Here is a 72,089-nt window from a genome sequence, read left to right as displayed (position 1 = left end):
ATATTAAGCTACCTCATTACTGAACTTCGCTATGAAATAGTTATGGATAAGGTTGCACTGTGTCTGGCCCAGAATACTATATACTCAATAAACACATGGATTTGAATTGTCCCTTTATATTTGAAAATATATTCTGTCTCTTTTCCTTAGGGACAGAATCTAGTGTCTACCAATATTACCACTTGTGTGAATCCTACACACTTGCACTGTGCCTGTGTTTATGAGGCACATTCACATGCATTATTAGTTCATTGCATCTTGGTAAAGAAGGTAAGCAAGGCCACTGGTCCCATTAAGTAGATGAAAAAACTGAGGCTCAGGGAGATCAAATAATTTTCCCAGAGAGAGCAGGAAGGTGAATTCAGGTCTTCTCATGCTGGCAGAAGCTGTTCGGTGAGGAGCAGGATGGTGTTGAAGGGTGGAGGAGGACAGCCATCCGCATACAGGTGCACCTGTCTCCACTGCTGAAAGATGCTGTGGTCTGCTGCGTAAAACTCCAGATTTGCAGACCAACAACCCAGAATTCTGTGGGTGTGTGAGTGTGTGGGTAATACTGGGAGGTGTGGGGCTCATGGAGACAGTGACACGGGGGAGGTGAGACTGCGTGGGTGGTTTCCTTTGCACATATGTGTCACCCTCTCTGCCTGCCTGGGGACTGGGACAATGTCTGTGTGAGTGCTCACAAATAAGTATCCATGTGGGTGGACGATATCCATGACTGTGCTGGTGACATGGCCAGAGTCCTGGCCTGCCATGGCATGGATCCTGGGTTTCTAGATCCCTACATGGAACACCATTTTGGAGCAGTTCTGTGACTTTAATTGGAGCTATTGAGACCAGCCCTTCTGCAGTGTGGGTGAACGCACCATCCAGCTCCTTTCTTGGGAAAAATAACTCAGCAATATCTCCTGCTAATGAGTGGGCCAGGAGTGTGAGCTGTGTATTTGAAGGATAATTTAGTATTAAATCTGAGGCTGGTAGAGCTGTAATGTACCTGGGTTGGATACCTTTTTATGGATAAAAACTCTGAGGATCGGGGACAAAATACCAGTCTGTCCCTGTCTTTGATACTTCATTTATTCCAAACACATTTGTTGAGTGGGCATTCTGTGGAAGGACTTGTCTTCAAGGGTCTCCCAGTCTAATGAAGAGAGATATCTATAAACAAGAAGTCACAATGCCAATGAGTGCTTAATAAGAGTGGCCATATCTTGAGAGAAGACAGAGAAGGAGCTACCAATGCATTTCTGGGTGTCTCGAGGGCCACACATCAGAGATGATGTTTGAGCTGAATCTGGGAAGATAAACAATTTTGACAAAGTCATAGAAGTGCTCACTTGTGTGAGGGCAAATCATGTTCAGAGACCCAGAAGTGCAAAGTGTGAGGGCTCACTGAAATCCAGGGCGTGCCTCTGTATGTATGAGTTTGTGGGGTAGGGTTAAAAGTGACCAGGTGCTGGATCATGAAGGGGTCTGGACTATTTCCTGAAGGAACTGGGAAAGCATTGAAGGATGCTAAGCCAGGTGATAACAAGATTAGAAATGAGGTTTGAATATATCATTCTGCAGAGAGTGGACTGGACAGTGCACTGGAGAAAGACTGGAGGAATGGAGACCAATTAGAAGATGCCAGAAAGTCATAGTGAGCAATGATGAGGCCTGATCAGAGTCAGCTGCAGTGGGGAAGGAGAGGAGGAAATAACTGTGAGAAATTCAGGAACTAGAATTGGCATGGACATTGGAGTGATGGGAACTATAGATGAAGCAAGGACCCCAAGATCTCAGGGCATAGGTTGAATGAGTAGATGGTAGTAAAGTCAACCAAAAGAGGAGCTGAGGGAGGAAGGTGGGGAGGTGGGGAGGTTTAACTTTGTTGCATGTGCAGTGTTAAGGAGTGGAGGAGATACTTTGGAACCCAGGAGAGAGGCAAAGGTTGAAAAACAGGTGGCTGTCAGGATTAGAAACCATGCACACAGATTTCGGTGATATGGAACACTTTTTAAAACGAGTTCATCCATAGTGGTATTCAAATATGTTTTAATACTTGGGCAGAAAGCCTGCAAAAGGCAGAAGGATGACCAGAAATTACTCTGAAAGGCCCCCCAGGGCTGGCAGAGAGTTCACCATGAAGCAAGGTAGAGGCCCCTGCTAGTCTGCACCATGTCAGGGCCAGGAACCAACCAGGGCCAAAGCCTTTTATCTTGGAGCCATCCTTCATCAGATACAGTGTTCACTCATTTCCTCTCCAGCCCCCGTGCCCTTCCCACCACCACCTCCTCACCTTAGTCATTGTAGCTGAGTCATCTTTTGAGCCTATTCCTGTCACCTCCCCTTCATCCGAATGGCAAGGGTTTGGGCAGAAGCCACCGGGCATAGGTATTACCATCTGCTGGCCAGTTGGAAACAAGGGGAAGGGGCCCAAACTCTGGGTTCCAATCCTTCTACCATTCTTTGTTTCGCAGGGGGTGGAGGAGTGAGCTGAGCCAATCTCTGTGACTCCTGGAAGGAAGGGAGAGAAAAGGAGCTGACATGGGTAGAGCACCTCCAGAGTGCCAGGCAAGTACCAGATGTATTGACATTCACTCCCCATCATAATGGCCTTGGGGCAGTGGCATTATTGTCAGATGGAACATGAGACTCATGAGTTTAAGCCAATTTACTGGGGGTCACATAGCAGATATGTCTGAATGATTTCAAAGCTCATGCTATTTCCACTACATTGCTCTGTCACCCTACATCATCTCTGGGGAAGGATACCATTCAGTCAACTCATGGTTGAGTACCTACTATATGCAAAACACTGTACCAGAAGTACTTAACAGAGGTGTCCTGCTCTGGAGAGGCTCAACATTTTATGTTGGAAACCTTTGATCCTTTGATTCATTCACTCAGTATTATCTGAGCACCATCTGTGGGCTGAGCCTGCCTGGGACTATGGGGAGAGATAACCAGGGTCTCAGTCTTAGCATGTGGTAACACTGCCCAGACGATGTGGGGGTAACACAGGGGAAGAGAAGATTCTCAGAGTACTTTTAGATTGATACTCATTGTAGGTTGAGGCTTTCATAGACAAAGAACCTGGAGAGAGGAAGCCAGGGCTATAGGAACTGTAAGCACAGGGCACTGAGGACTTAAAGGAAACACAGGTGTTGAGAGTAGTCTAGGTTGACAGATGGTGGGTAGTTGTTCCGTTGTGGAGACAAGCTTTTAAAAGACCCACTGACAAGAGATTTGAGAGTCTTTGTTTGTTCTCCTGCTGACCCATCAGCTCTTAATTCTGTTTACTCCCTTCATTGCTTCCTTGGTACCAGGTTCTGGGCTAGGGGGTTAGGGATTCAATAGGGTAGAAAGCAGAAGCACTGTTTGTCAGATGGTCACAAGTCAATGGATGTTTGCAAACATGGAGAATGTTAGAAAGAAAAGGAAGATGGTGTGAGAGACCACGGAATAGGGGGTACATGTTTTGGGGGATGGTGGTGGTAAGGAAGGGCCTCTTTGAAGAAATAATGCTTAAGCTGAATCTGAAAAAAATGAATAGGAGTAATTAGATTGTTCACATGCATGTGTGTGTGTGTGTATGTGTTTGTGTTGAGGGAGTGGTAGAGATAGGGGGCAAAAAATGTTGTCCCAGAAGGATGTCATTAACAAAGAGGAGAGAGGTGATATGACAAGCATTCTAGCAAACAACAACAGCAACAATGCAGGATGGCTTGGGAGCTCACTGCACCTTGTTGGGTGACATGCCCTTGAGTGCATCCTGGGAAATAGCAGCTGAGTCCTGGACTCAGATCTTTCAGTGACTTCCATTCTTGGGTTTTGCTCTGTAGTAACAGGACCTTTGTGTCACAGTGTGTTCATCTGTGGAGTGGAATAGAACACACCTATGTACATTTCAGAATACTGATACTAATAAGAAATGACAAAATACAAGTTGTCTATAGACATTTACTCAAGGGTGAACACTTTGGAGTTGATGCAAAAAGTCAGAAAAGAGCTTCTGGTTGTTAATTAAATACACATGCATGCACAGCCCATGACTTACTCTCGTCAGCCTCTAGCAGACAGGTATGGTTTTCGGTCCCATATTTAATTATCTCTCAGTGAAGAGGAGGGCTTTGAAGAGATGCAGGGTACTAATACCTCCCCTGTGCTTCTCGGGATGCTCCTGCAAAGAGAAAGCTGCTCTCATTTTCCTTAATTTCTAGCACTCTTTTCCCTTCCTGGGCTATGAATGGGCTTCATTTTAGAGTCAGAGCATGTGAGACACAAAAATTTGTGCCTGAGCTGGGAGGATAATCCAGATTTTTATATCATTGAACTGTGACTTTCCGAGAGCTGAAGCCCTGGCAGAGTTTTCCGGTTTGTTGTACAGGAGCCTAAGAATGCTCGGACTCTGCAACCTTCAGAGACAAGTCAGACAATGTGTGCATGTTATTCAATATGTTCCCATTCCTGAGAGCTTGAAGGGCAGTGACAGTCCTCAAAATGCCAGTGGGCATTTAGCCTCTAGCCTTGATTCTGACACATGTTGGCTGTGTGACCTTAGACACAGTCACTTCCCCAAGCTGAGGCCCTGTTTCCCCACCTCCAAAACAAAGTAGTCAGTCCAGGATTTCTGAGTCTTTGTAGCCCCTGACACACTGTGTTTCTAGGACGTGAAGCCCTCACAGGAAGATGCTGGGTCGTATTTAACCTGATTTGGGACCACTGTTTGCCTATGCTTGTTCTAGACACTCTTGTCCTAAGAGTGTCTAGAAGGGCACTCTTTGTTGATGCTGTCTGATCACCTAATTCCAAGCTACAAATAAGTTTTCTCCACAACATCGTCAGTACTGGCATTGCATTGATGGCTTCTACATAATTTCAAGATACCTGTTGATGAGGGCCCAGTGAGTCTGAAATGATGCCCAATTAAATTTGATTTATAACACAGGCAGTGAAGTGATCAATCAGAGCAGGCCAAGGGAAAGGTGATGGATGGCATGATCAGAAATAGCTTGAGTAGGGATGGGCACTTTGGTTTGCTCCAAACAACCAGAATTAAAGCTTTTCCCTTCACCCCCACTATTCAGTACTCTCCTTCCTGGCTCCTAACTGAGAATGAACTTGTCTGAAAGTTAACAGTTTGCTTGTTAAACTTAATAACCTAAAAAAAACCACATTTAGAATTATATATGTGTCTATACATATATACATGCATGCATAAATTCATATTCTATCATTTGATTCCTATATATCTCCTGATTTTGGTACATTTTTGATTCCTGAGGAAGGTGGAGACCATAAAAAGAAAGTGACAAAAGCCTTAATATCATTTAAAAAACCCTATTATTGTGGAGCTTTTTCATCTCCCCTACACTAAGGACTCTTAAAAAATAAGAAAGTAGCCCTGGCTGGTGTGGCTCAGTGGATTGAGTGATGGCCTGAAAACCAAAGGGTTGCCAGTTTGATTCCCAGTCAGGGCACATGTGTGGGTTGTGGGCCAGGTCCCCCATTGGGGGAGTGTAGCAGGAAACCACACATTGATGTTTCTCATCCTTTCTTTTTCCTTCCTTTCCCCTCTCTAAAAAATAAATAAACAAAATCTTTAAAAAAATAAGGAGGTTTTATTCTTCCAATTTGATCAGAGAAACTCCCAACTCATATCTGTCTTTGGATGCTCACAATAACTCTGGGAGGTGGGTAAGCCTAGATGAGGAACAAGAGGCTCAGAAGTTCACCCAGCTAGCAAGTTTCAGCACTAGAACTCAACTGCTACCTTAATAAAAAAGGAATGTGTAACCGTGTAGGTCTCTCATTATGCACATATCAGTCTGATTTTGTAGATGAGGAAATAAAGGCTGCATAGCTAAACTCCAAAGTGTCCTCTAGTCCGTGATTTGCGCTGGCTATTTGGAGGACTTGGACAGCTTCCCATCACGTGGTGGTGCTTTTTTTTGCTCCATTATGAAGGTTACCACTCTGGTGAGACAGTTTTGGTCACGGTTTGCATGTCTGTCATTCTCTGTCCCTTTGAAAAGCTGTTTCATGGTCCAGTAGAGCACAATTTCATCCAATAGCACTTTGACTTGGTGGCTTCAAAGTGTGGTGCCCACCACTGTGCATCCCTCCGCCCCTTCTAGGCCAGGTTGGGGCAGTAATGCTTAACAGTCTGGTAGCTAAATTAGAAACAACAGTAACAGAGCAGGTTTGCCCAATATGCTAACAGTTCACCAGCCTCATCCTGTGAGTGGAATAGGTGGAAGGAAATGGTTGGGTTTGTGATTCTTCCATGGAATTCTTGCCTTGTTCTTCTACAGCCAAACAGGGCAAGAAAACCCATTTAGCCATGGACCAAAACACCATCCCATGATTAACAAAAACTTGTGCTTTGTAGACCATCTCTCAAAGCTCAGTGCTGTCAGGCTGGAGGCAAACTAGAATAACTAATTCTAAAATTATCCCCAAAGACTAACCTTTTTTCCAAAGGTCTGGGTTGGCTTAATGTCAGAGTGGGTGCTATTTGAGATTTTCTTCCAAACATTAATGAAGTGATACATCTAGTTCTAACCTCCAGAGTTCCAGTCTCCTCAGAAATGGAGTGTCCTAACTTGTGCCTGTCCCTTTTCCAGGTTAGCTCTTGCATGCATGTCCCATTGTGATGAGGCAGTGGACTTTCAGAGTTCAGTACCCTCAGATGCTCCAACCAGAGCAGCTTGGTTTGCGGTTCACCTCAGGACAATGCAAACTGAGCTATGCATTTACTGTAATTCTGATCAGATGACTCTAAAATTGGAAGAACACCAGTGGCATTCTGTCTTTGGAGTCTTCTCCATTAAGCAACTGAACAAGGGCCAGGGGAACTTTGCTTGCTCCAAATGCAGGTCCTGATAGAGACTTTGAGACCTGGGTCCTATGTTTCATTCTGTAATAGGATCAAGTACTTTCTTCTTGGTAAGATTCTAAATTAGGCTGAAATTGGCACATCATGTGTATAGCAGACATTTCCCCTCTGTTCTCAATAAATTCTGGCAAATTGCTCCTCTAACAATGAAGAACAAATGAAAAGGATAAAGTATGTATATTCCTGTATGTGTGTGAGGAGTGTGCCTGTAAATATGCTTGATAACAGTTATTGAATATTTTAGGTAAACATTTCCAAGTCTAGATCATAATCTTATATAGTAATGGTTGTCTAAAGTAACAAGAATAATAATTTAAATTTCTTAATCTCTCTGGATGTCTCAATTAGTAACAGAAAGAAACATTAAAGGTGAATGTATTGAGAAACCAGTTTGTGGTAGGAAATTTGCAAAGTATTGTGTGACTTTGGGAAATACAGAAATGAATCAGACCTAGACCATGACCTTGAAAAGCTCATAATTTATAGAGGGAGGTAAATCATGCTCATATAAATTATAATCCAAGGTAGAAAGAACAGGGCCTGTGGCACTAGGATTTAGAGGAAGGAAAGATCACTCTTTGGTAGGAAGATATGGCTTGGCTTCTTGGAGGATGTGAATTCTGAGCCAAATTTTGAGTAACGGGAGGGATTTGGTTCAAGAAAAAAACAGGGGAAGAGATCACTGCAGGAGCAAAGATGAGAGGGGAAGTATCAGGACGTGGGGACTGGTGAGTGTTTTCTTCAGGTAGTCAGCACGAGGACTTTACTACCAGGGTCAGGAATCTGGGTCATAGTCTTTATATCAGCGTTTCTCAAAGTTGATGTGCAGGATTCTGGGGAGCTTATTAACATACAATTTCTGATGCAATATGTCTGGGGCAGGAGCTTGAAATTCTGACTTTCTAATAAACTCCCAGGTGATGCTGGTGCTGCTGGTCTGTGGACTACTCTGAGCAACCAGGACTCACTGAGGATTTTAAACAGTGGGGAGGGAGTTTCAGCTATAACCAGCCTTCCACGTGTCTTTGATATTCTGAGCTTGCATGGACACGCGCACATACATGTACACCCATGACTGACACAGCAAGTGGAGTTCATGTGAGCTTTTGCTTTGTGTCTTCCTTTCCTGAGTTGTACTGACTCAAATTAAAAAAAAAATCTAGTTAGATGGTGAAACTGGACAAGGGGCAAAAAGATACTACAGACCTGGATTCTAGAAACCAGATACAACACAAACCACAATGTAAATGCTGTTCTGGTTTCAGAAATGGTTTCTCATCTTAAAGTGTTTATTGAAGGACAGAAGTGAGCTGATGAGGACTTTTATATTTTGAAAATGGTTTCAATACTGTCCCTCTGGCTTGGTCATTAATGTAATTTTATAATAAGATCATAATACTTTAACTGTACTGTGGAGAAAGAACCAGAATTAGAATCAGAAGATCTGAGTATAAGTCCTTCAACCTTTCTGGGCCTCACATGAACTCCCTCATCTAGAACATGAGAGAATAATCCTTTCACTGGCTAACTCTCAGTTCTTCATAAAAATCAAATGAGCTAATTGTTGTGAAAGTGTTTCGTTGCCTGAGAAGTGCAACGCGGGTGAAGTGTAATGGCCACCTCTTATTACTACAGACATTAGCCTTTTTTCTGCTCCTGTAAATTGCTGGTGGAATGACTTAGCAACTATGGGGAGAAGCCTGTAACAGCCTCAGGGACAAGGCCCCAGGTAATGTGGTGTAAGAGATCCTCCAGTGGATTTTACTTCCTCCACAGCAGGATGCACCTGGTGCCGATGGGTCAGACTTACCCTTGCATCTGGTTGTGCAGCTTCCTGTGATCTCTGGGGAGGTATTACAGCAGCAACGCTGTCATGCAAAGCGCCCTCTGTTAGTGACTTGTGGGGCCAGCCTCAGGTGCCCGTGAGCTGTTGCCTGAGTTACATCCTGTGTTCTCTGCTGCCCTATCCCCAGAGTGGGTAATAATGGCAGGTAGGGACAGTTGTCAGGTAAGGAAACAGTCAAGAGCATTAGGGTACCAAGGGCTAACAGGAAAAGGCAGGACCCCCAAATAGTCTTTTGGCAAGATAGAGAGGAAGGCAAACAGGTGGCAGTCAGTGTGTGGGGGAGACAAGGAGGTAACTCCTGAGACCCAAATCTGCAAAGTCAATAACATGGACCAGAAAGCACATGTTTAGGAGGAGTCTACTGTATTTCATACTTGACAGCATTGGGTGTTCTTAAAACAACAAGCATTAGAAATAACCAGATACAAGCCCTTCCCTTTGCACATGAGGACACTGAGGAATTTGGTGGTAAGGGGCTTGCCCTAGTTACTCTGAGTGAACAGGTAAACAGAAGACCCCAGGGTGAGTGCCAGGTCTCCTCATTCCTTCCCCATGGCCCTTGCAGAAAGGCCATCCTTTTTGCCTTTCCTGGCCTCAGTTTCTTCCTTTGGAAGATGAGGGACTGGAAGAGCTATTCTTGCCCTCCCATACTCATCCAGACCAAATGTGTGATGAGTCCCAGGGATCCAGGTTTCCATCTGGGCCAGAGTGTCTCCCCATCCTGGCCACATACCTGGGAATCTGCAGTAATGCTCAATTCGTGCTCCCAGACTCACTTTCACAAGAGGAAATCACTAGGTTCATCAAGTGGTGGGACCACAGGATGATGCCTGGGCCTATTTTGTGGACCAGGTGGCTCTGCTGAGGGAAGAAGTCATTATTGGCCAGAAATGTAAATTTGGCCTGAGGCTTCCCTTGCAGCGAAAGTTAGGTCATTAATAATAGTGAACATCTGTACAGCACATTACAGTTACAAAGCACTTCACATGCCGTATTTGTCTGTCACACCCATTCGGAGATGTGTTATTGTTATGCCCATTTCGTAGATGAGGAAAATAGACCCTGGAAGTATGATAACTTGCCCGCAGTGACAGGAAATGTGAGTGGCAGACCTGGGATTTAGCTCAGTCTAATCCAAGCTCTATGTACCACATCTCTTTGTATCAGGCTTCCTATTGACTGCTTAGCTTCTGGAAAGAAAGAACAGCAGGGAAGTTCAGCCTGCTCAGAGGCATTTACTTCAAGGTCCGGTGCTTAAAGAAGGGGTGATTGCGGCATTGTTGGCAGTGTGGCAATCACGGTGATGGGTCCTGGAAAAGACTTGTGGGGCTGACCACCTCTGCCAACCCACCTTGCCTCTTTCACCTTCTATTCCTCAGCCGGAAGTCCAAGCCACCTGGCTCCCAAACCACACAATTGTAGTCGCAAATGAGATCCTTTTTTTCCTGATTTGTAAATTATGAAGCATAATTCAAACATGAAAAATCATTGGGAGGACTATAACGAACAACTGTTGTGTTAAACTTCCTGCTGTTAGCCAAATATTTTCAATTCTTCCCACTTCTGGACTTGTGGTAAGAATATACTTCTTAGCCCCACGAGAGGAGGTGACTGTGTCACTTCTAGGCTGGAGCATGTAATTCCTCTTTCTTTCCCTCTGGTATGACCAACAGCATGGAAGGGGTGGCTGCTGTCTCAGCCTTGGTCCCTGAGTGACAGAATGAAGCAGAGTCCCTCCACCGACCCACCATGCTTGAGCCGAAAAAACACCTTTGTTGTTTAAAGTCCCTGAGATTTGGGGTGTTTGTTACTATAGCAAAACCTAGCCTATCCCAACCTTTACATTCATATTCCCTCCACTCTGACTTTTAAGAATGTTAACATTTCTTTATATTTTCAGCTTTTTAAAGAAGCACCCACTACCAGAAACAACAGAGTCCCTTTGTAGCTCCCCTCTTCCAGCCCTTTTCCTTTGTCCCCAGGACAGCTACCACCCCAGAGATGGTATGCCTCTGTCCTGTCCATATTTCATTATGTATCCAGAACAATATATAATGTTGTTTCATGTTTCTAAAATTTGCATGGATAATACTGATTTATTCTGAAAATTACTCTTTTCATCAGTATTACTGTTTTATATGTAATGTTCCTGGTACATTAGTTTTTGTTCATTCACTTTAACTTCTATGTTATATCCTTTTTAGTAAAGATGCCAGAATTTATTAAGTATTTCCCCACCACCGGGCTTTTAGATTTCTTTTTCTCCTTATAGACACAGATGCAGTGAATTTTCTTGTGTAAAGCTCTTTGTGTATATATGCAAAGATTTCTCTTCGTTGTATACCTGTGAGTGGAATTGCTGCACTATAAGATGTATGTAGCTCAAATCTGGTAGATACTGCCAATTTTTCTCCAAAGAGGTTGAACCCATTTGCAGTCCTACCATCAATGTGCTTGCGCCTTGCTGGTTGCTCTATATCTTTGCATGAACATTTTAGATTATCAGACTAAAAATTTTGGGCAATCTGATAGGTGTACGATGCCATATCTTAATTTTAAAATTTGCATCTCTTTGATTGTTAGTGAAGTTCAGCATCTTTCCATATGCTAAGGGTCATTTCTTTTTCTGCAATTGGCATGCTCCTATAGTCTGCCGATTTGTTTCTGCTGCTTTTTCTTATGGAGGTATAGGACTCCCCCCGCCCCATATTCTGGGCATTAATCCTTTGCCAGTTACATAACTTGTAAATGCCTCTGTGACTCGCTTTTGACTTTGTTCACTGCCTTGTTCTCACTCACTCGTAAGCCACTGACTGCCAGCTTCCGCACACACTCTATTTTCAGATCACAGCAACTACATGGTGAAAAGGGCTTGAAGATATATTTTGAAAAGCCAATGTGAATGAATGTTCCCTGACTCTATCTGTAGTAGGCTGAGGAATGTGTTCTTATGAGAGAATCTGTGAAGGACCTATTTCGCTTACTCAAGGATCTCATTTGCTAGTACAATTGTGTGGTGAAAGCAAAAGAACCAGGTGTAAGTGGAAAAAACCTTAGTCACTAAGGGTTGTTTCGGCTGCTCCGTGCTAAACATCAGGGGTGACTGGTTCCCCTTTGCCACGATGAATCCTGGCATGATGTGCCTGGCTGTTTTGACATTTTGTAGACACAACATATGTGGAAAGGCACCTGAGAGCAATTTCATACTCAAGTGGTCTTTCCTCTCCTTATACACACCTTAGAGAGTCTTCTCAAGGGTGCAGTGATGGGAAGGCGGGGACACATTCATCACAAGTAGGAAAAAAAAAGGTGTCTTGAAAATGCTTTTAGGTTTCCAATGGGGAGAGTCACTTTAAAGTTTTGTTTACCTCTCAGTGCCTCAGCTAACCCCAAGAGAAAACTTTAGCTCAAGACAGGAAGCTCAGAGTACCCAGAAGGATGACTGCACAACTCGGGACTATTTATGTCCACCTCTTCCATTTCCCTCCAAGTTATCCCCCAGAGGGCCAGCTGTGTGGATGCTCCCTCGGAGCCTGAATCTACCACTACTCCCCAAGAAACCCACAGGTATGGCAGAAACTGAGCTCTGGGATCAATTATGCTGGTAAAACTACACAGGAAAGGGGTGAGTCACAAGTGTCACGGCTTAGGAACTACTTGCTGAAAAATGACTTGATGTTCCCAAGTGGAACCCAGTGGCCCCAGGGGAGGTGACCCTGGATGTCTGGTCGACTACCCAGAGCTGGGCCTGAGGAGGCAGGACACACCTTCTTTTCCAGTTGAATTACTTGAATGGCAAATTCTTTTCTCCCTCACAATCCTCTTCTCTTCAAAGAGAATTCATTAAGCTCCACAATGCATTGGCACTTGGGCAGGTGTTGTACTGGTCCATTACGTGGACACAGGCCACAGCCCCAGCGAGCATGCTAAATGATGTAGAGGATGGCAGCTGAGATGTTCTTGTTAACAACTCCCACGATTGTTCTGAAGCACTTCTATAAACCGTTCGACCATTTCAGACTATTTGTGTGTGGCTCCAGCGCACATCCCATTGCTTTAGCTCACTCTATTCCCTTTGCCTGCAATGCTTTTCTACTGTGTCTGCCCAGTACTTTAAAATTCAGGCCCAGGAAAAACTCACCACTCTGAATTCTGCGTGGCCCCATAGCACTTTCTATCATTGTTAATATTGAACACACCACTTTACACCAGAACCATCTGCTTAACGTTTTTATCTCCCCCAAGTGGCTCTGAATTTCCTGAAGATGGATTGTCTGGCCTATTCACCTTTGTTTCCCCAGCAAGAATTCAGCAGGTGCTCAGTAAATGCGTGCTGGACTAAATTCAGTGAGGGACCCAACTCATGCTTTCATTTGAGCCTGCCTTGTGGTATGACTAGAAGCAGGTCACGTCTCTATGAGTCTTTAGTTTCCTTCTCTATAAAATGGGTGGTGAGAAGATACATGAGAAAAATGGCTTCTGAGAGGTTTTCTGGCTGGCCCCATTGTCTATGAGTTTTAAATTATGGTCCCCTAGTAAAGAGTTGAGAGTTCCTTGTAACTTTTTAAAAACCAAGGTTATGTTTTCATTTACACGTATTGAAGGGCCTAGTGTTTCCTTCCCAACTCTAGTTAGTCATCTTTAAAAAATGTGTATTACTTAGCATTTTGCAAATTCACTGCCTAAAGTTTCAAGAGGTTTATGGAATTCATTGATTATGAGAAGTGTATAAATTTTATCTTCCCTGGGCAATAAAATTGTTGACTTAATTGATTCTTTGGAATGAATTTCTGACTGTATTTTCTGATGCTTTTGTCAGCCTGGGTGGGTTGGGAGGGGTGTCCTTAGGTAGCTGTGTGTGTCACCCAGCCTCTCCCTCCTCACTGATGTGAGACATCCTGCCCATGTTGTGCCCAGTGGCACCTGCCCCAGGGGACCCATGCTCTTCCTCTGCTGTATCTCTGCCCCTTGAGTTACAAGTTTGCAATTTCCTGCATGGATAGAACTGAGTACCCCTCATATGCTGGGAGCACATTTACAAGATGCTAATAATGCACAACTGTGGTCTCTGTAACCAGCCCGTTTTGCAGATTGGACTAAGACTCAGAGAGGTGAAGTGACTTGCACAAGGCCACATGGCTAGGATCCTCTGAGCTTAGTGAGACCTATTTATTTTCCACTCTTCTAAATGTCACTGATGCCTTGGAAAATTGTTTAGATTGCTATGGTATTGGCTGGCTGCTCTGAGGCCCATCATCTGGTAGCATCAAAGGCAGGTGAATTCTGTAAGGAAAGATGGGGTCCTAACCCACTAGCAATTTTGTGGGACCAAGTGGCTGCATTCATTAGTAAAGAGGGAAGTCAAATTAGTTATAACTGCCCACATGGTGGTTTCTATCATTAGCATCTCACTATGCCAGTAAGTGAGTTGTTGAAGCCTAAAGCAGAGCCTCCCTCTGAACCCTTAGAGGAGTCCAAGCTGCAAGGCACAGTGTGTGTGTATTGGGGGGAGGCAGGGTCCTAACGCCCTCCCTTTAATTCTTTAAAATCATGCCAAGAGGGAGCACACCTTACTAGTGTACCTCTCTGAGAATCAGTTTCTGTATCTATGACTTGAAAATGATAAACCCTCCCAAGCTTGCCTCAGGGAGTGCTTGTGAGGGTCACGTATTGTGATGGACAAGTCAGGGCTCTGGAAACTGAAAGTGCTGGTGAAAATCAGGCAGTATCATTCTTACTATTGTTATTACACCTCCGTAGCAGTGAATGGTCTAAGTGGAGGGAAGAAAGCCCAGCGTGGTGTTCTTTTCCTGAAAGCGGGAGCCAGAAACATTATGCAAGAGAACACCCAGCTGTAAAGAGTGAATAACCATAGTTCCTGCCCCACCTTCATGTTAGAACACTGATGAGGATTAAGTTGGATAATGATGTAAGGGCTTTCAGAATTATAACAATGCTATTATTATGACATATTCTTTTCCCTCAGAGGTTAAAGGTATCCCTTAATAACCTGAAAGGAATTTACCCAAACTCTCTCTGATGCTATTTATGTTGGGGCCCTGCCTCATCTTGTGAGTGAAGCGTTTTTCTTGGCTGTGGAGCAGGAAGGGGGCTGGGTTGGAACTCGTCTGCTCAGATTTTGTCCCTTGTGCCTTTTGGATGCTCTTTTTGAGTCAATGGCTCTAGCTTGCTATAACAATCTGTAAGCTTCTAGCCTCCTAGGCTCTAACTGATCCCTGAGGATAAATTCCCTTTCCAAAGAGGGACTTTTTTGTTTTTTGTTTTGTCCTGGAGAAAAATAGTTACTCCCATAGATTGTAAAGAAAAACTTCTATTTAGGAGCCTAAAATGTTTAAGTGGATAGGGCCCAATCTTAATAACGTCAAGTGAAAAACATATACTTTTTATTTCCAAAGAGAAGTAGTGGCAGCTTATACTATGGGACATACACTGAGGAAATTAAATTATAAATCAACAATTAAAGTCATTAAAATCACAAGAAAGAAATATTTTAGTTAAAAGGTTTAGTATAGTTATTGTAATTGAGCATTAAACATAACTCTGAGCTTCCTGGCAGGCAGAGCAAAAAAGTAAATATGGTGACTTATATGTTTATTTTTTTTCTGATTGAAGGGAGAGTCCTGATTGCTTGAATTTTTTTTTCTGCTACTAATTTTAAAAAGGAATTTAATATTGAGTAATCTCAAAGGTAATGTAAGTGTCTTTAGCAAGAGTTTTATGTTTAATGCAAGGAATCTCTAGGATTTCCATCTTGTTCCTCCTTTTGAATTCCAGGCCCATGCTAACTACCGATTAAATTTCATCACCTGGATATTTCAGACTCACTTCAAACTGAACAGGTTCCGAACTGAACTACCTAACTTCTTTCTGAAATTACTTCACCCTGCTGTGTTCATTATCCCAGTTAAAGCACCACATAGACAGGTCTCCAGAAAACTCTCGGGTTTTTAGATGACTCCTCCCCTAACTTCCATCCCCCACACAATCAATTGGGAAGACTCTGTCTCCCTGCTTTTGTTTAAACCCCTTTGTCCTCTCTACTTCCATCACCACTGCCTTTGGTCAAGGCTTCACCATCCCTAACCTGGGCTATTGCAATAGCTTCTTAATTTGTCTTATTATTTCAACCTGTCCTCCACACTGCCTCTCTGATCTGCAAAAAAAAAAAAAGCAAACCTATTCTTTCTGGAAAAACTTTCAAAGGCTATTCCTCACCTTCATGGGGAAATTTAAACTCCTGACCTGGCAAGTGAGGGGTTTCACTTGTTTATTTTCCAGCCCTGTCTGCTGCCACACCTCTCACAGATTTCCTAACACAAGCACACATCATTGTTCATGCCTCTATGCTTTGTACAGGCTATTCCTTCTGTCTAAACATCCCTTGAAAATTTGGTGCCCTTTATTCTGGGAAGTTTTTATCATCTTCTTTTAAACTCAACAGAGTTAGGTTCTCCTCTCCTGTGTCCCTTGGCACCTGGTTATGTCTCAGTTATACTTATTACATGGTGCTATAACTGTTTGCTTAGTTTCTGAATTCTCCAAGAATATTAACTCTTTAAAAACAAATGGAATCTTACTCATTCTAGATATCCAACTCTATACATGTGCCTGACATAGTTGGAGTCTGATAGGTATTTGTTCACCAAATGAGTGGATGAAAAGACAGAATACTGTTTACACAGCCCAGTGAGGTTGAAAGTAGGATGTGCTGACTAGTGGGATAGGAATCGAATGAACTTTCCCTTTCATTCAATGAAAGGTGGATAGAGAATGCTTTGGATAAACTCTGAAATCGTCATTCTATTCTAGCCATTGGGAGCTCCTGGTAGCAGACAGTGAATGTTTTTTTTTTAAATATATTCTATTGACTACACTATTATAGTTGCCCCCTTTTTCCCCCTTTGTCTTCCTCTACCTGGTACCCCCCTTCCCTCCAGCAATACCCCTCCTTAGTTCATGTCCATGGGTTGTGCATGTAAGTTCTTTGGCCTCTCCATTTCTTATACTATTCTTGACATCTCCCTGTCTGTTTTGTACCTACCAATTATACTACTTAATCCCTGCACCTTTTCCCCCATTCTCCCCCTTTCCCCCTTCTAGCTGATAAACCTCCAAATGATCTCCAAATCTATGACTCTGTTCCTGTTCTGCTTGTTTACTTAATTTGTTTTTTTAGATTCAGTTGTTGATAGTTGTGAATTTGTTGCCCTTTTGATGTTCATAGTTTTGATCTTCTTCTTTTCTTAAGTAAGTCCCTTTAACATTTCATGTAATAATGGCTTGGTGATGATGAACTCTTTTAGCTTTACCTTGTCTGGGAAGCACTTTATCTATCCTTTCATTCTAAATGATAGCTTTGCTGGATAGAGTAACCTTGGAAGTAGGTCCTTGCTTTTCATGACTTTGAATACTTCCTTCCAGCCCCTGCTTGCCTGCAAAGTTTCTTTTGAGAAATCAGCTGATAGCCTCCTGGGAACTCCTTTATAGGTAACTCTCTTCTTTTCTCTTGCTGCTTTTAAGATTATCTCCTTATCTTTAATCTTGAGAATTTAATTATGATGTGTCTTGTGTTCCTTCTTGGATCCAACTTCTTTGGGACACTCTGAGCTTCCTGGGCTTGTGTGTCTATTTCCTTCACCAGATTGGGGAAGTTTCATTATTTTTCCAAATAAGTTTTCAATTTCTTGCTCTTCCTCTTCTCCTTCTAGCACTCCTGTGATTTGGATGCTGGGACCTTTAAAGTTGTCCCAGAGGTTCCTAAGCCTCTCCTCATTTTTTTTTTAAATTCTTTTTTCTTCCTACTGCTCTGATTGAATGCTTTTTCCTTCCTTGTGTTCCAAATCATTGATTTGATTCTTGGCTTCACCCTCCCCACTATTTGTTCCCTGTAGATTTTTCTTTATTTCACTTATGTAACCTTCATTTCTTCCCTCATGTTTTTGCCATACTCAATGAATTCTTTGAGCATACTGATCACCAGTGTTTTAAACTCTGAATGTGATAGGGTGGTTATCTCCATTTTGTTCAGTTCTATTTCTGGAGTTTTTTTCTGTTCTTTTATTTGGACCATATTTCTTTGTCTCCTCAATTCAGCAGACTCCCTGTATTTGTTTCTGTGTATTAGGTAGAGCTGCTTTAACTCCCTGTCTTAGAAAAGACACCTGTAAATTTTGTATTCTGGAGCCTTAGGTAATTGCCAGGGTGGGGCAACCACCTTCACTGCCTTATGGCTTTGTATGGGAGGAGAGCTCGGAGAGAGGATAGTGCCACTGCCTGCCTTCTGGAGGTTTGCCCAGCACTTGCCCCATTTCTAGTCACTTCACCCACTCCCTGTACATAACTGGCGCCCTTCCAGCTGTTGCCCTCATAGTGAATCCCAGACTAGGTGGGTTTGTGTACATTCTAAGTCTGTGCGGGCCCTTTAAATGGACTCCTGAAAATCTGGCAGTTTCTTCTGCCACCCCAATCTCCACTAGTTTCAATAGCTAGAGGTTATGGGGATCTGTCTTCCCAGTGCTGGAATCCTTGGCTGTGTGATCTGGGTTCATTCGCTCCCAAGGTAACCCTCATGATATTTTCTACCACACGTGAGTGTGGGACCACCCACTCTGCTGCCACCACCACTGCCTCTCCGCACCACGCCACCACACTGTGTCTCAGAGCCTCTCCTCCTGTCTCCATGGCCATGCCCCTCCTACCAGTCTGGATGAATGTGGCTTCTTTAGATCCTCAGTTGTTGGACTTCTATACAGCTCAATTTTCTGACAGTTCTGGTTGTTATTTGTTTTGAGATGTAGTTGTAATTCTCTCTGGGGTTGCCCAAGGAGGAAAAGCATATCTACCTACATCTCCATCTTGACCAGTAGTCCCTGAATGGTTTTGCTCTTTATAAAACCTCAGTAGCTAACTTTCTTTTTGCCTAACCAGGCAAATCTGTATACCTTCACCATCCTGTGTGTGGGTAGGTGAGTAGAGGCAATAGCATTACATTAAAGAAAGGAAGAAGCCCTCCCCAAGAAGCATATTATAAGGATGTTTCCCTGTATACCTAGGGTTTCCCTCAATTAGTATTGCTTTTATCAAGGACCTGGCATAGCATCGATGAAGAATCCCTTCCAAGTTTCCCATGATAAAAAGTATTTGCCAAGTACATCTGAATTAACTGGGGCACTTATGTTTAAAATGCATAGTTCCCAGGTAACTCTTGACAGACCCCTGCCTCAGAGATGGCCCCAAAGTTGGCTGGGGATGTTTTTTCAAACAGGTGCCCTTGCCTAGCTCCTCAGTGGTACTGTTATATAGCTCTAGACTGACAGAGCTTGGGCTTGATCTTGTTTTTAAGCTCTGTGGGCCATTTGGTGTGAAAGTTTGTGGGCACAAGCAACTTCCAATGCCCCTGGGCCCAGTTTAGTGGGGTCAAGTTGCCCCATAGGCCCTGGAGATCATGCTCTTCCTATCACACAGGTCCCAGCTAAGTGCAGCCCTACTTGCACTCCAGAGAGAGGATGGGAGCTGTGGTGCAGGGCTTGGCCAGTGCTGCATAGACCAATAAGTATTATAAATAATATCCAGTAATTAATGTTGGAAGTAAATAATAACCAATCAAAGCCAAATAAGATTTTGCTGTTCTCCAAACTCTTGCACTTGGATTATTTCCTTTGATCTCACAATAGCTGTGCAAGGCATGAGAACAGAGTGCTGTTCTCATTTTATAGATGTAGAAACTGAGACTTAGATGGGATTGTTGACCCTTGATCCCCAGTTTTCTGACTCCATTTTCATGCTGTGTTCCATTCCACCTTGCTTGCCCATCTCTGGTGTCATCAGATTTGAAAACTAAAGAAAAGGAACATTACTAAGGATGATAAACCTATATTTTAGGGCTCAACCATGTCCATAAAGGTACTTAAAATTATGATTTGCTATAAAAATGTTAAGTACAAATTTAAATAAAAATAAGTTCCCATTTCAGAATTAGTGGAGGAGCAGACACTGTGGCTACATATTAAAGCTCGAGTCCCATGTGTCAAGAAGGCTTCTGAAGTTCATTAACTACCCTAAGTCTTCAGCAACATCTCCTTGGAGTGCTAGAGCTAACACCCACCAGTGAGAGCCATTTGTGGGCATCTTTTCTTTACTTTCTGGTTTAGTGATGTCACATTGGTAGCTTAAAATCAGCCATGGTGCAAGAATTTACATGGAAATCAGCAAGTGCTACAGTTCTGGGCAATTTTTTTTTTTTCGGTCGCAGGGAAGCAGCACACCACTGCTTACAATTAACAATGACTGGCACAAACTAAGGGTTCAGAAGTTCTCTGTCATCCGCATGGGACCATCTTCAGTGTTGATTGTGCTCCTAACCACAAGTCATTACCCCATTCATGGGGCCATGCCATTCCTTAAATAGGAGACTCTTTTCATCTGAGCTTGCAAAATCAGATGGATGGGTTTCTACTTATAGTTTCCCATATTTGTGTAGTTTGCAAAGTGTTTTCACATTCCTCATCATTTTGAGCTATATGTGGTCTGTGGCATAGTTCCCTTCTCCTCTTGGTAGAGATCTGAGAAGGGATATGGACACTCCCCCGGTCATAGGCCTAGCAAGTGGCAGACAGGGGTTTGGACTAGGTCTTCTACCACCTTGTTCTGTATGCCTTCCCCTTGTACCAGGCTCTCTCCTGCTCTTACGATACTGCAATGCTTGCAGCTCAGGCTATGTCTGAGGCATAGAGAAGGGATGCCTAGCAGGAGTCCGGGGTGGTCAGCCATGTTAACTTGGGACTAACAACCGTTAGCTCCATTTCACTGATACCCTGCATGGAAAGGAGTCTATTTTCACTGTCTCTCTCTCTCTTTGGTCCTCTTTTTGATTCCTTAAAAAACTTTAACAGAGATGTTGTGTCTTTGGGTCCTGCTGCAGTCCTGCCCTCAGCAGGAATTTGGAGCCCCCTGAGAGACCTCATTAATGCCCAGCTTCCCCTCTTGCACAACTCACAGCTTTTCTACTGCCGGCAATGAAATTATTGATTGTAAGCATTTCACAGCACATCTTCAAAACATGCCAAAGGTCAAGACTTAATGACTCATGGGCAATCACATTTCTTACTGCCTTGGCCCCTCGATATGACATTGGTGAGGTTGGTTAATGGAAGTCATTGAAGAAAGAGAGGTAAAAGTTAATTCTGTCCAACCCTGGCCAGCAGGATTAGTCAGTGGCTTGAAAACATAACTCTGGATCTCCTATTTAGTGCTTGGTCTGCTGAATCACTTTGGTTTCTATTATGGAGTCTCTTGAAAAATATAAGATGGGAATTAAAGAATTTCAGTGCTGATTTTACCACCAACTTATTGCAGAGTCCCAGAGTCCCAGAGAGGTACTCAGCTGAAGGACAAGGCTTAGCTGATATCTGGGGAGGACTTTGCTGCTCTGGTGGCCTGTGATTCTATATCAGTCCTTTAGAAAACAAAGACATAATCCCCCTCCGGTCTTGTAGGTAATTATTCACCTCTCTGCTTGAGGCCAAGGAGAGCTCCCTGAGGGTTAGTGTGAAAGAATGCCTCAGAGCACAGCAGCACAGAGGGTTCTAGCAGGAGGCAAGGGATCTGGGTTAACTTGCAACTTTGCTACCCATGATTTGAAAACACCAACACATTGCTAGACCTGTTAGAGCCTCAGTTTCCTCACCTGTAAAATGGAGACAGTGACAAATACTTTTTTTCAGAAGGATGTTTCAAAAATTAAGTGAACTTAATGTATGTAAACTTTTGGGGGGATACAAATGTTAATGCACGGGAAGACCCACAGTATGCTTCTCCATAGGCTCATTGAAAGTTTTATGGGAAAAGAATATTAAGGTGATATACATTTTTTCCTGATATAAAACTTTTTTTTATCCCCCAAATAATCTAAATTACATATTTAAAGTTTCTGAATGCCTTTTTGGGAAAAATCATGGGACCGGAAATTTCTTAATAGTTCTCTTGTAGGTTTTGAATACCCTACAGTTGTTTGTTTAATTGTACTACAATATAATCACAGAAATAAGAAGTGTGATGAAGTCAAAGTAATCAGCGGTGTCTGTACCTCCTTTACTCACTAGCACCCCCCCATCCATACCTGCACACTCACCCTCCCCACGCTGGTGTGGGCAGCCCTGCTCCCCATGATCCTGACTAAAGAAGAAGCCAGTAAAAAAGGAAGCAAATGCAGTTTTGTAAAGCACATTCTGGGTGAGGAAAAGCAAGCACGTGTTGCCACTTGACCAAAACTGCTTTTTTCCCACCACTTTTTCCTCTCTTCTGTATGTTTCAGAATGTATAGAGACTGGCAATCACTGCCCTCACCTCTTCACTGTACAAAGGAGCAACCAAAGTCTGAGAGCTCAGAAGGGACTTATCCAGAGCCCTGCAGGCAGCTTGGGGCGGAATTCGGATTAAAGCACCTGTCTCCTGATTTCTCCTGTCTCCTCTCTCCATGACACAGGGTGTGGATAGACCATAGGAAACCTAAAAAAAAAAAAAGAAAACACAGATCCTATGAAATATTGGGCTTCTGATTTTCAAGGACAGTTTTATGATTAACAGCAATGATGCCTCAAAGGCTACGGTAGCTAACTTGACTGAAGTTATAAAATAAGCATTTGTCAGAGAACACGTGCCATCAAACACCTGCGAGATCTGAGCACCAAAGCCGTTTTCCTTGTCGAAGAAAAGAGTGGGGAAAAGAACTTGGCTGAAAGGAGCTCACAGACTTTTTAGTAGAAGATTCAGAGGTAATTTCTGGAGGAACACGAGCACATTTATACAGGCCTTTTAAATTTTATTTAAATGTGACTGGGTGAGTTTAGTAGTTAAAGTGACAGGTACTGAGTACCATCTGGCATCTAAGGCTCTTCCAGACATGTCCCTTCTATCTGCCTTGGTCACAGAGTCCTGAAAACCTCAAGATGGGCTGGCTAAGAGGTTGCCCAGAGCCATGCTGGGGGTTGCTGGTTTCCATCTAAGCTCCCATACAAACACATGTCAAAGCACTCACTGGCCTCTCTTCTCATTAGCAGAACATGAACAAAGTCAAAGCATGAACAATTTGTTTATCAATCCGAGTCCGTCCATAAGAAGTGGATTCTTTGGCCTATTGCGGAGGTCACCCTACACCAACAGAATGGTACAGTTAGCTCCTGGTCACTTCCCTTTGGCTACCCATAAATTTTAAACTACAAGATCTGTTCATTTATTTACTCACTTAACAGTTAGTTTAGGAGAGCATTTGACTAGAAAACCTGTTGCACTTGCAGGCATAACAAGCTTTCTGAATCTCAGTTTCCTCACCTGTAAGATACGATTCATTTTCTGCTTTGCAGACCTCACCTGATTATTGTGAGCATCGGATGAATGAAGCATGAAGTGCTGCTTAAACTCTAAACTTCTAAAGCCTGCCGTGAGTGTGAAGGATTGTTGCTACTACTCCGTGCCCAACAGTGTGCTAGGCACCAGGAGGGTTACAAAAGAAATTTGAGAGTTGGTCTCTACCCTCCAGAAACTTACAGCCCTGTGTTGGGAAACCAGGGCACACCCAAATGAAACAGATATGTAACAGCTCGAGGCTGTGTTTACTATTTAAATGATGGCTAAAGACTGAGACTTCTAGTAGTGTAGAGAAGGAGGAGATCGTTAACAAGCTGGAGAAGTTAGGAATGCCTCCTGGAGGAGGTAAGGGTTGAGTTGGTGATCAAGTAGACAGAGAAGATGGCGAAGGTCTTTATGGATGTGGCACAACTGAGTCAACTAGTGGATGGTTTTCTTGGTAGATCAATCTACTTGGAGTTAAATTTAAGAATTTGAGGAGAGTTATAGGAAAGGGAACAGCAGAGCAGTTTTTAGACTGATGATAGGTTACAATGAAATGATTTGGAGGACTCATGAATAGGATAGACCTGTGGGGGGATACAGGAGGAGAAAGGGCTGCTGCAGGAGTCCAGGATGGGAGTGATGTAGTCCTGGACCAGATCAATGGAAATGGTGAAGGAAAGAATTATGTGCATGAGAAAGATAGTTCTGTTTGTAGGGGGTGGACAAGTCTTATTAACCCTTCCTCCACTCTTGGTGTCTAAACTTGAAATTTAATTTATATTGGGCAAGAAGAGACAAAAATAGGGATCATCTTCCTATGAACATTAGAGGATTCTTGAAAATCCAAATTGATCTCACAGGGTATATTTTTTAATCAAAAAGGAATTTAAGTTGCTGGCTGACCCATAAAATGAGGGATTTTCAGAGTTAGACAAAACCATGAAGGATACCTGGTCACATGGGTGGCCAATTTCAGAATTTCTGCTCCAATATTTTCAGCAGGTGCTTATCCATCCTCTTCTTGAACCTCTCTAGTGATGGTAATTCACTACCTCCTGAGGAAGACTTTCCCTTGGTTGCATATGTTGATAGCATCACAATTTTTTATTTTGAGTTTTTGTAAATTTTCCTGATTGCCCCCCCAAATCATAGAGAACATGTGAAACTCCTCTCACATCTTTATTCTGCCATTTAATTGAAGATGCATCCTTGTCTTCCTGACTTTTTCTTAACACCCTCATTCATAAATTCCCTTTTACATGAAGTAAAGTGCAAAAAAACTCATCACTTCTATTTTCAGTTATTACTTGACCCAAAGACAAGAGAGTTCAATTCTGGACCTTACCAAAAAAAAAAAAAAAAGGAAAGGAAAAGAAAGAAAAGAAAAGAAAAGACTTGAAGGGATCCTTACACTTCTTTACTTCAACCAGGGATGTTTTTTTGCCCTTGGACAAAAGTCAAGTCCCATTAACCCATGAAATAGGTGTTTTCATCTCCTTCTTTTTTGAACTGATCAACCAGCTGAATTAACGTTTGATTCCAGGGATTTGGTGTCAGAAATCAAATCCAATGAGTGGGAAGTTTGACTAGATTCAGAACACTCTTGTCAAATAGCCAGGCAGAGTACGTGAAGTCAGGTCAGCTAGAGGGGCAGCAAAAACAAGGTTTACGATGAATGTACTATATATTTGGAGCAGGAAAAGGATTCACTGAATTTTAAGCATTTCACTTCATCCGTCAGTAGTAGGTGATATTAATAAAACCAAAACAAATAACAATAATATTAGACAACCAGGAAACCCCTGAAACTTCTTAATTGATTCAGAATCCAGGAGACTTGTGTAAACACACCATTGCCGTAGGATGGTATTTTACTGTTGCCTAAGCAAGTAATATTGCCATGGTCTGTTATGGGCTGTGTTGCAGAAAAACTTTAGCACTCACTTTATAAGTTTAGGGTAGAAAGGACTATCTTTAACAGCACACACAAAAATGCGCCATCAGATCAAAACAAATGAGCAAACAAATGGAAGCAGGTCAGTTTTCTCTTTTTGGCACTGTGCAGGACCATATGCTACCCGAAATGAGGATTTAAAAATAGCCTGTCACACAGTTCACAATGTAGCCCTGGGACGTGGTGGGGGTGGGAACCATCGCCTCACACTTAATAATAGTGACGCTTCACATTTCTACCAACCTCTTCTCTAAGTAACCAAGAGTATTTTCCTGTTATTTTTTTCCCTTTTCAAAAAATGTAATCTTCCTGATGCCTCTGTTAGTTGAGTAGGACGTGGTGCAATCCTCCCCACTTTGCAGAGAAGATGACTGAGGTATTGAAAGGTAAAGTTACTAACTCAGGATGATAGAGTGACTCAGGGATTAGTCCTGTGCTGTTCAAAACACAGTGGGCTGCCAAGTGCAGCAATATCCTGGACTGTGAGAGACACAAGTTCATAGGATGTTGCACAAAAAAAGAGAAAGTTGTTTCCCATCACTTCTGTTTTGAAATGCACTTGCCTTTCATTTTAAGCATTTCATTGGTTTCCAATTTTAAGGCAAATTTCTTACAAGCCATGATGACCTATATTTGCAGACCAACTCAGAGTCATAATAACAAGGTAATGTCTCATATCTCTGGCATTCCTTACACTTGAGATGGTTTTACATTCACTGTCTCACCATGTCTATGTAACAAATTGTCATTTAGGCAGGGCCAGAGTTATGATGAAAAGAAACAGAAGCTCAGGGTGTGAGGGAACTGTCATGCCTGGTAATCGCAACAGACACTGACCAAAACCCACGTCTTCTCTCTGCAGGTCTGGGGTGTTTTCCTGCCAGCCACTCTGTCTCCTAGGTTGAAACAATGTGGTGTGACTTGGTGGCAGAGTGTTTGTTACTAGGAAAAATGTCTCCATCTGTGCTCAGGAGTGACTCTTCCACCCATTTTGATGCCCAACAGTTTCAAATTGGTTGCATAACCTGAAGGGTGAAGTCTATATGTGGCAAAAACCAAGAGAAGTCAGTAATAAGTTCCTTTTTCAGGGGAATGAAAAAACTCTTGGCATACTGATGGTTCAGGTGGACAGTTTGGGGACATGTGGAGTCCTCTGGGCTGCTGCTGACTAGCCTTAACCCCTGTTCTGACCCTAACTCCCTCTGCTCTGTACCATGACCATTCTTTTCCAACACCCCAAATTCCCTTGCTTTCCCTTTATTGCGGAAATCCCTGATCCTGATGCAATGTAATGATCCTCTCTCACCTCAGTTGTTTGCACCTGAGCTGCAGAATGCTGTTAAAGACATTGCAGATCATGCTTACCAGCTCACTTTAAATTTATGACCATAGGCCTTAAATGGACCCTGCCAGAGGGCCCTATAATGCTTCTTAGAAAATCTGATTTTTCGGGCTCTGGATCTTTCACATTTTCACCTCTCTTCTTAAGCCCCACCATGCTTAATACTCTTGTATCCCTCAGGATGATGACCTTCCTTTCTTGCTCTCAGAGGAGAATAAATTCATCTTTCCACCACCAGCTCCTTTATTTCCCTGCATCTGTACCCAACCATCCCACCTCTCTCCTGTTACAGTGGAGGTGGTGTCACAGTTTCTAAGACAGACCTTTCCATTGTTCTTTGGAATCTCTCCTTTCACTTCTCTCCTGCAGCATCATTTTCTCTTGCTTTGCTACATCCATCCTCTCAGCATCCAAATATGCCTTTATAACAACCAGTAAAAAACAACCTTCCCTTGATCCTATATGTCCCTCCACTTGCCACCTCTTTGGTTGATGCCTTCAAAAAACTCTGCAAAAGTAAGGCGTACATTTCTGCCCTCCACTTCTTCAGCTCCAATCAACTCTGCTCCCTCAGCTCTGCTCCACTTTTCTTTGGATCCTATCACTACACTTAAACAGCCCTTTACAAGGTCCCTACCGATCTATGTGCTTCCAAAGCCAAAAGTTACTCAACTAATGGACTGTTCAGTAGAATTAAACCATGTTTATTCTACTTTTTGGAGTGTTTTCTTCTCTAGCCTTCTGTGATTCCACACTCACCTGGTTTGCTCTTGCCTTCCTGTCTCCTCGTCTGACTCTTCTCCATATTATATCTTGGAGGTTCTTGTTTTTATTCTTTTTACACTCTTCTTAGACGAACTCATTAAGTCCCATGGCTTTATTCTACCATCTCTATGAAGATAACCCCAAGTCTCTACCTCCATCTGACTTCTCCCTTGAGCTCCTAACTTCAAGGGAAATATCAAATAGGTATTTCACACAAACTTTGACCCAAACCAAACAATTGGTTTACCCCTCTTCTACCCCCAGTTTCTCCTCCCCAAGTCTTTCCTGTCACAATAAGTGGTACTGAGATTTGTAGGTATTTGTTCATAGTTATTCACAGTCATTCTGTGTGGTTTTTTTCATTTTCTTCAAACCATATGTAAGAATATATGTCAATTTAGACTATTTTTCATTATCTCCACTGCTGAGCATCTTATTCCAACTATTATCATATTCTTTCTGTTCAGACTTTTGCCCCCATAGTCAGCTTTTCATGCAGTAGCCAGAGTGATGCTTCTAAAATCATAAATTATAATGTCGCCTCTCGGCTAAACCCTCTTACCATGAACTGTAAAACTCTGCAGGGCCTGGGCCTGCCTACCTGCCCAGCATCATCTCCCTCCACTCTCAGACTTGTCCACAATGTTTACTGGTCTTTTTTCTCTCTCGAACTTGCCAATATTTTCCAAACTGAGGAACTTTGCACTTGCTTATCCTTCTGTTTGGATGTTCTTCTTCTGGATCTCCAATGGCTGTTTCACCTTGTCATACTGGCCTCAGGAAATGTCACTCCCTTAGAACAAATTCACCTGGCCAATGTTACTAAGGTATTCTTCTCTGGGATCAAGTAAGTAAGTATTGTACCTCTACCCCACCCCACTCAGACAACTGTTTTTCCTTAGGTTAATTTTGGTGAATTATACCCTCAACCTTTACAGTGAATCAATATAAAAATGGACATTGAAATTGGTGACTCCATTGTCTCTTGTGGTTTCTCCGGACATCATTTGCCATGTCACTCAGTAATGTTTTCTATAAAGCCCCAAATGAGAATTTTTTTTGTCTAAGTGCTAGAAGAGCTTTGCTTCCCTAGAGGAACTGGTAATGACACAATTGGCTTTGCTTTGGCTTTTTCTTTACTTTTGTCCCAGTGTTCTTTTTCTTTTTTCTTTACTAAAACAAAGCTCAGAGCCAATATTTTGACTGAATTACTGAAAATATGTGGCACTACAGTTACCTGTCTAGATAGCTTGTCTAAAAGAAATGTCTACAATCATAAAAATATTCAGTATCTGCCATATCCAATAAGTAGCCACTAGCCACATGTGGCTACTGAGCACTTAAAATGTGGCTACCAAAACTGAGGAACTAAATTTTTTATTATATATAATTATAATTAATTTAAATTTAAGCCTAGTGGCTACCACATTGGACAGCATGGACTTGAATATCCTACGGTCTATTTCTAAGATATTAGAGTTTCTTTTTGTGCACACTTTATTATTTGTAACTGTATTTCCAATAAGTTGCCTTATCCTTTGAGGCTGGTAGGAAGAAAAATAGGAAGAAAACACATTTAAATGAATAACTGACTTTGTAGGGCAAGTTAGCATGTTTGTAGGCTCATGTGACATGGTCAATGTCTGCAGACATCTGGAAAGAACACCATTAACAAGTCTGAAATTCAAGTTCTAGTTCTCATTCTGCTGTTGACCATGATGTGTGGCTCTGAGTGAACCAGAGATTCAGTATGTTCACATGTAAAATGGGAGTTCTGGATTGATGTTATGGTGCATTGGCATCTGGGATGCCAGATGTGTACCCGCTGTGCCCCTTCCTTTACCTTCTGAAGCCAAAGAAGTTGGCCCTTGGCTACCTACTTGGAATATAAGGGAAACTTTCAGGAGGTTATCTCATTCATGCCCATGCCTAAGACAGGGTAACTGGTAAACCATTTTAAAACTTCATCAGGGAAGAATGACCTACCCTAAATACTGAGGATTTGTTTTTTCTTAATATATTGAATGGTGTATTATTCCATTTATTATATAAAAGTACAGGACTGAAATTGGAGGGCTTGAGTTCTAGTCCCAGCTCAGTTACTAAGTAGCTGTGTGAGTATGATGAAGTCAAAATTTTTTCTTCTCTCAAATGAGAGGATTGGACCAGATGATCTGTAATTTCCTGTTTCACGTTAGCCATAATAATAATAGCTAACATTCATTGAGTCCTTAAAATGTGCTGAGGTATGTTCTCTTATTTAGTTCTGTAGAAGTTGAGAATATTATTTCCATTTTCAAGGCAGAAGAAACTGAGCTTTAATCTGAGGACACAGAGCTGGCAAATGGTGGATTCTCTATCTGAATTTATTTGCTCTGGTTTTAAAACCCAACTTTTTCCCTTTCTAGAATGTTGTGGGGTTTTCTTTTTTTAAATAGGCCAGAAAACCACTGTTTTTCTGGTTAAAGAATAAGGTGTCTTAAACATTTCAACCAAAACTTCCCAAACCTGGACCCTAGCAAGCCCAAATATTGTTTCCCTAGCCCTTGGAGGGCAAGGAAAGGCCCAGTACAGCAAGAATTAATAGGTTGGTTGCCACAAGACAAGAGCAGCCTTGTTCATTTGCCCAGTATGCCAGACAAATAATATCACTTTCTAAGTATGCCATGATATGAAAAATGTTGGGAAGCATGTGGGCTTAGACATATGCCATGACTCACTAGCAGGGTTTAGCTGGGACTTCTCACGAGTCATACCACACACATTTCACAAGATTCTACCCTGAGGGGATGCTTTATCCCACAAATCTCAGTCATCACTCCTTGCGAGCAGGGTATCTCAGTCATCCCTACATCTCCAACACATCCATCTCAGTAACTGGCCCTAAGCTGATCCTCAATAAAGAAGTTATTTTATCATAGAGCAGTGTCCCTATGTTGGTTAGAATCCTAGAAAGTTCGAGTCAGAAAGAGCTTTAGAAATTTTAAATCCAAACCAAAGAGTATAGAGGACCTTCTCAAGGTCAGTATCAAAGTTGGAAGTAAAACTCTGGTCTTTCTCATGCCCAGTCCAGAGCTTCCCTCCCTACTCCCTTATCCCCCAACTGGTAGTCAGAACTACTTCTTTGGGATATGAGGCAGAGAAAACATAACTGAAATTTCATCTTGCCTCTGCAGATGTTAGAAGCAATGGAGCCCCAGTGGTAGGAGAACCTACCTCCCCTGGCTCTATCAAAGGCCACAGACTCATGAGAACCATCCAGCCTAGCCTGAGCCACATGCCTGAAGGCCACAGCAGTGCTCAGGAAAGTGAGAGGAAGTGGAAACGTGCGAGCAGAGGGCTCAAAGCAATGGGCTCACCACCGGAAAAATAAAATAAAAATAAACACGCTCAGAAATAGTGTAACTGATATGCAAAGAAGATCAAAACAAGGGTTTTAAAATATCTTGTCTGCTTTAGGAGATGGGGGTGGTAAATGAAGCGAGGTTGCAAAAGTGTGTTGGGAGGGGGGTAGGTTATGATGATGGTTCTCTGCAGCCTGCCAGGACATGGGAACTTGATGTAGAAGGTAGAAATTTTCATGGGTAGCTCAGAGACAGACATGGATTCAGGAGCAAGAAACCGGGAGTCCCTCAGCCCCAAAGTCCTCCCTCCCTAACTCCCTTGCTGTTCCCTGAGATTCTGCTCCATTTGGACATTTGTCTCAAGGCAGGGCATTAAGGGCATTAAGGATCAGACAAGCCAACAGTGGAAGCACTCGGAAGTCCACCCAACCTGGCTGTACTTCAAGGCTCAAGTAGCAGTTTGGAACCAATGTTCCAGTGTTAAGGGCTGGGGCTTAGGAAACTCACGGAAGACAAATCCTCCAGTCTTGCAAAGCACAATTCTCTTTCCTCTCAGTGTGTTGTGAAGAACTTCAGAACTACAATCTCTTTAAAAGAAAAGTTTTGTTTTCAAACTGGTTCCCAAAATGGGAAACCAAAAGGCTAGTGATGGCCATGCTGACTGTTTATAACCTCCCTCTGCCAATTTAACCATCCCTAATAATAGCTCAAGGACCGTGGGACATTTCCAGCATCAAAGGGCCATCAGTCAACAGCATAAGTGCAAAAGGGAGCATTCGCTCCTCTATGGATCCAAATGGTCTCACGGATTTTAGCAGAGGAAAGACACTAGGCAGGAGTAGAAAGGAATAGGTGGCCTGGACTTTGGAGATTAACTATCCTTCATATAGGTTCAGCATTTACACTTACAAAGCACATTTCCATCTATTATCCAGTGAGGTAGACTGAGATGGGGCAATCACACATTTGCCGGAAAACTGAGGTTCCCATGTAAAATGGCACAGGGATACCACCACTAATGACCCAGAGTGCTGGCTCTCTACTCCCAGTGCTGCACGTTCGTTATAGGGCCTTGAGATGGGAATCAGGCCCCTTCACTTTGAACTGAAGTCATCCCTCTCCACCCCTTCCTCCTCCTCCCTATTTCCCCCCTCCTTTGACAAAAGAGGGCACATTTAATATTTTAGTGGTAGAATGGATGTTTTCCATTTTTGATTCAACATTTTTTGACTGTTTCTTGGATGGTCGTGAGAAGTCAAATCCTACCCCATACTGTTTTTGAACCTAATATTGTAGAGAAACAGCAATAGATGCATGTGATGACCCTTTTCTGACATGCAAAGCCCAGCCCTGGGCTGAGGTAAAAGATAACAGGTAGAGTCTACCTTCAGTTCCTACTGATACAGGTTTGCTCTCTAGGCCCAGCAAGCAGTATGGTTAATACAGGCTGTGGAATTTCACAGGAGAGACCTCACTGGGATCTGAGGGTGTCTAGGGGAGACTTCTAATAGGAGGTAGCTTTCAAAGCAGCATCATCTTGAAGGGTAAATCAGGGTTGAAGTGTGGGGATGTCTAGGTAACCAACAGGATAAAGGTACAAAGGTTTAAAAAGTGCATAGAAAATTGTAGGAAATTTACATAGACCCACCAGGCTGAAGTCGTGGAAATAATTTTGGGGAGACACTTTGGAGTCACACTGAAGAGGTTCTTCAAAAACCAGCTGAATCATTGGAATTTTATCTTGCAGGCAGTTGAAAGTCTCTGAAACTTTGTAAATGCAAATAATCTCAAAAGAAGGGTGTTCTAGAAAGTTCCATTTCACTAGGCATGCAAGATGGATAATCAGGAAAGGAGCTGAGAGAAGGAAGATCACAAGAAACACTGGATTTGGAGTCAGAGGTTGACTCTCCTTTCTAACTATACAAACTCAGTCAGATCAGTCCCAGATATATGAATAAATATATATAATTATCTCCTCTTTAATGTGAACACCTGCTCTGCCTATCCTTCAGGGAGGTCTCAGACATCACATGCAGTGAGGTTAAAATGCTTTGTAAACTATAAAACTGCAGAGCAAACATGGGAGATAATGACCCAGGCTGGCAGGATTCCATGGAAGTATGTGTTGGTTGGTGGCCCTGGGGGTGGGGAGATGGGGAAGAGGAAGATTGAGTGAATGCTAAGTCTCCATTTGGGTGCATCTTCCCTCTGGGGAGATATCTTCGTTCCTCTCTGGCACCTGCTGTGTTACCTGGCACAGACTGGGGGCTAGCAGAAGATGGAGGTGTGTTAAGCTGGTAGTCAGAGTCAAAGAAATCCCTCAGGTCCTTATAAGTTCCTCAGGGGAAAGAAAAAACCACAAAGCTAGCTTTTCAATTGCAAGCTTGAAATGAAAATAAACAGTTGAGATACTGTTTTGCAGAGTTGCTGAGTAATTGTGAAGGGCAAGGAAGAGTCAGTTTGCACAAGGTGATTGCTCAACAGCAAGGTCTTGCCAGTGGAGGTGTCAGGAAGGTGCAAGCAGAAGTCAACTCAGCTGTTCTCAGGGGCTGCTCATTGGAAGCCAGGCCTTGGCATCTTGGATGAGAAGGGTTAATATGAACGAGTGGGCTGAAAATTGCTGAACTGATACTAGGTTAGAAGGGTTGGGAGAGAACCGTCTGGGCTTGAAGCCAGCACTGGGCTTCTAGTAGAAGCATTTCACAACCTCCTCCTTTCTTCATGGGTTGTGTCCTTGGATTAAATAGCCACCGGGGGCATTTTGGGGCCATGGACAGTGTACTGGACTGAGAGCCAGGCCTGGCTCATCACTTTCTAGTCATGTGACCCTGCCTCTGGGGCCGGGTTAGACTAGACTGCATGAACCCTGGGTCTCCCTTCAGATCTAGACTCCCGGGAGGTATGGGATAGGCCAGCTTATCTTTTCAGGTTGGAATTCAGAGAGGACAGCTACTGTGAGTAAACTGACCTACAACCTAGAGTGTCTGAGCCCAATGACCAGACTTTAGCTCTGGCCGTGAGAGCAACATGGGGAATTTCAAATGAGGTCAGTTTGGGGTAGAGACAACTGTATGCCTGCCAGCCAAGGCTTGTGGTTCAGATAAGTCAGAAAGCTGGGGCCCCTCTGAGTTCACCCTCATCCAGCTGTGGAGTTCCATGTAACTGGGAGGAGAATGTCCCTGATCAATTCCATATATAGGGCAGCATCTTACCTCTGAGCCTGAGAGAGAGTAAGGCACAGACCATTCCACTGTCACTCCTATTTTTCTTTTTTGAGTTTCAGAAAACAGGATCTTTTTCCATCCCTTTTCCCATTTCCCAAACAGATTCTCAGTGATGAGTATAAATGCAGCACTTTCTTGGACTCACTTCTCCCCTACCCCATTCTTTCTGGTGACTAAGAATAACCTTGGTCTAGACTTTAGGAAGTAGGGTGTTAGAATATGAAAATAAAGTTCATAGAGCTGACCAGTTGGTCCCTCTGGCTGCCCAGGCTGTGCTGTGTGTCTATGCACGCAGGGTCCACAGTGAGCAGTTCTGTCTCATTTCTGAGGAGGGACCCATTACTCCTCTGAGTAGCTCAGGATCACCACCTACTTTCTCTGGCCCCAATGAAAGAAACCTTTACTGAGCACCTACTACATACCAGGGTCCATTTTTAGATGAGACAAAGGAGCCACATGTGGACCAGTCATAGTCCCTGCTTCCAGAGAGTGGGACAAGGAAAACTTGGAAAACAACTATAACATGTAGAATATGGGAGTGGCACAGGGGTCTTCAAAAGAAGGAGAAATAGAGCTGTGTGGGAGGGATGACTTGAGAGAGAACAATCATCAGCATTATCATTATTATTATAGTCATCTTTTATTGAGCACTTACTATGTTCATGATACCGTGCTTAAGCCCTTGTTTATTATCCTAGTTTCTCTTCAGTAAAGTCCTTCTCTCTTAACATCATTAGTGAAGAACATGAAGCTTAGAGAGGTTAAGTAACTTTCCCAAGGCTACAGAGCTACTAAATGGTTAGAGCCCACGGTTTCTGTAGAGGTGAGGTATTCTTAGTGGAGGACAAAGAATGACAGTTTGGGGTGGAAAAACAGAGCCTAATTTTGATTGAGTAGAGAAGCTATGGGCAATAAGACTAGTGCAACTTGAGGAGCAGTGAAGAGTTTGACTTTGTCTTAGAGGCTGCAAGGAGATTGGGAGTGTTGGAGCAGGACAATGGCACAATGAGAAGCTGGCTGTTGGAGTGGTAATTTAGCAGCAAAGGCACTTGGACTTCGTGGAGGACTGAAGGCAAGGGAGGTGGTCTTAAAGACTGGAGAGAAGATGAGAGTGATGAGGGCTTGAGTTACAATGTCAGAGGGAAGGAGAGGAGCAACCTAAGTCTGAACAGGTGTCCTGCCCATCCCTGCCCTCAGCATCAAAGGCATAGCAAACAGAATGAGGTGTGGAAAGACAGCCTGCACTCTGGTTTCACGGGTGTCTGGAAAGCTTTCCTGTCGCTCAAGTCTTGTGTCCAGCACCAGTGAGGTGCCTGGCACCTTCCTCATCTTCAGCAAGCAGTGCGTTTCTTTAATTACATCTCTTTGTACACATCCAGTTTGTCCTCGTTCTCCATCACTCTCTTCTCCCCGAAGCAGCAGAACCAAATGAATCAGTTCTTTTAATGAAATCAGGATCTGAAGGAAAATACTTGGGTGGAATGAAAGTCAGGATTCTCTGGGTCCTCAGCCACCTTCAAGAGATCAAACAGGAGGTAGATCAGAGGGAGGCAGAAAGGGAGCACGAGTGGAGGAGTGCCCAGCGACTCCTCAGCAAAGTGATGTCTGACAGAGGCCTTGGGGACACTGCCAGTGGGTACACTCTCCATTTCCAAGCTCCTGAGGGCCTCCTGCAGTAACTTTGACTAAGACCGAGGCATAAGTGAGGGCTGCAGAGGTTTTTGCCTCAGGTAAGTTTAACCACTGTGATCAAGCTCTTCTTGCTACTTCCAAAGAGCTGTTTCGACTTCTCAGAGAGTAGCCCAGGGTGGCATTTCCAGACCTAACTTTCCCAGCAAGGAGTGCCATCATCATGACAGTGGGGGGCGAGAGGGAAGACCCCAGAGACCATTTAACCCAATCCATGATTGCCCGGAATAGGCATGTAACTACTGAGACTCACACAGTCTTCTGTCTTGGTTTGTTTATTTTAAACACATAGCGCTTGTTATACGCCAGGTACTGTTCTAAGTACTTAGTAAGATATTAACTCATTCAATTCTCAAACAATCCTTATAAGTATCTTTACCTCATTTTGCTGATGAGGAAACTGAGGCACAGTGACTAAAAGTAAGTTGAGCAAGGCTCGCAGTGATTGGTAGAAACAAGATTGAGCCCAGGCAGTTTGGCTAAAGAGTCCAAACCCTGGACCCCTACATTCTGTTGCTCTTTCCGCAAGATTCTAGAATAGAGTCTTCCTGTGTGTGTGTGTGTGTGTGTGTGAGAGAGAGAGAGAGAGAGAGAGAGAGAGAGAGAGAGAGAGATCAGAGCAAATCATTTCTGAAGTTGCACCAAGCCCTAACACTTTGTGATTCAGTGGAATCAGTAAGTGGGTAGGGCTTAGGCTGTGAGTAATCAGTGGGCTGTTAAATATGCTCTGATGTGACACAAATACCCAGTGTCTGTTAATTTCACTGAACTCTGGCATTGGCTTGCCACCACCCCAGCTGTGAATTGGGTGGGTGTGCTGACCCACCGGGGAGCCCCAGATCTTCACATCAGGGACCCACAGATTCTGCACCTGTTTGCAAACCTCTAGGCAATGGGATTGTGAAAATAGTGCTCAATCTAAGCAAAGAAATGAGATGAGGAAGTAACTGTAAAGATTTGGGCTGCAGAGGTACAGTGATTCAGCAAGATAAGGATGGGAGGAAATACTTGGCCTTGAGTGTTGGTCATGGAGGTAGGCCAGAGGCTTTAGTTTCCTTAGCAAGGAGGGGAGGAAGATGATTGGTTGTTGACAATGGGGTTACTTGAGTGGAAGAAATATAACCCTTCTAGTGGCCCAAATGAGAAAGGCTCTGCATGGTAGTACAATCTCAAATTTCCTAGTTTGTTTAAACATTTAAATGGGATATGGCTAAAATCACATTGTGGATTCCCCAGTGCAGGTAGTAGGTTGCATGGAAAGAACATTGGCCTGATATTGAGACATCTAAGTTCCCACCCTGGATCCGCCCCTAACTAGGTAAGAGGCATTAGATAAATCACATCCCACCATGGCCTCAGTTTACCTATAATAGCAATAGCAGAGACTATTTGCTGAGTACTTGGCCTGCTGGAAACTGTTCTCAGACCTTGACATGTATGAACGTATATTATTCTTATGGTGGCTCCAAGAGGGAGGCACTATAATTATTGCTGTTACCCAGAGGAGGAAAAGAAGGCTCAGAGAGGTGAAAGAAACTTTCCCGAGGTCATACACGAAGCAGTAGACTGGGATGGTTTCCACGTTGCCTAACTATCTCCTGTGTTCTGAGATACAGCGTTGTATTATCTGTGTCTTCTTTTAAGTATGTTCTTATATTGGGTTTTTTAATCATTTTTTTATTGTTGTTTGAATACAGTTGTCTCCATTTCCTCACCACCACTTTCCCCCACACCACTCACCCCCACCTCCCACCCTCAATCCTACCCCGCTTTGGCTTTGTCTATGGGTCCTTTATACCTGTTTCTTGATGACCCTTCCCCTTTTCCCCCCTGTTATTCCCTCCCCACTCCCCTCTGGTTACTGTCAGCTTGTTCTTTATTTCAATGTCCCTGGTTATATTTTGCTTGCTTGTTTGTTTTGTTGATTAGGTTCCATTATATGTGAGATCATATGGTATTTGTCTTTCACTGCCTGATTTATTTCACTTAGCATAATTCTCTCCAGTTCCATCCGAGTCTTTAGAGAGAGCGTGTTGGGCTCTCTGGATGTACTATGTACAATTTTATTTAGGATGTTTGTGGTGAAAATGGCCCTTCCAGGAACATTAAATGGCTTTGCTCAGCACTGGGCTCTAGATTGAGCCAATCTTTTCTAACATGTTTGTTTTCAGTGAAGTAGCTTCCATCCAACTCCTCTGCAAACTCACCTCTATGTACCTGGTGATAAGCATTGTGCCTGACATGTTGTTGGTACTCAGTGAATGTTTGTTGAATAACTGCATGGAGAAACTAATGAAACTGGTGGAGTAGAGGAGCAGTTGAGGTAATGGGACATATGGGAGAAGCAGAACAGAATTAGGTCAATGGAGAGTTAGCTGGTCCAGACAGGCTGAAAGCTAGAGATCTTCAGTTTTTAAAGGTTAAAACTTTTGCTTTGAGGTTCAAAGCTGCAATGTGACATGTGATCGCCCTGTAACAAACTCTTCATTGAGAAGTCCACATATGGAAGTGTCTGTCCCATAGGGTCTGGCTACTAAAGAAGGGCCCTAAGAACAGAGAGCCTGATTCCGCCAGCTCACAGGGAGGCCTTGGCAAGCCCATCAGCCTCCTTCGTCTGGCTTTCCCCCTGTATCCAATTCATCCTCTATCCATGTAGGGTTGGGACCAAGTCCCCAACCTTGTATGTCCTTGCCCAAGATTTTCTTTCTTCATAGGGAGCATATCAAGCTTTGGCCTTTTCTGCCACACACTGTCCATAACAACTTACCTGTCCTGTGTCCTGTGCCCTCAGGATCCTGTCCTCTGCTAAGTGACATTTATCCTGTTAACATAAAAACAAAAAGGACTTTCAAAGTCAGAAGTAAATTAGCATTTATTTGAGATCAATAACAATAGCTACTGGGGAATCATTAATTCAAGCAGAAGCCCATATAATGTTCCAATTAAGAGACAAAGGCAACGGGTATTTAGGAGAAGAGAATGGGGAACAATTACATCAATAGAAGGAAATAATTTCTATTGGTGCAGATCACATAACATAGTGACAGTAATTCTAAACAATGTTTTAAATTTTCAGTCCCGTAGTCATAATGACTGCTTTTTTGTTATCTTTCCAAACAATTCTTTTGTAAGGCATAGGTTGCTCAGGCCCTGTTTTATCATTCCAAAGATTTGAGGCATAAGATGTGCAAAGCAGTTCCTCTGGCCTGGCAGCTCCAGGTCCACTTTTAAGTGACTCCATTTATACTATTGTTCATAATTCCTAGCTACTCTGATGAACTCACACACTTGCTGGAGAGCTCTTGGATATTTTATTTTGGCTCTGATAAAATATTCACACTTTACCATGCCCTTAAAGTCATAGTTAAAAATGGGACTTTTCAGCCCTGTGTGATAGGTCTGTAGGTAAAATTTTTATTAATTATAATCACAACAACCACCAATCCAATGGTGGCTGTCTTCTATCTCATTTGACTATCACGCACAAAGGCAGGTAAGAGGGGCACCATGGGACTATGAGAGAAGACCTGTGTGGCCCCAGCTCCGCCATTAACTAAGGGACCTTTTTAGGTCCCTTAAAAGTTTCTTCTTTTTATATGATAAGGTTGATGAAATGATTCTAGGGCTCCTTTGACTTTAACTTCCCTCAAATATAGGTATGAGGAGCTGTGCTTTACAGAGAGCAAATGAGATGTTGGTGGTCCAGCCAGTCTGGAATCCACGGCATTCTTACATGGCTTCCTGATGTGGCATTCTTATGTGGCTCCTCAGTGTCTAGGTGCCGCATGTCCTGATCCAGGCAGTCCAGGGGTTATTATATTCATTTCACAGACAAAGATACAGAGACTCAGATGAAATAAATTGTCTAGGGTCACACGTAGCAACATGGAAGAACTGGGATTTAAACCCATACCCCAGGACGGCCAGCTTTGCCTGTGTGGTTAGTCCATTCACCTTTGGTCTGGTTTTTCTTGTGCACCCCTGAGACCTAGGGCCAAATTGGCTCCCAGAGTGCTGAAGCTGGGCTCTAGGGTGACTCCACTCTGGGAGGACAGGGCTACCACTTCCCCCTCAAATTCCAACCCCTTAGACTCAATGCCATGTCTCGCTCCACCAATTTCTTGGCTATGGTAGCAACCAGCAACTATGTGCTGGGTATTCTGTTTGACCCTTCACTTTCCTTCTTCTCTGCTCGTCTCTCCAGGAGGTTAACCTTAATGGAGACCAGTAGGTTCCTTGCACTCTGGCTTCTGGTTAGATTCAGTCCAGCACTAATAGGTGATTGCAGGGTGGGAGAAGGGAGAAGTGAGGATATTTCTTCCCCTAGCACCCTCTTTGATGGCCATAGGTTGGCAATGGCTGCATGCCTCTGTCAAAGAGCACAACTCCAATTAGCCCTCTACTGGTTTATAGTCACTAAATTCTGGTACCTTGCCTTTCCCTTTGCCCTTTCATGCTAAGGACTGGTAACAGTTCCCAGTTGTTATTAGCCTTAAGGTACATCACCATCTCTCAGTTTTTTCTTAACTCTGCCCACAGCTTTGCAAATTATCTTTTAATTAATCTCTCTTTGGTCAATCTCTTTTGAGTCTGTTCTCTGCCTTCTCCCATGACTATGACTGATCTGTGCTGCCTTGACTATAGTCTTCCAATTCTTAAAAGCATCTATAACCCCAGGCTTTTAACATGAAGATCTGATGATATGGATTCTTGCAATGTTTAACCCCCAAAATAAAACCAAATTTGAGGAAGAAACAAAAAGTTGGGGTTGCATGTAGGTATGGTGAAGGGCACGGAGTTTGAACCTGGAATCCAAAGACCCAGGTTTGACACTTACTAGCTCTGTCATCTTACCAATCTACCTGGCCCTTCCATTATATAGAAATAAGAACATTTTAGCCTTGCCTTTCCCATGAGCCTCTTGAGAAGATCAAATGAGGCGACGTCAGTGGAAGTACTCTATAAATGATGAAGCATTTTCTGAGCATTTCTGAGCATTAGGTGTTAACTGTTGTTGTTTTTAATCATACAGGGAAATTGGACGAAATCCTCAAAAAGCCATGTGCTGCATTTTCCATTGCACTCAGATTTCCCTGTCACTTCTGTGCCTCCTGGATTAGAAGACCTGGCATTTGCAGAATCCAAGATTAACGTCCAGGGAGGCTTGGCCAAGCATGGGCCACATGAACATAGCTAAAAATACCTTTGACCTCAATGGGAGCATCTCAGTCCTGAAGGGGGAGGGGATTCTGATGGACAGGGAGTGTGTATGAGGAAAATGCCTTCCATCCTTCATCATCTGGGGTTAGGAGAGGGCAGGGAGAAGATGGCTGTCAAAAGGCCATCCTTTTCAAGAACCAGTGGCTTTATTTCTCTGTCTGTCTCTCTGTCTTTCTCTCTTCTATGTGTTTGGGTGGTAGATGAGGGTGGAGAGAATTTTCCTGAACCTCTTATACTTTTCTGCTAGAGTAAAGGCTAGGCCTCAAACTCTGCATCAGGGCTAAGCCTCTTAGGAATTTCCCAGACTACCTTGTGGAGATAATAGACAGCTGCAGCTAGGGGGAAGTATAAAGGAGGTAATCCTAGCATCTTGGTGTGGAGTCGATTGCAGAAGCTGACTTCACAGTTCGAAAGAGGAGAATCTAATCCAGACACCTTGGTTTAACATCTCTGGGGATAGGGAGTGGTGAGGCTCATAGTTTCTCTATCCTAAGAATCAATGGTTTTCGAATGGTAATCCTTAGAGCTCTGGACCCGTGCTACTTAGTGTGCTCCATGGATTGCCAGCATCTGTATCAACCAGAAGATTGTGAGAGATGCAGAATTTCAAATCCCACCCTAGACCTCTAATAAATCAGAATCTGCATTTTAACCAGATCTACTATGCACATTAAAGTTTGATTAACATTGCTCTGGAATCCCTCTGAAGTACCTGAGGGGTCACTAGTAGTACTGTCCATACAGGGTCCCATAAGACATAACATTTGAAAAAAAGGTTCCATTTGCAATAAAACTTTTTTTTTTAAAGGTTGAAATCGAAGTGGTCTTTTATTTCCTCTGGTAGAAAAAGAAATTCTGCTGATATTAGGACCCTGCTCCCTGTCACTACTTCAGGGGCCAGGGCCCCCACGGCCCTGCTTTTTGATGCCTAGTAGAAACCTAGAATGATGGAGACTCTGTAAATGAGGGGCTGTGTTAGGGAGACTAATGGGATATCAGATTGATTCTCAAGCCCTCTCAGAGGGTCTAGACTTGACAAGGCACTGATGACAAAAAAGAAGCTTGTCATGACCTGGTTGTTCGAAAGGGCAGGGCAGAAGGGTGAGGAGGTTTCTTCTCTGTAGGTGGAATTATGCTGGGTGCTTAGTGTTTATTGTATGAACAGCCTGGCAGGAGCTGTGAAGAGATAAGTCTGCTTCCAGCTGGGATCTGGGCATAGCCCCATGGCAGCAGGTTTTCAGAATTTCCAGAGGGAGTGCTTGGCGGCCAGCAGCAATGTCTTTTCAGTCTAACTTTGTTGCAACTATAAATATCTGTGATTTGCATTCCCTTCACATTCTACCTTGAAGGAGCTCACCGCATTCTGCTATTGCTTCCCCCTGCCCCACCCTCACACAGGACTCTAATAGGTAACATTCATGTCTTCCATTTTACAGAAGGGGAAACTAAGGCTCTAAGAAGCCACAAAAAGTCACCACCTACATCTGGGCTGAGCTGGCACTGGAACTCTGGGAAGAAACAAGCACCTTAGCGCAGCCTCAGAGTCCTTCTAACATCAGCCCCAGACTTTCTGGCCTGAATTCTAGCCTCTTCTTATCTTACATCCTACCCTCACCTTAGACCATCCACCCTGAACACACTGTCCCTCTAGTTGTATGGACATGTTCCCTTCTTCACTCTGCCACCTCCATAGCTCCAGATACACATCTGTGGCTCTCTCTAGTAACATGACCGTCTTTCTTTGGCGAGAGAAGGGAGACACACAATATGTCTCCCACCACCACATGCCTTTGCCAGCCTTCAAAATCTTCACTGCAGGGTTTGTTTTAGCCATTGGCCCCAGCACAATGCCAGCCTCAGAAAATGCTTGTGTAATAATGAATGAATCAGAAGACATATGAACTAGTAGATGAAGCAGAAAAAGAATCTGTATTTCATAGACTCTCCTGGATGAAAGGAGCATACCATTAGACATTTCTGATTCTTTGTAGGGGCCCATGTTGAAAAGATTTGGAGCAAGAGCTACAGCTCCCTAATGAAAATCTCCCTGTGGTTTACAGAGGTCTTAGGCACAAATGTGACATGAGCCTGTGACTTAAGGTACTTGAGTTATCTGAGTCCTAGAGTTGTTGTTGTTGTTGTTTTTACCTGAAAATGAGGATACTGAGATTATTTACCATTAGCGTTATTAGGAAGATGAAATAAGGTATGGTACATGTAAAACATTTAATGGAACATTGGTACCTCAAAGCCCCAGCTAGTAGGAAAAATCTTCCTTTTTTCTCCTATCCTGTTGCCCACTAATGCTTGAGGAAGAAGACAGAAGTTTGATAGGCAATCCCAAATCTGGAACTGAGTCTTTTTTTTCAGGACATGAATGCTCTGGATCTTAGCAAATGCTTATCTAGGATTCTAAACACAATGTTAAAAAAAGGGGGTCTGATCCAGCCTATACTAAGTTCTTCTTTATTCCAGTGATTTAACTCTTTACTAATAATGTAGCAGGTAAGAAAGTACAGCTTCTGGACCAGTGTTCTCCACTGGAGGTTCAGTTTGGGGAGCCAGAAATACAGGGTGGAAAAAAAACTGGCCTGAGATCCTCAGGACCTGGGCTTTTCCTCTGAACTCACCTTGTGACCATAGACCATTTATTGCCTCCTTTTGTGCCTCAGTTTCCTCATCTGTCAGATGAGGAGCCTGGACTAGAAGTTTCATACCACCAATCACCTTAGATCTGTTGTGGAAAACAGGGACCCTACAGCCTCTGTTCTTTAGGCATCTGCATTTCTCTTTCTTCTCTGCATGTCTACCTATCCTAAGGAATGGGGTCTGAGTTGAATGAGAATAGTCTTATGAAATAGTGTTTTACGTATTCAAAGTAGGTACATACTCACCTTATTCTAGTTTTACAACCAGCTCAATGGAGGCAGATAAGGTAGATGTCATAATCCTTATTTTATAGACTTCAAAACTGAGACTCAGAGAGAGAAAGAAGCCCGAGGTCACTTTGCTCATTAGAGACAAAGCTGTGCTTTTGCAATCCCATTTCTGATTTTCTCTGCTAGTGACTCCCAGGATTGTGGTCGTTTTATTGCTGGGTTGGTCCCCTGGGCCGAAATGAGCCCCTCCTGGTATCTCCTCATCTCTTCTCACCAACCCAGCCTATGACATCTTAGTCTTTTCTTGACTTTGCAGTAAGAGAGGGATGTGGTGGAGCTGAGTCAAGGGTGCATACACAAGATGAAGTCCAATGAAGGCTGCTCTGCCCCCTCTGCCATTTCTTTCCACATCCTGTGCTGATGTCCTTGTCCATGTTTTATATTCCAACTGAATCTTGTTTTGAGGGTGCAGGAGATTTAGAGCTGTTGTTCTCTGAGTACGCAGATGAAGATTGCTGAGGACAGAGACAGCGCTAGGGAGCAACCTAGGCCAAGTGTGACAGCGAGACTTTTGAACTGCATGGTTGAACTGCTCTGATGGGTTGAAGACAAGTAATTGCGCAGAAAGTCATGCACCTGGAAGATAAAAAGATAAGCTTCCAAAGCGGGGGCAGGAAAGGTAGTATGATGCCTGCAGTGAACATTGTTGTATGAGTTATTGAGGAGAATTAGTCAAGGAGATTTGAAGGAATTTCGGCATCTCTGTTGAAACGTTTCTCACACCCATTCCTTCCCTCTATTTCCACTGCCACCATCCTTTCATTTCTCACCCAGACGATTTCAAATGCCTCTCAACTGGTCTCACTGCTCCAGCCCCTCCTGCTCCCATCCACCCCCACATGAATCCCAACCTACCTGTTGAGCCATATTCCTCAGTGCTTCGTCTGAGCATGCAGCCCTGCAACCCAGGTGAACTAGTCACTCTTCCTGGTCCTGTACTTTTCCATTTCTGGGCTTTGCTAGAGTTTTTTTTCCCTCCGCCCAACTCTCCCTGTGAGTGCAAATCCAGCTTCACTCTTGGAAGTCCACTTCAACGCCACCTCCCCTCTGGCATCTTTCCTGGTCCTGCCTCTCCACCCTCCAGGGGGACAGAGCATTCCTCTGTGTATATGTAATACCTAATGGTTCTGTCTCCTCTTTAGGGCTTTTATTGCCATCTCCCTGGTATTATAATGATGTCTGTGCATGTCTTAGCTCCCCTACTAGACTGGGATCACCTTGTAGTCAGGAAAGGGATCACTTTCAAGTTTGAACCCCTCCGTGTCTGGGTTGCTGTTTAGTGATTTGATGAGTTAGTAAAAACATAAGTGAATGAGTGCTTGTTGGGACAGGAGACAGAAGAGTGCACACGTTTGAGCTTCAAATAAAGTTAACCGTAAAACCAAAATTAAACTGACAATGTCATTTTGAGGCACGTTTGGACAGAAATGCAAATAAATACATTCAAAGGAAGGTGGATCAAAAAGAAAAGAGCCTGGCACTGGGGTGCAACCCAGGGGACCAAGAAGGTAGGTACAAGGGAAAAGACAGTGTTTGCTTGATGCCTGGTAACAGGAACTGTCAACAGAAGCTGGAAGTGCCATCTTCAGGTGGGACCAGATGAATCATAAGGCTTCCACTTAACCCTTAAATGGGTTCCCTACAGTGGAAACCATAAGAAATAGTGACTGACATAGTCATGGGCATCAAGAATTATTGAATTCATCCACATTTAGTATTTACCTTGATTCAGGCCCATGAGGAATATTAACATGGGCAAGACATAGTCATTGCTCCGAAAGGGTTTGATCTATTTGGAAAATGACTTGGTTCCACATCACTGAGACAATGCATTCCATCAAATGTGTACATAGATGTAAGAATGTAGGAAACACGTGCCATGGAACAATGGAAGAGGCAACAAGTAATTTTAAGTAAGGAAAGGGGGAGGCGAGGACAAAGATGAAGAAAGACATCGACAGAACATGTCTGAGAAGCAGAGGCTTCAAGAATGGGCCAGATTTCTACTGGTCTCCAGAAGTTGTCTGTGAGGAGACCTCACAGTACGAGTTAAAGTCAGGGGGGTGTCCAAGGAAGGCAAAGCCGTCTGGGTCAGAGCAGTGTGGACCACGGCTGTAATGCCCAGTTAGGCAACCACACTGGCCCTTTCCCCGCTCCCAAAATGAATGGATACTGACTGACCAGTGTTTACATCTTAGAATGACTAAAAAAGCCCACACTGTTTTCACGTGTGTCTCTGTGTGGGTAGGTATGTATGCGTTTGGTGAATAAGAAAGCTAAACAAAACTATAAAATAGAAAACACTACTGATAAATGAAAAGGAATTTTTCCTTATCCAAATCTAGTCCTACCTGTGCACAAGAAATGCAGGACTGAACCCTGAGGGAGAAAGGTTTGGAAAGGAAGCTGCATCTTGCCTGACCTTGGCTTACGGAATAGTGAAAGGCTGAAAAGAACGTGAAGAAGGAGGACGTTTCACTCTTCGCAAGACCTTGTTTATTCATAGCCTCATCTGCATAGGTAAATAGGAGTGGTCAGCAGTGCAGGGCGCGGCAGCTGTGGCTGTGCAGCTGCACGGAGAGGCTCCTGCAGCCGCTGTGGTGGGGAGTCCCCGAAGCACCTCTGGGCTCCCCAGCCCTCACTGTTTGGGCCCGGGTGGATGAAAAGAGGGAATAATGTAACAGTAGAGATAGTCAGAGTGGAAAAAGGGCCCTGGTGCCATTTTGGCTAACTCCTTTATTTCACACATGTAGTGACTGAGGTCCAGAGTGGCAATATGCTCATCCACAGTTCCCCAGTTAGCGACTGTCGGGATCGTGGCGAGAACCCTCATCTTGTTACCTGAGGGCTAGCACTTGCTGCATCCTGTCCCCTTGCGAGACTGGGTTGGAGAAGAGGAACAAACTAGGAAAATGTCGGGGGATGGAGAGCTCTGGGCTCCCCATAACACACTGGCACTTGGTTCCGACCAGCCGTTTTCTGCAGGTCAGCTTCCGTCTTCATTCCATTCGTGTTTCAAGCCACCATTCTCTCAGGGCCGCAAGGAGTTTGGGTGGAATATGTCCTCCATAAGAAAATAATCACAATCTCCACAGAATTTTCAAGCTGTTTTTGTTTGTGTTTAAGTTTAGTGGAATCCTTTTAAACTCTCTTCAACGGTGCTTTCATGGGCAGAAAATTTACAGTCACCAATTATATCAGAAGGTTTTGAATGGCAAAAAGATGAGCAATAAGAAATTTATACTTGTTTAACAAATTCTACTTTCTGTTTCAAATAGATTAAACCCTACTTTATTTTAGTTTTCAAGGTAATTAAGCTGAGAAGCAGCTGCTCTGCTGAGAAGAGCAGGCACTAACCTTGACAGCAGACAACCTGGACTCAAACACCAGCTCTGCTGTTTCCTAACATGCTCTACATTTTTGTCAAGTCAGCAAGTCGGTAGTTGAAGGATAAGCATGGGGATGGAAAGTACAGCATAAGAATAGAGTAGCCAAAGAAAATATATGCATGGCCCATGGACATGGACAATGGTGTGGGGATTGACTGAAGGAGTGGGGGCTAGGGCTAGGTAGAGGGAGGCAAAGGGGGAAAAACTGTAATAGCATTAAACAATAAAATATAATTTAAAAATATAGAGAAACAGAACCTTACTAATAACTACTATTTAAAAAATTAAATGGGAATAGTAATAACTTATTAATATTGATAATATTAATTTCTTATTCTATTTATTTAAAATCATTCAACGTATATTTATTGAGCCCCATTAGGTTCCAGGCGATGTTGTTGAGACTGAGTTAAAATCATAAACAGGAGAGCTGATATCCCTGTACCCTCAGAGTTTATATTATAATAGAAATTAAAGGTGATAATGTGTGTTAATGAGCTTAGCACAGTGCTTGGCATGCAGTAGCTGCTTAATAAATTAAAGTAAGAAGTCTCGCAGCACTGGGTGCTAGGAGAGTTGTTCTAGTTTTAGTTGTGCCATTCACCAGCTGGGAGACCTCGGGGATCTCTGGACACCTAAGGGCACTGACCCTTTGGCTAATGTGACCTTCTTCAGCACAGCTGCTTGGGGAACCTCCTACGTTTCATCTGTCCTCACAGGGTTTTCACAGACAGAAAATTCCTTTGCTCATGTGACTCCCATTCATGTAGGGACAAGGTCAGGTCATTGGCCCTAAACTTTTCTATTGAATGGTCCTTGTATCGGTTTCAAGATCTGAAACTAAATTTCTAACTTTTCTTTTTGTTAGTTGCTTGCTTTCTACTTATTAACTTTTCTCTGGCTATTAGTAAGTGGCTTAGCTGAAAATGAACAAGAATCTGATGAAATCTTCTCTATCCTTAGATGACCCTGCTTTCACAGGGAATGGGGGTGGAGGAGTAAGTGGCCAATAATCATGGTCAATGACATTTCCACCCGGTTGTTTGGGTCTATCTTAAGGGACTAGTAAACCTCCCTTCCAGTGGAGGTATATTGAAGGGAGTTTTAGAAGTGGATTTGGGTCTCAGAGCCACCACTGGTTAACTAAGTCTGGGACAGAGAATCAAGGACAGAAAGGAGAATAAACATTATTTTGTTCAACCTGTTTATCTTACAGTTAAGAAAAATGTGGTTTATTATTAGAGGATAAAGAAGATGTAGATGGGGGTATATATACATATATATTCTTCACATGCACACACACAATGGTATATTTTTCAGTCACTAGAAAGAAAGAAATTACGCCATTTGTGACAACATGGATGGACCTTGGGGGAATCATGCTAAGCAAAGTAAGTCTGATAGAGAAAGACAAATACTGTATCATCTCACTTCTATGTGGAATTTTTCAAAGCTAAACTCATAAGCGCAGAGACCAGAATGTGGTTACAATGGCCTGGGGGTGAGGAGAGGGGAGATCTTGGTCAAAGAGGACAAACTCCTAGTTGTAAGTTCTGAGGATCTCGTGTAAAACAGAGTAGTTATAGTTAATAATACTGCATTATATATGTGAGAGTTGCTAAGAACATAGATCTTAAATATTTTTATCACAAAAAATAAATAGTAATTATGTGACATGATATGGGTATTATTAGTTTATGCTATGTTGATAATAATTTTGCAATATATAAGCATATCAAATCAAACAAAAAGTAGTGTATGTGGAGGTGGGAGGTGATTTTGGTATTGGACATACTGAGTATAAATTGTCTGCTTGACATGAAAATAAAGTTATCCAAAAAGCAATTGAAAAATGATTCTGAAGTTTAAGGTGCAAAGGACATATAAAAAAAACACACCTCAGAAACTGCCCCAGAAATGTGAGGTCCCTGCCCTCTAATATCTGCCTACTGATTAAGAGCAGACACTGTGGACTTCAAATAAAAATTCATAGAACCTGATAAAACTTAGGTCTCTTTAGCCATCTCAAAGCTGGAAATGCCACACTACACTCTTCTTCTAGAGTTTTGAAAGTCCACCTAAATGATTGCTATCTAAATATGACTCTGTTCATGACATTGACTTCAGCCAATAGGAGTAAGAGCTGCATTTAAACAGCTGTTGGAATGTAGAAAGGAAGGGTTCAGATTTGTTGTGTGGACTCTCAAAGGCAGACATAGAGCCACAATTGGTGTACTAAATGGAAATAAGTTTTGTTTAAACCTAAGAAAAATCTTTTTGACATGCAGAGATGTCAACAGTTGGAATGGTCTGCCTTAGGAGAATGTGAGCTCCTTGCCGCTGGAGGTGAGCACGTGGACACCCATGAGGTAGTAGGTTGGGCCAGGGGACTTCTCAGGTCTCATATATCCTTAAGAAACCCACATGGAATTTATGAGTATGGCATTTAAATAATCACCTTTTAAACCCATCTGTGCCCCTGCAGTCCTAGCCAGTTACTATCTCTTGGGCTTATTAAGTTTACTATGTACTATGTAAAGTAGTACTCCCTTTCATTGGCTCTAAATTTAACTCTTGTAAACTTTGGGGTAAGGTGAGGTTGGGATAGTTTTGGTTTTCTGAGATTTGCTGATTAAGTGCGTTGTTCCGTTCTAGCGAACATTGTTGTACGTCCTCTCAGTCTTCTCTTTTTTGATTGAGGAAATCTAATTTTGTTAAGCCTATCTTTATACCAATAAGCTCCATCACATTGGTGATTTGAATAGTTCTGTATCATTTCCCTACCTCCCCAGAAACTCTGAATTTTTCTTGAAGGTCCAGGAGTAGAACTGCCACATTTTCCCGAGGCCCACACAGTTTTCATTTGAATGTGGGGCAATGCTTTTCTGTTTGGTGTCCATACTTACCTGATGAAACCCAACGTTCCCATGAGTGTCTCCTACCAGAGTTCAGGTTTGTCAGAGCTGACTGCAGTCTCTGCCCGGCCACTATTAGCTGGGTTACCTTGGACAAGCCAGTCACTTCCTCTGTAAAATGGGGAAAACAGTATTCCAAAAAGTCACTAAGACACTCAGAAAAGAGAAGATCCAAGCAAGTGGCCTGCATGGTACCTGGTACTCCATACTTGATTATGGAAGTGAAATGAAATAAATTTAAATGCATTTCCTGAGCTGCGTGCTACATTAGTCCACTGTTTTATAAATAGAGATGGAATATGTTTTATCAACAGTACTGCTTCATATTTGCCCAACTGAAGCTCAGTTGTTCCACTTTTTGCCTCATTCTCCTGAGATTTAAAATCAAGGGACTCCAGTTTGAATCATTTCTCTGTGATTTATTGGCTCTACAATTTTTGTTCATTAACATCTCTAATTCCATTTCCTCAGCTATAACATTGAGGTAATAGAAATAATTGACCTAGAAACACAGGCTTTGAACCCAAGTAGACTAAAGATTCCAATCCTAGCTCCAGCAATTTGTAGCTCTGTGGCCATGAGCAAGCTGCTTAACCTCGCTCAGTTACCTAGTATACAAAAAGGAAAGATAACACATGACAGTAATTGTCATAACGCATCGAGACAACTATGTATACTATCTACCACAGCTCCTGGTCTACAGCATCTAATACAGCTCCTAGTCACACACAACAGGTTCTCTACAATTACTTTTGTTCTTTCCTATGTCAAAGTTGTCCAGATTCACTATAACCTCTATGGAGGTAGGAAGATAGAAGTTGTTATTTGTTGTGGTATTTTTTTTTTTTACCTATCTTCCCATAACAACAGTGTGTTATGGGAAGAGCGTGGAGTTTGCAGTCCACCTGGGATTCAAGTGATATAAACTTTGGAAAGATATTCTGCTCCCAAAAGCTAGGTCCCTCAGCTCAAACAGGAACAGTAGGCCTGACTCTACTTACCTCACAGGACACCCTGAGCATCTGATGAAATATTAGTGGCAAAACCACTAATATTCAGGTAGTTTTAAAATGACGCACCAGGGTAAGTGAAGACATTCAGTGCCATTTGCAAAAGTGGAGGTTTCACAACTTTGTATTTCTTCCATGTCTTTTTATTAAAATCATGGTGCTTTCTGATTTCTGGCTATCTCTTTGTTCATATTCTCTTTTGGAGGAGATTGCAAAACTATTACCATATTATTTCCACAATCCTGGTGAAAGATGACATAGCACTGTGACAAGCAATTTTAGATTCAAGCTTCTCTTTGATGTAAAACTCCAGGCACATAAATCTTAAATCTATGAAAAATTTAAAGTGTTGTTTAAATAGTCCCCTACTTAGATCCTTGCCCTAGCTTCTTAGAAGACATTGGCTTATTAAAGTCTTCTCTTTTGTTTTTACAATGATAAGTTATGTTTGTTACATTTCCATGATCCCACTCCTTATTATGACTTCCAGACATGGCAGTGAGGTTTAGCAGCTTGTACTTCCCAGGTAGCCCTTCATGGGGATGGAAAACCCGTTGACAGTTTACAGTGGCCATTTATAATGACGGGATGTGCCTTCTGGACAAGAGCTCCACGATTCTACACATGACTTACTCCAGAATTCTGGGGTAAATGCCATCTGGCTGAGGTGATTTGTTTATTTAGTTTGTCCATTGCACTTGGCTGAGGAGGGGATGGGAGTACATTGCAAAGAGCCCTGACTGGAGCAGCAAGAGATACAATCTTTTGCTTCAAATATGCTACTAATTCGGTGGATAAACCCAAGCAAGTCATTTCTCTCCATAGCTCAGCATCCCCATCTGAGACTTAAAGGGGTTAAATGAGATGATCTCTAAAGTCTCCTCCAGTTTTGTCATTTTGTGATTCTAAAATATGCTGTCATTCATAGTTCTTCCTGGCAAGGTTCTTGAGGGGCAAGCCTGAGGTAGTGAAACATCTGATAGCACATCTCCCTTCTCTTGCCACCACTCAGAGGCGACCCTTCAAATAAACTCTAGGTGAACTGAACATCTTAAACTAAGCAGTCTGGATTCTGTGGAACTCAGCAACTAGAATGGCAACTTAGGTCAGACAAGAGCTCCAAGGAGATGATGGAAAATCATTTGTATTGATTTTCTATTAGTCAAGTAAATTGCAAAAATACTCATAAATGAAATTTAGAGAAAAAATAAAAAGGGAAAAAGGGTTGTCCTGCTCATTTCATAGTGCTGGCACTGACACTGTGTCTTCATTCAGACCTCGTGCAGAAGAAAAGGATTTGAGTTAGTCTAAGTCCAGCCTGGTGGCACTCTCTTGCTTTGTGATCTTGGGCAGGTATAACTTTCTTTTTGAGCCTTTATTTCCTTTGCCTGCTAATGAGCACCTTTGGCTCAAGGGCTTCTCAAAGTGTAACATGGTGTGAATTATCTAGTGATCTTGCTAAAAATGCAGATTCTGATTTTGTGAGTCTGGAGTGGAGCCTCAGATTCTGCAGTGCTAACAAGCTCCTCACTGCTGCTGCTGCTTCACTCGCTGAGAACCAGGGGACTAGATAATTTTTAAGATCCTTTCTGGCTGTGAACACTTCATGATTCAAATAGTCCCCAATACTAAGGTGGAAAGCAGGCTGTGAAAGCCTGTCTAGATGGTATACTACCTATACTAAAATACCTTTTTTTAGAAAGGGTTAAAAATAGAATTCCTAAGTCTGGGCTTAAGAACGATGGAAGGTGGGCCCTGATGGGGATATTTGCTCTGAAGTCTGAAACAGTCTGAAAAGGTATTGATACTTGAAAGGACGGGAGCGGAGTGAGGCAGAAAGTTTGCTTCAGGCAGGTAGAAAAGTCAGGGAACCACCGTCCACAGAAACCATGGTTATGGTGTTGGAAATGGTCATAGAAATGTGACAAAGCACTTAATGCTAATTCCACAGCAATGCATGATTGGTCCTGTGTTTTCTAGACATAATCTCCTGTATCCTCAAGATTCCTGCAGAGTTGCAAGGATCAGTACTGCTCTCCTCATCAGAAAAAGGTGAAGAGAAAGAAGGGACTGAGGCTGAGAACACTGAGAGAAAGGGGCCTGTGGGACCCAGCAGGCAGAGCCTTGGCTCCGAAACCCCAGTGACAGCCTGGAGCCTGGCGCATCTCTGCATGTGGTTGGGTATAACCTGCTGAGGCTCTCCCCATGTCACCTCTTTGGAGATTCTGGTGGGCAGCGGGGTCAGGGAAGGAAAAGTGCCTCAGCAGAATCTGTCTCACTTCCTGCCTTGAACACAGTCATTATATAAATATCAACGTGAGTAGCTGCTACTCTCACCCCTCTTCTCGCTATTACTCCTGACCTTCACCTCATAGGCAGGGTGCTTGCAGCCTCTCACTTTCCCCTGGTCACACAGTCCTTGCACCAGGCCAGCCAGGTGGGTGTCCGGGGCAGAAATGAATCACAACCTCTCTCTGGCCCTCTAGCCAGCCATGCTGGGTGGCCCTCACCTCACTGAGCAGAGCAGGTTGTCCTGAGCAGTGGCCCATGTTAACCAAATTGAACCTCATTTACAGCCCTGTCAGGCAGTCAGCCCATGAACAGAGGCCACAGAATGCATCGTCAGCCCTCGTGCTGAGAGAGGTGGGGTATGTTAATGTATGCATATTTTCTTCTGTGAAATGAACTAAAATTACCCAAACTTTCAAAAGTATTTTAAATTAAGAAAGCAGTATAGCATGCTGTAATGAATAGCCTGGAATGAAAGATCAAAAATGGGTTCAGGTCTTCGCTGTGAATTAATAAAATCTTCTACTAATCTTCAAACATAAGAAACTCCTCTTTGAACATTGGCTCATTTTTGTTTACTTATTTTATTCTGAAGTTAATATGTAAAATAAATCAAAACTCTCAGGCATGTACATATAATCTTCATGGTCCTCGATTTTTAAAATAATGACCTGTGCTCTGCTCCTCTTCAAAGGCTGTAGGAAGAACCTGTGAGATGTGTGTGCAATGTGTGACGTGTGCAAGACATGCAAGATGTGTGACACACGTGTAATAGTGTGTGCCCGTGTGCATCTGTCTGTGGGCATAGCAGAGGTTAGCAAATTGAAGGCTATTATTGCAAACTATTTTAATTACTCATGTCTTAACAATGTTATAGCCATGACCATTTAGAGACAGAAAAGCTCAGATCAGGCAAAGTCTGGTAAAATGGCTTCATTGGGTCCTCAAAACAGTCAGTGGAAAGCATTGGTTGGGAATCTCAACATCAAATGTCTTCAAAATATGCTCATTCTCTCACTTGGTCCATTTGTGACCTAACTAGATAGTTGTGTTTTATTATTAATGACAAAAAACAGGTTAGTAAGCAGTAGGTTCAGTATGAATGTATTAAACAAAAAGACTAAAAAAGGGTGAAGTTTTACTAAAATATTAACTATTGGTAATCTCTGGATGGTGATTTTTTGGTGGTTTATATTTATCTCTTTTTTGTTTTTTATTCTATTTTTTGAATCATCCACATTAGATATGAACATCAGAGAGACTGTCCCCTTAAAGAACATGAAGGTTCAATGTTGTTAGTTTTTTCTCTTCCCCTTCAACGCACCTGTGAGGTGCCAAGTAAAGGGAAACCAAAGGTGAGAGAACTGAAGCAGGTTGCCATGGGTCCAAGCAGTGGGAAGGATATGAGTTACTTATTTTTTTAAATCTGTTTCCCCAGAGAGATTGGTTGATTCCTATGTTTGTCAGTCTTTCGTTCATTCCTCCATCCCATTCATTCACTCGAATAGTTATTCATTCAATAACTATTAATCCAATAGTTATTGGATTAATTTTTCAGCACAGAGGAAGGGCATAAACTAGCTGTCAGAACACTGATGTTGAAAATCTGCTACCATCTTTTTTTTAATCCTCTCCTGAGGACATGCTTTTTAATTTTAGAGAGAGGAGAAGGGAGAGAGAGAGAGGGAGAGAGACATCAATGTGAGAGAGAAACATGGACTCACACACCCTGACTAGGGGCCAAACCTGCAACCTAGGTTTGCAGCAATGCCCTAACCAGCAATGGAACCTGTGACCTTTTGTTTATGAGATGATGCTCCAATCAACTGAGGCACACTGGCCAGGGTGAATCTGCTACCATCTTTTAAAGGCCATGAACCCTTAGCTCCTACTAGCCACCTGAGGCTCCCTTATCTATACAATTGGACTCATGATAGACATGAAATGTCTTTGAGAACTCCACGGTGCTGAGTAGGGAAGGAGTCTCTCTGAAGTGAAAACCCGAGGTCATCATCTCAAGAAAGAAAGGTAACCTGTCCTCTGGAGAAGCTTACATTTGGTAGTCTGCTGGCTTGATGCCAAGTCTAGCATGGAGAGAATGTCTTACCTGGAATTAAGGAAGCCTGGGTCCCAGGGGAGTCTCAGCTACAAGCATGCTATGTAACTATGAGCCATTCAATTTCACCTTCTGACTCTTGATTTTCTATCTATCTCATAAAGAGATTATTAAGTTTGATTATCTCCAAATCACCCTCCAACTTGGGCATTCTATAAAATGAATGAAATCAGGAAAAATTTGAAACATGTTAATATATCCATCATGAACTAGTATGCATTATGTATTGGTCTTTGTTTGTAATGCAAGGACATGAGAATATTTTAGAAAACACTGGCATCCCACAAGGCAGGGCATGGGTCGGTCCATGTTAGTCTTCTGCTGGACCTCTGCTTCCCTGCTTAGCTTCCATTACTCCAGGACAGAGACAGAGAGCAAACTCTTCTACATGATGACTGGGAATCCAGTCACAGTGGTCATTGACTATTTGCCACCCCTTTTGATCGTGTTTATGAGCTGTTTCTCAAAACTTAGTATGAAATGATTATGAATGGGGGAGAGATGGGTATGAGTGGTGAAGAGTCCCACTTTGGTAGTCTGGAGCGTAGGGTTAGGGCCAGCTCAGCCAGTAACTGACCAATGTTATTCATCATTCATTCATTCACTCATTTATTCAGGAACACCTACTCTGTGTGTTAGGCACTGGGCTAGACATTTGAGAAAGTAAGATGAGTAGGACATAGTTTACTAGACTGTGTGCTTCCTGAAAGCAAGTGACTGGTCCTTATTTCTCTAGAACCTGACCATGACCCTGCCTTGAAAAGCATACAAACTAGTGGGGTCTTTGGACAAAGAATTTTCTTTCCTGAACTCAGTGTTCTCATTTGTAAAATTGTTCGGGGGGACTGGACTTAATGATCTGTAAGACCCCTTCTAAGCTGGCTTTTCTGTTCTTTTGTTACATGACTAGGTATCCTGCAGTGTGAAATCTTTGCATACAGCGATGGAGCAAAGGTCACAGAGCAATCTGCAGGAGAGGTGAAATGAAACCACAAAGCCTCTGGGGACTGTGTGAAGACAGTGAATCCCTTTCACCCAAGATGGCTGTGAGACAAAGCCTGGTCCAGAAACGCTAATAGGTGTGCTTAGGCACTACAGGAGCAGCAGCCAGGCTCTGGTTGGACCCTCCCTTAGTACAGGGGTGAACCTTACTTGGCAACATGCTGGACAGTGCCACAGCCAGCCCGTGAGTCCAGACTGGGAGCCACATGTTTTAGCTGAACACACTCTGCACGGAGAACTAGAATCTCTGAGTTTCTGTCACAACCCCCAGCCCCCGCACCCCCGCCACTCTTACTTGTGTCACCAAAAGTCTCCGCGGATGGCAGCACCTACCTCGCACCTTACTGCGGTGATTAAATATGAAAATACATATAAAAGGTCTTTAGAAACTCTGAACTGCTTTAGACGTGGAAAATAGAATTAATGTTTGTGGAGGGGGAGAAATAAAAGGGCACCTTAAAAATGAATAGGCACCACCTAAGTGGACAGCTGTATGCCAGGCACTGAAAATAAGCACTTCATAAAAATCAAGTCACTTAAACCTCAGGACATGACAGAGGGGCTATTATTTTTCCCACTCTGCAGATGAGGAAACTGAGTCCTTGAGAGTTTAAGTAACTTAATCAGGGTGACCTCACCAGTAAGTGACTCACACCAAGAGAGCTAAGACTCATACCAAGGGAGGTGGGTTACAGAATCTGTGCTCTTAACTGGTGTACCCTTCTGCCTCTCTGCATAAAAAAAAAAAAAATGTTTCCTAATCCAAGTTAATTTAGCTGATAAACATGGCCTGAGAACCAGACTGAATTCTGGGTAGATGATGATGAAGACACATGGATCAAGCAAATAAGGAAATGCTCTAAGGTATAAGAAAATAGATACCGCAGATATGACCGGCATTGGACTAAAGTAAAGATGAATGTGGAGATAGAAAAGATGAAGAGTGTCCCAGAGGTCCTGCACTAAATAGACTAGGCAGCTAGGTAGTGAATAAAGAATAGTTCAAGGTAAGGCTGAAAGGTGAGGGGTCAGAGCCTGACGATGGAGGATCTTGAGCTCCAGGTAAAAGTAATGGGATTTTAGCCCAGAGTTGATAGAGAACTACGAAGGGTTTGCAGCAGGTGAGTAGTGCACCCAAAGTGGAATTTTAAGAGAGTTAAACTAATACAATAGAAGACAGCCATTCATCTTGAACCAACATTATTACTATAATCTGTGGTCTGGTAAAGATAGTTAAATGAAAGTTCATTTTTCAAGTTGAATCCATCATCAGAAAAAAAGGGGGATGAAATTTCAGGGATTTAGTACATCATTGATTCTCAAAATGGTAAAGAATAGAAAGGTAGCCCCAGAAGATTGGGTTGAAAGGAGCTCAGGAGTGATATGTGCCCATCCATGCTTGACTCTCCCCACTTCATTGTCGGGGTGGTGGCCTTGTTTCTGATGGATGCCTCCAGGGATAGGGAACCCTCAACCCCGAAGGAGCCTGCCATCCTTGGACAGCTCTTCTAGCTAGAATGAGTGTCTGTTCTTGCCTTTCCTTTCTGATTAAGTTAGAAGTGTTTAGCACTGTTTTCTCCCAATCAAAGGATGTCTTCATCCCAGTATTACCATGTTGGGAACTCCCCAGGCCTAAATCCTGTCCTAGCTGTCAGCAAGAGAACTATGTGGGGGTCCAAAAGGGCTGGATCCAGGAGGCATAAGACCCTCAAGAGATACAGACTTTGCTAGGTTAGGGAAGGCCATTTAGCCAGGTGGGAGAGACACAGGGCTTGGAGGTAGGAGATAAGAAGGAGCTACTGTCTTCGTGGCCTCTTCAGCCAAAGTCCAAGAGCAGGGCTTCGGGAATCACTACTTTCATAGTCAAGAAATAGGTGAAGCACCCAAAATAAACCTCAACTCTTATTTCTTTTAAGAAGCCTCTACTTCTTTAAATGAGTGACTGGGCAGTCCTCACAGATCATTCTTGCAAAAATACCTACTGGGTGCCAGGCAGTGAGATTCACAAGTGGGTTGGGAATGGCTCTCATCTCTGAGGAGCTCACACTCTAGGGGGCAAATGAAGCAGAAAAAAATCTTATATATATACTGTGTATAAATCTGCAATATGTGCATTATATCTCCACCAGTTTAAGCTCCATGAGGTCAGGACTGTATTTTTGTTCACGATACTGTATTCCCAGTGCCTAGAATGTGGTGAGGTGCAGCCAACAAATACTGATTGACTGAATGAATGAGTGAATGGGTAAAAATCTGATAGCATCTGATCTTAAACCATAACAAGGTTCTTCTGGCCTTCAACATAACACTTCACTCACTAGAACTTGATGGTCCCTATTTTATAATGTTCCCTGTAGGGCTTTCCTGTAGACATCCACCAACTGAGGGTAGACACAAGGGCATCTACTGCTTTATATGACAACACTGCCCATCTCAGTACCTGTTCCTTGGCCACATGTTGAATCAACAGGAGCCTGACTTGTTGAGTAAACTTGTGTGAGTAGACCTCTTTGAACTTCAATTTCTTATCTATTAAAGAGAGGGAGTATCACATCTAGTTCATATAGTTATTAAATAATTTTATTCTAGGAAAGAGCTAGGTTTTGTTGAGAAAGAATCGATATTGAATTGGCAGGCCTCTTTCCTAAAGCAGCTTGATCTTTTCAGAGTACTCAGACTCAAAAGTTAGCCCTAGGGAGCAGCTGACATTAGAGGGGTATGAACCTGTGAACTTTTGGCTTAAAAGTAAGAGTTCAACTCTCCCCAAGTTCTCTGTGGTGTTGCAATGTTGGCCGAGGGTGGCTGCTGTGCTCTGTGTACGACCGGAAAACCCAAATTGGTTTTTCGTCTATCTGGTTGAGGTACCTTCCCCAGCTCCACCTCCAGATGTTCCATGGGGGTTTGAGGTGTGGAGGAGGAGTTAACGGAGCTTGGTGTCTGACAGAAGCGAGTAGGTTCACCCGTGGCATGCACGAGAGAGCTGGGGGTGGGAGTGCCCCAGTCTGCTTCTGTAACAGGGTGCCGCAGACAGCTACAGGCTGCTTCAGCCAGAAACAAAACGCTGCTGTCATCACAGAATAGAGGCTTCCCCATGTTCTCTCTCAGAAAGTCTGAAGGCCATTTCTTTTTCAGTAAACTGACAAGTGTTCCCCCACATCTGTAATATTTTGATGACTTTTACAAACTCGCCTGCCTGCTTTTTAATAAGCAGGGTTGCACTGATGGTACATGTGCAAGGTCTGACCTTTTCATAGGAAAAAACATTCATAACCGAAGCCTATATATAGAAGCTTAAGACTGGAGTAGATAAAGATGTAGGTCATATGACTTTTTTGTGTGTGAAGCATAATGCAAGAGGGACACAGTAGACAATTCAAAACTCACGAAATACTGCCACTGGCGTGAGCCTTCCTGATATTTATCAAAGTCTTTAAATAATGATTTTGTTTCCCACTGGGAATTAAAATGCTGCCTTCTTTCCCTCAACACAGGATTTTTTCCTGTCCCACAGGGGAAATTTACTTAGTTTAAGTATGTATATTGTTACCTAACTCAATTATTCTTGTTAAAGGAAAGAAAAACAGTTGCCATAAAATTTATTTAATGAACAAACATTTAAAATAATATGATAGGTAATCAAAAAGTCTGATTTGTGTCACTTATCAGAAGAAACATTTTCCCAGGCTCATCATTGCCCAAGTGAACATGGACCAGATTCCTTGGCATCCAAGGTTAAGGTGACCTGTACATTATCTGCCTTTCCAACAATTCCTCAGCACCCATTTTTATACTTTTTGTCCCACCAAATCTTGGATGCCTATACTTCAATATTCCTTTATCTTTGCCTTTGATCCCTGTACTCTCTCATTTTGGAAAGCCCTTTCCTACATATCTCTGCATGTGTAAGTCTATTCTGAAACACATGGCTCGATGCAAATCAGCTCCACGAATTCTTTCCTTGTCTGCCTGTCCCAAGCCCTCTCTGTCTCTTTTCTTTATGAGCGTTCACACTTGTTCTGGATTATACTTATTGGTCTTATATACCATTCTGTCAGACCACGAACTCTTTGAGAATAGGGCAAGAGTAATGTCAGAGACAATCTGTACCCCCATAGCACCTAATACTGGAGACAATGTGCTGTAAGAAACAATTACCAAATGCATTCCTGCAATAGGTTGGAATGAATGAATTCGGCTTTGGAATGCACAAAGAGTGAATTGCTGAGCATTTATTATGTATAGCTGCTGCTAAGCTTATTTAAGTATCACCAATAAACCATGAAACTATTTTGCATCACCTTCAACAGCTTAAAAAAAAGGAACCTAAAGCTTGAAGCAGTTCAAAATCTCACCCCTTGTCAAAAGTAAGCAGAATGATAGGATAGAATTGAAACTCAGATCTGTTTGGTCCTGGGATTTGCTGGAAGCCAACTTGTGCTGGCTTAGAATAGCTAATGGTTAAATTATCAAGAATTTTGCAAGCTGGTTGAAAAGCACAGCCATTATTAAAAAGTAAATCACATAAATATACAAATAAATTATATATAAGTAGTGGTAATAAATATTCAAAATTTGCCACTTCCCATTTTATTTTGACATTTTATTGTTATATCTGCTCTTCAGGGCATAAATATTTCTTGGATCTGTGTTAGAAATACTATATGATGATGTTCTGCTGTGCATCTCTTCCAAACTCCACATTCGGCAGTGTTGCACTGGTAACTTGAAAGGGGCCATGGTGGGAATATTTACACCAAGGATACTGAAAAACACAACAAATGAAGGCTTTTCTCACCATACCCCTCCCCTTTGGAGACAGTTGTTAAACATTTACCTGCACACCACTAGTCTGGCCCCAAAGCTGGACAGTACTTCAGTAAGGTAAGCTTTTGGACCCAAGACCCTACAGACTCCTTTGTTTTTAGGCTTAACTTTTACTGAATAGGGTCTAGCTTTGGACCACAGATAAGCTGCTTCCTGATGGTAGAAAATTGACATTTATAAGACCTCTTTGGGCTTCAGGATTGGAGTGAAAGTAATACTTAGTTGTCATTTTATGCTTATACTCATACATCCTAAACCTCCAATTTAATTATGCTTTTCATCACATCCCATACACAGGAATATACAATGAATCTATCGTAGACTAAAATGGGAATTCCAAAATGGGGATGTAAATTGCCTCCCCAAATTTACATTAACATAATAACTTATTGTTATATCTCCATATCCTGAGAACCTGGATTTCACATGCATGGTTTCCATGCTATGTACCTATATGTGGTCTGATGAAATGAGATCTGAGCTTTGAATCAGAGGTTATAGGTTTCAGTGCTGGTTCTTTAACTCAGGAGCAGGTCAGTTAATACTGCTGGGCCTCAGTTTCCTCATCTCTCCAGTGAGGAGTGTGGCCTGGATAGCGTTTGAAGATACTTCTGGTTCTGCTTCTGAGTGACACTACATGGTGCTTCTCTTCTCTTGGACTCAGTTTGTACTTCTGTAAACAAGGGTATGTGGGGAGTGGGGTTTGAGCCAGGTAGTTCCTAATGTCCTTGGCAGCTCCATAAGCTGTGGATCCATGGACAAGGCCACATTTTCTACCTCCTGTGTTATTCCTATTGGGTACCATCATGCTTTACCATTGGAAAAATGCCAGGTAACCTGCTGAAGGCCCAGAACTCTGGTGCCAAGAGAGGATTTGGCGATGAAGCAGTTTTTCTGGCCTGGAGCGCTAACTGCCACAGGGCCAGGCTGCCGCAGCCCTCAAAACAAAGGGAAATGCGTGGGTGGAAGGAGCGTCTCTGCTGTTTTCTTTTAGATGGTCTAGAAGACTAAAGAAGTAAGGGTGAAATATTTGTACAGAGGTTTTGATTTGACACTCCAGCTGAGTCTGCAGTGGGTGTGGAAAAGGAAGGCGCAAGACCTAAGATAGGTGATACTTTTTACTGGATTGGAGAGAGAGAGGAGTGATGGTAAGAAAAGGATTTTGTAGAAGCTTCTGATGTAGCTCCCAGGGCACGCAGAGTACAGGTGCTCAGATGGAACATCTCCCTCCCTACCCTTATCTGTTGGTCCAGAACCTGTAGTTCATGTGTATCTTTATGGAAAATCAAAAACTGTTGACTCCCCATCTACATCTTTATCTTCGTCCTCAGCCATACAACCCCACACGCTTTTCAGGTTTCAAGCACTTTGACATCCATAATCTGATTTTACCCACAAGACAACTCTGTGAAATAGGACTTAATTACCAGTACTACTTGGATTTTTCAGTGGAAGAACTGGAGATTTAGAAACAGAACTGAAGTTGTTCAAGATCACCTTGGTGTAGAGATAAGACTGGAACTGAGCTCATTCTTTTGGCTCTAAGATTGGTGTACTTTCCAGCCCCCGAGTGACCTTTACTTGATGATGTCAAGACTATTAGATGAAATGACAAATTTCTGAGCTGCTGCTTATTCGAGGAGTTGCAGAACAATCCTAGAGAAGAAGGAATTAGTTTACTTATAGGCTAAGTAAATCCCAGAAGGGGAGAGAACCCTAGAAGTGGTCAGGACATCCCCTAGCCCACCCCTTTAATTTTCAGATGGGGAAAATGTCCAAAGTCATGTACAGAGTCAGGATCAAAGCTGGACCTTCACCTGTTTACCATTACCATTTGCTCGGGAATTATTCACTTTTGCTGGCCTTTTAGCCACCAGCGATGTGAAGAGACCATAACTACTTAAAAACCTTTGACTATCACTGTGAGGACAATGGAACGCTTTCAACCAGCATGGACATGGACTGAAGAACCCTAGATGGAGGGAGGCCAACATGCTCCAATCTCAGCTGTCATTTTGCATTCGATCCATCCTGTGCCAGCAATGGGATTTATTGCTGGTGAGAACAGTGACTCATGCTCTTTTTGCGCCAACCGACTAATATATCCTGCCATGGCTTGGTGGCTAAAAAATGTTTAGTATGTGATCAGAAATAGAGACCCCACCCTGTCACCCACTTTCTTAGAATCCGTTTTGCCTAAGTAAGCCTGAGGACTTTCTCAAACCCAGGTCAGACTTTTACTCAAAATGTAACCAGATAGGCTTTATTTTAGGAATCACTTAATTGTAAACCTGTCATGAAGGCTAGCAAAATATAACAGGAAAATGTGTCTCATTTAGGAGTAACCTGCCCTGAGTCTGTTCCCATTTGTTTTATTAAATGGATCTATCAACTCATCTCCTCTCTCTGAGCTACATTGTCCCCGTCTGCCAAAAGGGAGGGTCAAAGAAGGTAAACTTTGGAGGATTGTCTGTTTTAATGGGCTCCTTATATGATCACATCTTTATCAGAGGCATCTTGCTGTCTCCCAGTTTTTCTATTTGGTCTTGCTATGCTTTAGGTGTGGCGTTTGGCACATTTTTTCTTAGGGTTCTACTCTGGTTCTAAGAGGATGAAGAACTCCTTGAAAGTTAACATTAACGAGATCAATTTAACCTGTATGAAGTTCAGAAAGATCAGCAATGGAAAATACAACAAACTTCAGGACTTGACATGACTTGAGCTTTCTCCCTCTCATTACAGTATTTCTTTTGAAACTTACTCTCCAGGCCAGATGGACTGGCCACCCATCGTAATCATTCAAGAGGTAGAGGTGAATTTGGAGAAAAACCCGCAGGGCTAAAAACAAATGGAATGTTTTATTTTAAAAGTCGCAGATAGTTTTCTCAAGATTCAGCTGGCTTTGACCCTGGAGATCTTGCCGTATTGATTTTTTCTAACATGCCTGTGAAAACTCAAGTCTGAATCTGGAGTCTTTTCAGTCATTTACTCAACTGATATTTCCTAAGTGCTGGTGCAGTCCTGGCACTTTGCTATGACTATGGGAAAAAAGGACAATTTTAATACCACTCAGGTCATAAGGAACTTAAGAGTCTTACAGAGATGATTTAGCGTGTGCATAGATTACTATAGTTTCAAACAGTGCCTATAATGCCTTGAGAAAGTTCTGGACTGTTCAGAAGACAGGGGGATTCCATCTCAGTGAAAGTGTTTCCCAGAGGAAACACTTCAGTCTTGGTGACACCTTTTGTCTTGATGGTGGTCAGGCAGGATTTTCATTCAATGTGAATGAGCCAGGGGTTAGGGAGTTTACTTCTTTGTGATTTGGTTTTGTTTATTTTTCTCATCTGTAGAATGGGATAATCATAGTGTCAACCTCATAGACTTGTGAGTAATATGTGAATTCATATGTATTAAAGCTCTTAGAAAAGTTCCTGGAACATTTTAAGTGCTCAGAAACATCAATCTTTATTCTTAGCATCAGAGTGAAATTAACCCAAAGTTTCCTGCAGTCTCTAAAGAGAGATGCATGGAGGGAAGACCCACGCTCACAGGGTTTCTTTGTATGTTACAGGAAAGCCTCCTCGGGGCTTTGCAGGTGTCCATGCTGTATAGTTCACAAATGTGCTCTCACTTTCTCTCCCTCTCCCCCACAACTTGTCTTTCTCTGTCTCTCAATCGCAAACACAACTGTTTCTCTCTGTAGAAGCTGGACTGTTTATCAAAAACCCCAGGTGTAGGAGTGTTTCAAATGATTTTTGGAAACTGAAATAATTTCAGAGATAATAAGCTTCAAGTCTGTGGGTGTAAAATACAAACAATAAGCAAGCTCATATTGAAATCTTTAAATTTAGGAGAGGTGGGTTTTCATTTTTGTTGGGTTTTTTTTTTCCAAAAGCATCATCATTTATGTGGTTTGAAAATGATCTTTCCTCTGGAAATTAGACATCACAACATACCATACAGAGATGTAGCTGATTAATTGTATAAAGAGTTCAGTCGCTTTTGAGCGAGGCTTCATCCTCTTTCAGGCATGGCAGCCTACGAGAATAAATTTGCTTTGAGTCATATATTTTACATAAACCAAAGAGGTTACCCCTAAGGTGAACTGTCTGGCTTATTGTTCTCCACCCCCACTGCGTCCCACATACCATTATAGGAAGGCATCAGCAGTTTCAGAACTTGAACTTTCTCTCAAAAATGTCTCTACTTGAACCAAGCAAGATTTTTACATTAAAAAATAATTGCCACTGTGCTATTTGTAATGAATGATTATGGGCATGTTGTCCTTTTAGGTTTAAAGGTAATCAGATAATATTTCTCACTTACCATGGGTGTAGCAATAGTGAAGACAGGTTTTACCATCTTGGGTCCTCCTGTGATTTTTGTCTCTCTCTGTTCACATTGTGAATAAAGACAAACATTTACAAGATGCTGAGCAAGAACTTGGAGGTTCTTGGAGATCATCTAGTTTACCCCACAGCTCTTTGATTTTACAGATGGAGAAAGTGAGGGCCAAAGAGACAGAGTGACTTGCCTAAGGTCACGCAGGGGCTAGAACCAGGACTTCTAAATCTCAGTCCAGAATTCTAACAATAGAGCAAAAGGTTAAGGCTTTAGCCCATAACCACAGTCACAGAAACACTAGCACTCTCATAAATTGTAATGATGTGACACAATGCTATCTGACCTGAAATTGTTGTTATAAGGATAAACGAGACGAGTGTGAAATGTTAATGTAAAATCTTAAATTGTTAACTAGATGGTTGATGAAAACTGCAGAACGTTTACTCAAGTCATGGGAAAAATGAGAATTATTTTTTTATTTTGTTTTTTTTTTCAAATAAAATAAAATCCCCAAGGCCATCTTAAATGATGTTTGACTACATGCTTTTTTTTTTCAGCCTGAAGTTTCCTTTGCATAGTTCAGTACTAGGAAGTTTCCTGTTATTCCAGAAGGAGAAATAATTTGCCTTAGTCTTCCACAGAGCTAGACGTCTTTAACCAAACACAAGTTGACTGAGGTCAAAAGCAGAAACACTACACCAAACTTTAAGATGGCATTTTGTGACTTAAACACAGGGCAGGAAGTGTAAACTCTCAATGAAGGCTCCCCAATCAAATAGGTAAACAATATCTTTGGCACGCAAAGCCTTTCCCTCTAGAGCAAAGAAGACTGGGAGAGATGGTTGGGTGTTAATTCACAAGATATGTTGGGCTCAAGAATGTCAGTACATGCTGCTCATGGGACTTTGAAGATATGGGTTAAAGACAAGTAGAGTCATATTGGCAGACACATTTCATGCTTTGGAAGCAGGATCAGACTTGTTTGGAGCCAAGCACAGGAGGAAGTTCCCACGAGACAGTACAGAGCAGAACTTTCTAGCAATCTAAACTTAAAACATGGAGCCAGTTTGATTATGAGAAAGTGAGCAACTCCCCCAAGAAGTTGTTAGACAGAGGCTGTGGAAGGAGTGCTGAAGGGAGAAGAATCAAGCTCAGAAGAGCTAGAGACCACATAAAGTCCCCTGTGGTCTACTATACCCCTAAGAGTCTCTCTGAGAGTCTAGAATTTCTTTTTCTAAGTAGGAAGGATGCTATAGAGCCATGGGAGACAATAGGCAGAATAGAAAATCCTTGGGTGGCCTCACCTTTCTTCTCCCATAAGAGGAGAATAATGGAATCCTGCACTCAGGGACGTGAAAAGGCAGTAAACTTTCAAGGCAATAAAAGGAGCAGCCTCTAGTCCTATAATCAGGCAACCTGCAGGTGTCATTGCTTTCAGACACATGGTAGGGTTTTTTATTGTTGTTGTTTGTTTTTTCTTTTATCACAAGGCTTCGGTGGCTGAAGAGATGTAATCCAGACTGTGCAGCTGGGTTGTGCAGTGCTGGATGGTATTGGGCCCTGGAAGGTTGGAAGGTTGGGCCCTTCAAGGCCCAACAAGCACAGCACTTGGCATGGGGTGCAGTGGAAGGGGTGGTGTTGGCATCTGTGCTGCTGCTTTTAGGGACCAAGGGGATCATCAGAGAATGTCCCACTGTTTATATCAAAATGGGTGTCATGGAATACTGATCACATGAGGTCCATGGTCAGGGCCAACTTAGAGGAACGTGGCACATCCACAGCCCTCTCCCCTTCTCAATTTGCATGCAAACCTATGAAAAGGACTGGAGCAAAGCAACCCGTTTCATTTTGAATAATCCTGCTGTGCTCTCACTTATGACCACAGTAACCATTTTTACCTGATAACTACTGCCATCCTGGGGGCTGATGCTCCATAGAGAACACTTTGGGTAACATTCTTGGGTGATCCCCTGGAGGACTGATAGTCACTTACAAGGGGGCCCACAAAATGTCAGAACTGAAAGCAACACCAAATTTAATGCCATTCCTCTGTTTTGTTTTCTTTTTTAAGTAAGGGAAGCAGAGGCCTGGAAGAGTTATACAAAAGTATTGACCAACGGCCAGTACTTACAAGACCTACAAGAACCTGAAATTTTAAAATATCAGCATATGAGTGTGCAACATTAAGTCATGGATTATGATGTAATATTATATTATCTATAAGGTTTTATGGGAGTTACAAAAATCCTGGACTTGGAATCCATAGAACTGGCTTCTAACCTGAGGTGTCTGGCTTTTCCACCATCACTGCTTGGGCCCATCATCCCATTTTTATCAACCCTGGCACTCTCCTCTGTCAACTGGGGAGAGCAATGCTTGTCTGGCTGACTTTGTAAGTTCTGGGGAGAACCAGAGAGAGAAAGGATGTGACTGTGGTTTCTTATTGTAAGGTACTGTATAAATGATAGAGATCTTTCTTCCTCATAATGGGTTGATGTTACGGCGGGCATCAGGAGGATGTGTTATTTTCCATTGCTTTCCTGTTTCATGAGGAGGGTTTGCATGACTCTCTCCACAGACTCCATCTTTTAACCACTTTCACTGGTTAGTGAGGTGACCTGTTACCTCAGTGTGGAAGCTCTCAACCGAGTTAATGACCCCCAGAAAGGAGACGTTGAGTCAGTGGACCTTACATGCATACATGGCCAAGCGGACATGCAGGGGAAGGCAGAAAGTTATGGATAGGATCGAACCCTCAGCAGTTTTGGGTATTTGCCTCCTAATTCTCATGAACACCCCTGAAGAAAACAAAGGCCTCCAAATTCTGTGTTGTCAGAACTAAAAGAAGGAGAAGAGAAAGAAGCAGACAACATCAACACCACCAGAAGAAAAGAGAGCAAAGAAACAGAGTGATTCGGTGGGTGAAGCTTTATCTGTGAAATGTTATTGATGATCTGAGTGTAGTGTGAGATCTTTAAGTGAAATGAATTGGTGGTTTCAGTTCCGGATATGGTATGCAAAGAAAAAAATCACTCTCTGAAATTCAGAGCTTCCTCGGCTATGCTTCAGGAAGCCGCACGCCTGAAGCTGAGCATGGAAACCAACTCATTTCTAGCCCTTTGAGATGGGCCTCTCCAGTCCACAGACAGTGGGCAAGACCTGAGGCCTAATGGGAAACCAGAATTGGGTCTGGCCAAACCTGGAGAAGGAGATGAGAGAGAGTTGTCAGATGCACCCCTCGTTTAGGGGGGCTTGGCCGCCCAGAAAATACAAGCAGTGGACTTCTGGTCAAACTATCCCCAAAGATTTTTAACCTGTAGTTCGTGGTAGGTGGGTGGCCTGAAATGGGAGAAAACAAAAATACAAATGCAGGGCTTACCTTATTTTCAGAGTCACATTAAAGCAGGTTGGCTGACTGACCCACCTGGGGGGACGACATGACCCTGAGGCTCTGAGTGTAAAAGGTGTCATGTGTTTTCACACTGACAAGCCCTAGAATCAGTCAACTGTTCTCCTTGACTGTCCCAACAATCTGTGGATTTGGTATGCTTTGTGTCATTCAGGTACTGAGGAGCCCTAGGAGTGGTATTTTTAGTAACTTACTTAGAAGAGAAAAGCCTGTTAGAGATCATATTTCCCCCTTTTTCCCTTTAGCCTCCAACAGAGTTACACTTGATGTGTCAGTTAAACTGAGGCATGGAATCCCAGCGTGCCAGAAGGGAGCTCAGATCTTCTAGACGTGACCATTTCTAAGCTTGACCCTTCCTTAGACCCTAAATCAGTGGTGTGCAGACTTTCTGTTGACTGTCTCAGAGACCACTCAGATGGCCTTTTGCTTCAATTTGATCAACACGTAAAAAAACATTTGTTTAAGGATAATGAGAAGAATCCTGGTTTAAATGAGAGTTCATTGAGAGACAAGATGGTGTTGGGGGAGTGGGGACCAACAAAATACTTGACTGAAGGTCAGGGGATCTGAGTTCACTAATTCTATGCCACTTAATTTTAAGCCACTTAATCTCTCCAAACCTTACTTTTCTCATCTGTAAAGTATGAACAGTGATTATAAAATGACAGGACACATTTAAAAGCATTTACCTTATAAATGGTAAGGACTGTGCAGAGGTTCAGAGTTATTACGCTATATAAGCTTTTAAATATTAATGATCAATTTGTGTTTGAAGTGAAATTTCAGACTTCATCATAGAACAAGTATTAGTCTTCCAAATTTTTTTCATCTGGACGGCGCTAATGAACATATTAGTCCACATTATTGATTTATTTGCATTCCACTTCCAAATAGTATTTGGAATAACTTCTAACATACAGAGATAACAGCATCATCAAAATATAATAAAAGATTAAAACTTAGTCATGAAAGAAAAGGACAATGAGGAAGAAGAAATCTCAAAGTCAGAAGAATTTTAATGAAGGATATAGTTTGATTTGAGCTTCCTAGCAGCTTGGACAAAAAGGGAAATGCCTTGTATTATGGAATCCTCTTCATCTAGTATAAAGGAAGAGTAGCTATTTATGGATCAGGGAGAGGGTTCCAAATTATTCCTGGCTTTAAACTCCACAAGAAATATATCATGGGCATCTTTATTTATGGGATATATCAAAAGTATAATGGGCAGGATCTTCAAGAGGAGATGCAGCAAAGATACTGTTCCAGTCTAACCACTAGGCAGTATTTCCCTCTGTGAATCAGCGCTTGTCTTCCCAGAACAAACAAACAGCAAGATGATTAATAAAAGGAGCAGGCTGCATTAAAAAAAAAATAGGACGGTGAAATCAGAATGTTTGCCCCTGGCTAGGGTGTGCCGCTGGCCGGGTACTCACACAGGCAGTCACCATTCATTAGGGGAGTCAAGCAGGCAAGGCATTCTGCAAGGTGCCTTGCACAAGGTCACTTGGTGTCTCTGAAACTGAGTCTGCATCCTGAGTTCCTTAATATGATTTTTTAGGTCACAGTGTTCTAGGCAAAACTCCCTGTTGATGTACATCTCTCATGCAAGATTTAGATCACCTCTTTTCGGGCAGAGCTCCATGGAAACACCACCCATGACTTTCTGAAATGGAGTCTGATTGGGTCCTGGTAATGCCCAGTTGGAATGGACAGTGATGTCTGCAGTTGACACATTGCTGGACAGTTGGCAAGCTTGAGACTACCCAGATCTAGTCCTTGTAAGCTATTATTATTTTAATGCTCCAGTAAATTCTTGTTTACCTAAATGGCTAAGAACCAGGATATTCTAGGCAATAGAAAATTCTGGTTTGTCTGGTTATTATCTATATCATTTGCTGATTCTTGGCTTCCAAATAAGTAAATTACAACACACTTGCTGAACACTAAAATCATGTACTGGTATGATTTCAGCTTTTTTTAGATAATTCATTCATAAGATTTATGAATTCATACTTTAGCATCTATTACCATTCAATATCATCATTAAGGTGGTAACCTCATTTTCTGGGATTCTGAGTAGAAATGCAGAAGTTGTGGAAAACTGGGCAACATCTGTAGTAACGCCCAACCAGGCCATTGGAATTGCTGTTGCAATTTAGTTGAATCATCTCATTCTGGATATCAGTTTGTTGGCAAGTGAAATAATAAACATAAACAGATTAGCATAGTATCTGGGGTCTGGCAAGTTATTGCCTATCCTTTTCCCCCCTCAAGAATATCAGAATAAAAAGAAAAGATTCTGACATTTTATTGGCCAGTTTAGCATCTGAACAAATGCAGTGCATAGTTCAATTTATTAGTTCTGACAGGGACCACAGAAATAACATGCCTAATTCCATCTTTATAAAGGAAAGCTGAGGCCCAGAGATGGCGTACAACTCGACTATGGTCTTGTGGCTGTGACGGGTTCGAGTTGATGGTAGGACCTGCATTCCCTGGGGCTAAGGCCAAGGCTTTTTTTAGCAGTCTGACTTTCACAACACGCAGTTTCTGCACAGTGGGGAACAGATGGAAAGATGGAGGACAAAAGTTCCCTTTGCACAGGGACTCTAGGAACTCACCATTACCTGTACTGTTTGAAGGTCATTAAAAGCCCCTTCTGCAGAGGAGCCCTGGCCTGCCTCTGAAACTGTTCATGGTGTAAAGGACTAATGAAGTCCCCAGGATCCAGTTGAAATGAAAACTTTTCAAATGCTGTGAAGAGCCATACAAGTCCCCACTCCTGCCTGGGTCACCTTATAAAAAGCCACCAGACAGGTTTAAATTGTTAGCATCTTTCTTTGTGTTTGCCTATGTTTTGAAGCTTGATTCATTCTTATCTCTGCCTCATGGGTACTTTCAATGGTAAGTCTGTACTCACTTAACTTCCAAATTAATTTATGGTAAACTCCTCCCTGTGTAGGAAGGGGAAGAAGGAAATGAATGGTTTTAATTCTGATTGTATTTTTGAAAGGCAGGACTCCATCATTTCAAAAGGAGTTTGTCTGGTGCTTTAGAAGTGTTTTCTTTCCCTTAGTTTATTCTGATCTGTCTCTTTTCCTCTTACCATTCTCTGTGCTCTCACTCCTGCCTTTGATCATGGGCCTGGAAACCTGCTGTTTGCACATGAGAAACCGCAGCAGGCTGAGATCTCTATTGCTTTCCAGAAGGAA

The 72,089-nt window shown here is 42.6% G+C and overlaps 1 long non-coding RNA gene across 1 annotated transcript; it reads right to left on the bottom strand.

Moving 5' to 3' along the window:
• Positions 1-34,373: 34,373 nt before the first annotated feature.
• LOC123479704 (uncharacterized) lies at positions 34,374-44,548 on the bottom strand. The gene is made up of 4 exons (XR_006655406.2): positions 44,432-44,548; positions 43,532-44,152; positions 38,185-38,238; positions 34,374-35,242 (listed from the first exon to the last, which is right to left on the bottom strand). It is a non-coding gene; the product is annotated as an uncharacterized lncRNA (long non-coding RNA).
• Between the last annotated feature and the right edge of the window lie 27,541 nt (positions 44,549-72,089).

Source organism: Desmodus rotundus, chromosome 2 (genome assembly GCF_022682495.2).
Source record: "Desmodus rotundus isolate HL8 chromosome 2, HLdesRot8A.1, whole genome shotgun sequence".
Lineage (NCBI taxonomy): Eukaryota > Metazoa > Chordata > Mammalia > Chiroptera > Phyllostomidae > Desmodus > Desmodus rotundus.
The sequence above is the reverse complement of the archived record's forward strand: the minus strand, read 5'-3'. Positions and strand labels throughout refer to the sequence as shown.